General features: G+C 40.6%; 2 protein-coding genes across 2 annotated transcripts; both read left to right on the top strand.

Annotated features, from left to right (window-relative positions):
• The first annotated feature begins 2,947 nt into the window (after positions 1–2,947).
• nek8 (NIMA-related kinase 8) lies at positions 2,948–15,503 on the top strand. Its single transcript, XM_075473148.1, has 15 exons — positions 2,948–3,020; positions 4,902–5,107; positions 5,871–6,103; positions 6,197–6,328; positions 6,774–6,982; positions 7,106–7,185; positions 7,275–7,459; positions 7,702–7,849; positions 8,357–8,433; positions 8,684–8,801; positions 8,927–9,077; positions 9,543–9,706; positions 10,016–10,168; positions 11,461–11,619; positions 13,522–15,503. Exons 1-15 carry the CDS (start codon positions 2,974–2,976, stop codon positions 13,548–13,550), a joined length of 2,091 nt encoding a protein of 696 aa, XP_075329263.1. The 5' UTR covers positions 2,948–2,973; the 3' UTR covers positions 13,551–15,503.
• A 1,092-nt stretch (positions 15,504–16,595) lies between these two features.
• traf4a (tnf receptor-associated factor 4a) lies at positions 16,596–54,004 on the top strand. The gene is made up of 7 exons (XM_075473149.1): positions 16,596–17,070; positions 42,245–42,296; positions 47,867–47,971; positions 48,072–48,233; positions 49,151–49,312; positions 50,409–50,564; positions 51,133–54,004. The coding sequence occupies exons 1-7, from the start codon at positions 16,928–16,930 to the stop codon at positions 51,763–51,765; spliced, it is 1,413 nt and encodes a 470-aa protein (XP_075329264.1). The 5' UTR covers positions 16,596–16,927; the 3' UTR covers positions 51,766–54,004.
• Positions 54,005–72,089: the final 18,085 nt, after the last annotated feature.

A 72,089-nucleotide genomic window follows, 5' to 3' on the forward strand; every position in this document is an offset into this window, starting at 1 on the left:
GAGAAAACCAAGATGTTAATGGATTTCTTGGGAATAGATCATAAATAGCCAAACAGAAATGTCCATCTCGATCTGGGGGAGTTACAGTTTCACTGTTGGTTCAGAGGTTGGTGCTGTTGTTTTAAGTAAAAGATTTACAATTATTTACAAAATTTAATTCATTGGCTGATGTCATTTGCTGGGTTTGTCTCCCAGTTTATCATGTTTTACTATTCAAGGTGTTTCAGTAAGCACATTAATCAACATACAGTTGTTCAACAGAATATATACAATAGATCCAAAAGTCTCCATTATAATCATCTTGTGAATGAATAATTCTAAGTATCTGAACATGCCTCCCGTTTACTTTGTAAGTTCCTGACCCGACTATGATTCAGAGAACTACTTCCTTTAATGTCAGACATGTTCCTCCTTTATTGCATTGTTATAAATGTTCAGTTAATGTCTGATTAATGTGGAGGAAAGGCTGATAGTCCTTGTTCTCTTTTGGCTTCTCTGTCAGTTATCTCCTTACATACACCCTTCTTTTATAGCCACGTCTTTAACTTGGATCCATCAGTAAAAAGGACTTTTATTCCCTCATCCACTAAAAGTCTGCTATATCTTGGCCCACACAAAGAGCTTGGCCGTGCTTCCCATCCTGAGAAGTAGAGTTGGAGAGTCTTGGGTTCCTTATTCAGCAATTTCTATATCTGTAATTTAAAAAAAAATATTTGTGTGAACAAGGATTTAATTGCTCTTATGCTGGGATTTGACGCTGATTAAGCTACCCTTTGCTCAGAATAGCAATTTGACTTTCAACACCTCACTTCTGTTTGACACCATGTCAGAGTGCTACTGATATAACCACTCTACTGTAAGCTTTCATAAAAGGTTTGAAATAACTGCGCATTGATTTATTTAAAGAGGGTTTGAAGAGTAAAATTAACCTGGTCTGTGCAAGTAATTTGCTGACTGACCTGGACCGAATCGCACATATCTGTCCTAAAATTTTCACTATTTTTGCATCTTTTAATGTTTGAGAATCTCCAGACTTTCTGATCATTAAAGGTTTGCATGAGAGTGTGACAGATTTCCAATCTGCTTGTATTAAATTCACATGCTTTAGTCTAGATCTGATGTAATCTACTGTATACAGTCACATTTAAATAAAGTAGACTACAAAGTCTAAAAGGTGCTCTTCAAAAAACATTCATATATGGAAACAATATATGTATATTCATACAATGTATGCAAACATTTTCTTAAAAAAAAGTAAAAGGTGAAAACATTTAATCATTTTATTTAACTTTAATACTTTCTTCACAATACTATATCAACCTTTGCTCATGTTATTATCTACATCTGTTCTTTTTTTTTCCTGTAAAAAGACATGATGCTACCTGTGGGAATGGCTATCCATGAAAGAAAAAGATGCCTCTTAGTCATAAATTACCTCCTTCACCAACAACTTCCTGTCATAAATCTTGAGAAATCTCCAGAGATTTAAAAGATCAAGCTCTACAGGCACAGGTTCATGCCTGGAAGTCAGCACCAGTTTCACTGTCCCACACAGTGAATTCCGGGTTGCTGACTGTCATAAAGATGGTGACAGATGGCCAAATATGTTACTAAGCTAGTCTGAGGAGCGCCGTATACAACTTAAGGCTCCTGCAGGTACTCTTTTGTTGAGATAATATATCCCTGAGAAAGAGCAAACTATTGTTTGTTCAATCACGGACTCTTCTGACCCCCCCACCATCTAGCTTAATTGTAGTGAAAGGCTCAATTACATGCAGATGATTGTTTGTGGTGATGTATCATTATTTCAGATTGATAATGATAGTGGAGGTATGTACTTCAGCACAACACAGAGCAGCCTTTGTCACAACACAAAGCATTTATTATTTCCATCATGGCTGAAGGGGAAATAGCACTCAGGCAGACCCTTCCTGCTTATCTCAGATGAGGGGAAGCTGCTTCATAATCACCAGGTGATCTCAAGTCCAAGCTCGAGACGCTGCACTAATCACATATGTCTCAATGGTTATCACCACCGCCTCTCTGTTTAATTCACTTTTCACATCAGTTCACATGTTTATTTACACAACTGCATGGCCAGAGATTTTTTTTTACAGGTCAGCACATGGAAAAGCACTGAATATGTACTAAAAACAAGACAATTATATGGTTCATAGCATACAATTTTTGCTCACTTTTCAGAAAAGAAGATTTTTAGGTTTCGATACAATTAACAAAACTAGGACAACCTTTAAACTAGACTCCTGAAATGGTGGGAATTATTCACATACTTAAATCAGTTTTTCCAGGTTGTGTTTGCTTTTTTTGGCAACACAATGTTCAAACTCTACTCAAAATCGGTAAAAGCGAGTGAAGAAAATACAATTCGTGGAAACAACTGAGGAAGTTTCTTTTTGCTGTAATAATTCAGTCCTTCTACAGTGGTTTAATTTGTCTGGCTTTTGAAAAAGTCTAGAAGCAGTGATTTGGGTTTTTGATTAACCAGGCGAAAATATGAGGATGCAGAATAACTGAGGAGCGTTATTAGTTTCAGACTACTTTAGACATAATTACCTATTGCATTTCTTTGAATTTGAGTAAAGTTATGAAGACACCATTAAACTTCAACCAGGATACTTTAATTATGAGCAAGAAGCTCATCTCGGTTGAGACAAGAACAGATACATCTTGTCCAAGGCATGAGGTATGTGTTTTTACCATTGCAACAGATGGATCTCATTTTTAGTCGTAGATGCTGTCTTTACTTGTCAAAACACACAGACAAATCAAGCAATTGATGAAGGCTTTGTTTTATTCCATTTGTGACTGAAAATATGTACTAAAATAGTGCCTCGCCTAACGAAACTAGTCCGAGCACTCTTTTCCGTATTTTCTCGGTATGTCCCTCGTTAGTTGCCGTAGCGCTGGCGATGGGTTGCCTGGAGACGACGGAAACGTTTGTGCGCAGTAGCGATGGAGAAGTATGAGAAAATCAAAGTTGTCGGGAGAGGAGCTTTCGGGTAAAATCTGGTTTTAAAAACACTTTGTTGTCGTTTTGTGTTACACACAGTTGTCTTTTTCGAAAATGCGGCGCTGTCGGAGTGTTTGTAATGAAGCCATAAAAACTCTTTTCACTACCCCAAAAAAAGTAACGGAATGTACGCTGGCTGAGGAAGAAACACCAACAGAGGCGACGGAGCATCGGACAAAGTTGATGAAAAAGTTATCTATAAAGAATACTTAGGCTTAGAGCTTCTATTTAATCTTGTTGTCAAATCCACATTGAGTTTTTAAAATGTAAACATGTGGCTTTTTTGGTTATCATTCTTTTAGAAAGCTCGTTTAGCCGCCACCTAATATAAACTTACATATAGCACTGTTATGATTAGGTAGAAGAAGACTTGATAACTTCACGGTTTCCCCCTAAAAGTGAAGCATTAGCGATACATGTGCTTAATCCTAAAAATGTATAGTATCAGCAAAAGTAATGTGAAAATATAGTAAAAAAAAAACATCCATCCCTATTATAACACGATGGGACAGTTTCATGTTTTCACATCATTGAATTAAAATGTTCTGCCTCTATCAGTGACAAACGTATACATATATAGACTGTTGACAAATGTTATATTAAGCATTCACGTCTCTTGTTTCAGTACTGATAATACACTTTAAAGAGCTTCTTAGTAAATGTGATGTACCTAAAAGTAGAATATACACAAACTGTTACTGAATTTCATACTATTACTACACTAGCCTATTATTTTTATGTAGGCATTAATGTTAAAGTAGGATTTAAAGTGGAATCAAAACTTGCCAGATAAGTTTATTCAAATAAAAAGGAAAATATTTTAAATATTTAAAGGGAACCTTGGATTCATACTTATGTACATTCCCTGGATAGATGCTTTTGAGTATTCTACAGCAACTCCTCTTTTTATGACACTTTCTTTTAAATGTAAAAATCTTAGAAAATGAAATATACATTACAGTGCTTGAGCAAATGTACGTTAGTTACAGTGGCATCAGAAAATATTCAGCCCCTTTTTATTCCTGCACATTTTAAGGTTTTGCAGGGTGAATTTGAAACTAGATAAAATTGCCAGAAAAATGCCTTTTTCCCACCAATCAACTCCTAATTAGCTACAATGACAACATGCTGCTATGTTCTGACTTTGTGTTATAACTTTCGCTCATTCACTGGGAATCGAGAAAAATACAGCCTTTTTTTTTTTTCCCACAGGAAACATCTTGACTTGTCATAGCAGGAAACTCACAGGTGTCTCTAAAAACATTCACAACGGCTGTGCTGAGCTTATATGAAGTACCAGGATCAGTGTTAAACAAAGACACCTATAGGTTTCTTGTTGTGACACGTAATTTACCTGAACTTACAGACTTGATACTCCACGTATTTTTCCAAATGCTGAGCAGTTGCATTGCGTCGTAATAGCACTCTCTGAGGCTGAACAGCTTTGGCTTTACTTTGTAATGACAGTTAGACAGCAGCCACACACTATTCAATGACCAATACACATTTACTTCTGTACAACTGCTCAGCTTCACAGTATCAACAGTATTAATTCTGCAGAATACGAGATGTTTACTTTGGAGTTTTCACTGTAAATCTTTGTCTCTTACCATTTGTGCTGCTTTCTGCTGATAGACATCAGTATATCCCCTTGTTAATCTGTTTTCTGTTTATATTTTGATCAATTTTAACTCAGTAATATATAGAGAAATGTTCCACGACTGTGTTTCTTTTCTTCCTCAGACTGTATGTAATGCAACTTTGTCAAAATCGGTCTCAGCGTTCCTTAACCTTAACAGCCACAGATTGCGCTTTTATTCTTTATCCAAGAAAATACGTGTGACATTTCTTCCATCTCTTGGCCTGTCAGGATTGTTCACCTGTGCCGCAGGCGCAGTGACGGGGCCCTTGTCATCCTGAAGGAGATCCCCGTGGAGCAGATGTCACGAGACGAACGCCTGGCAGCACAGAACGAGTGTCAGGTGCTCAAACTGCTCAACCATCCAAATATCATAGAGTACTACGAGAACTTCCTGGAAGACAAGGCCCTCATGATAGCGATGGAGTATGCACCTGGTAAGCTCACTGTTGTATCTCATTACACGACCCTCTTTTGTTCGTTGCGCAGCACTTAGTTTTTCCCATGCTTTAGTGCTGTAGGGCTCAATAACTTTCCTCATTCCCACGTAAGGCCCGGGAAGACCACTCGAGAACCTCTTAATATGTGTGTGTGGTGATGGTGTTGCGAGGGACTATGTAATCGGGTAAATGATATATGTTGTCATCACTGAATCCACAGTTTCTTCAACACGACCCACCTCCATCACCCTGGAATTATCAGATCACATGCGTCGGCTGTCCATATTTTCAATTTAAAGATCACCTTTGGGCTGTCATCATCAATACATTTTAACGCCTCGGGTCAATTGAGTGGCTTGATTTGCATGGGAAAAACAAATGTGTCTCATCATCAAAACTCATGTCTTTCTGTGCTTTATTACCATTTGAAGATTTCTTTCCTTCTCACCTTGTTTGGTTTGCCTATCATTGTTAGTTATGTTGTAATCTGTCTTTCCATTTTTGGAGTAGTTACTTTTGGTAAAATCAAGTGTTTTCTGCTGGCTGTGATTTTTTTTCTTCTCCATAGAGAAGAAAAGCTTAAGGAGGAAGGTTGAAACTTCCAAAAAGTATGAGATTATCTACTTCACTGCTGCTCATGAAGAGATAGAAAAATAACTTTACAAGGCTAGATGTTTATCTACTAAGTAACTGTTTCATTCTTATGGTTCCAGTGAGCATCCATATTGTTTATTACCTATTCTATGTTCTCTTTGTGCAGGTGGAACCCTGGCTGACTACATACAGAAGCGCTGTAATTCCCTCCTGGACGAGGACACCATCCTTCACTTCTTCGTGCAGATTTTGCTCGCTCTGTACCACGTGCACAACAAGCTGATCTTGCACCGTGACCTCAAGACCCAAAATATTCTTCTCGACAAGCACCAGATGATCGTCAAAATTGGGGACTTCGGCATATCCAAAATTCTTGTTAGCAAGAGCAAAGCTTACACGGTGAGCTGATTTTCTTTTGTTTCGAAGCTGTGGATAGAATAACCCCATAATACGTGGGAGCATGAATTATTAGCTGCTGCTTTGACTGTGCAGGTGGTTGGGACTCCTTGCTACATCTCCCCAGAGCTGTGTGAGGGAAAGCCGTACAACCAGAAGAGTGACATCTGGGCTTTGGGCTGTGTGCTGTATGAGCTAGCGAGCCTCAAGAGAGCCTTCGAAGCTGCAGTACTAAAAAATTATTTTCAACAATCCTTTGGTTTTTTTTGGATGTTTTGATAATGATGTATTTGCTGTAGCTTTTACAGTAGTATTAATCTCAGTAATATATAAACTCTGTGCAGAGGATATGAAACCATCCTAACGAACATAAACGCCACGCTAAATTCACTAAAGGATACTTCACCTTTCTCAGAATATTTCATGTGAAAACTGCAGGTTTTCTCATATTAAAGCATCATTAGGACTGGGGCTTTTTATTTTCACACAAACCAATAATTCAGTCAAATGTTTCTGCCTTTTGCTCAAATCTATCTGCACTACCAAGTCCACAGTGGATTACGGACGTGAGAACCTTTAGTCCACCTTTTGTGGAGTTTAAGGAGACGATTTTAGACATTATTTTTTCCAATCCTTGTGCAGTTTGTCCCACACGCTTTGGTTTTCCTTTCAGAATCTACCTGCCCTCGTTCTGAAAATCATGAGCGGTACCTTTGCTCCAATCTCAGACCGATACAGCCCAGAACTGAGACAGCTCATCCTCAACATGCTCAATCTGGATCCGTCCAAACGGCCTCAACTCAACGAAATCATGGCTCTGCCCATATGCATCAGGCCTCTGCTTAATCTCTACACAGACATAGGCAATGTGAAAATGCGAAGGTGGAGCTTCAGTGCACTCATATTGATAATTAGACCTTTTAAATGAGCAGTTTGTACTCATTTGTGATAAGATTTCACAATGCTTTGTCCCGTGAGATTATATTCCTAAATTTTCCCCTCCAGGATTGAGAAACCACTGTCTGCAGTGCAGCCTGGTCCTCGTGGACGACAAGGAGGGAGAGTTCCCACCAACAGGTCCAGAGGTGATGCACCTAATATTGTTTGACAACAGATCAGACTGCACTACACTGACCACAGCAGTAACTGGTTATTACTACTTGCTCCGAAACAGATGGGTCAGTCGGTTTAGGCTCTGGAAAGGTGCATTCCCTCCCGCTGTCCTCTGTGTATACGTGGGGCAGTGGCATCACGACGCCTCTCCGTCTGCCAATGCTCAACACTGAAGTGCTTCAGGTGTCTCTTGGCCGCACTCAGAAAATGGGAGTCACCAAGTCTGGTCGTCTAATTACATGGGAGGTCTGTCTGAAACCTGATGTTTTATATTTGTATAGTTTCCTAAAGTGAGAAATTATAATGGAAAAATCCTTCTTAAACAGCACTGTTGTCTCACAGCATAAAGGTTCCTGGTACAAACCTATAGAATATAGAAAAACACCCGGTCAAGATCACAGGCTGATGGTGTTTTAATGGTGTGGCAGCGGGTGGATTCTTTCATTTTCTATATTCAATATGATGCTTATTATGATTTATCATCACAGGCTCCATCAGTGGTGTCCGGAGAGGCCAGTCTTCCTGGCCTTGTGGAACAGATGCAGCCTCCTTTTATTTCTCGTTTCCTCGAGGGTCAGTCTGGTGTCACCATCAAGTCTGTGTCCTGTGGGGATCTCTTTACCACCTGCATGACAGGTTGGTGGGCTTTTCCTCTTTGGATAGATTAAAAAGATCACAGCCATGCCCTGTAACTCCAGCTTAGGGCTCTGCTTTAGGAAATCTATGATTATACCGCACTTTTGTCCTCACACTCTGATGCAGCATTTGAAACTGCACATATGAAACTGTGGATGCAGCAGGCTCTTTTTTCCTGAAAGTGTGAATCTGCTTGTGAATTAAACCTCTTCTTGCTTGTCTGGCAGTTTGGAAGAGCTGTTTTTCTGGAGCTCAAACTGTGGAGCTCTGTTAGCCAGTTTGCTGCAGGAGGGTGTTTTCAGCCTGTCCAGCACTGGGAAGCAGATAACACAGGATTAAAGACCTTTCCTCTTAGCTCAGTTGCCTCTCTTTCATCACTTTTCACTGTACACAGATTAACAATTCCTGGATCAGGATTAGAAGCATTTTGTTGGTGTACACTACAATACACCTACACTCATCAACTAATAGTCCTGTTAATCCCCTGTTTTTATTTTCCATTTGCAGACAGGGGCATTATCATGACATTTGGAAGTGGGAGCAACGGCTGTCTAGGACACGATAACTTCAATGACGTAACACAAGTGCGTGTTCATAAGACAAAATGTTCATCAATGTTCATTACAGATCTCTGCATCCGCATATTGGTACCAGCGACTTAAGCTAATGCAATCTAATACAGCCTTTCTGCAGTGGATTTCTTAGATTTTGTCCACACTATTAAATTTGAACACTGTGCTATGAAGATGCAACACTGATTCAGATTTGGATCAGAATTTGTAACTAAACAAGTCACATTTCTTTTCTTTTCTCTTTGTTTTGTTTTTTTTGCAGCCCAAGATCGTGGAGGCACTCCTCGGTTATGAGCTGGTTCAGGTGTCCTGTGGAGCGTCCCACGTTGTTGCTGTGACCAATGAAAGAGAAGTATTTGCCTGGGGAAGAGGAGACAATGGTATATCAAATGAGTCAGTTATAGTTTTAGCTATCCTGGTTGTTTTGTTTGTTTATCATACATCACTAATGTATGACAGCAGCTTCTAAACACACGTTCAAACACACATGGTCTATGTCTGAAAGGTCGCCTCGGGCTTGGCACCCAAGACACCCACAACTGCCCACAGCAGGTGTGTTTACCTGTGGAATTTGAGGCCCAGAAAGTGGTGTGTGGCATTGACTGCACTATGATTATCGGCACCCAGGGCAGCATTGTGGCATGTGGAAGCAACAGGTAATTATTCCGTTTCTCAGTCTAAAATAAGTCACAGAAGAAGCAAAGGGGAAACATGCCTAATTTTACACTTAATGAAAAGACATTACTGCTGTATGTTTTCTGTAAAGTATGATAGAACTGTACTGCCAATAGGCTTATGTTCAAAGTATGTGTGTGGGCTGATAGTAGATTAAAGGTTTAGAAGGATATTTTTGTGGCGCACAACCTGTGTGACAGCATTCTCCAGAAATGACACAGTGTTTGCTTTCATTGTAGTCAGAAAGCATATCTGTGCGTTAGAAAGAAGCCTGAACCTGAGCAGCTCTGTGCAGATCATGTCTGTGGGACACAGGTTGATCAGAGGCGTAGGACCAAAGATTAGGCCCGGTGAAGAAACTAAATTCACTGAATGTATGCTTAAAAGGAAATAGAGTATAAATGATTTGGTTGAGCTCTTGATTTTTGCTGCTTTGTTGTGATCAGATTCAATAAGCTTGGCCTGGATAAGATTACTGCAGAAGAGGAATCAAATCCTGTGAATCAAGTTGAAGAAGTTCATTCTTACACTCCGGTCCAGTCAGCCCCTCTCAACACTGAGAAGATTGTTTACATCGACATTGGAACATCCCATTCTGTTGCGGTTACAGGTTAAGAAATTCATATTATTTTATCAAAAGGCATAGTTGTTACAGATTTGTTTGGCTTTTAATGTCATTATTGTACAAAATAGTAGATGGTTCGCAGTAAAGCTTAAAGTTGTAAGCTAAGCAAAAAAAAAAGGCGTTCCCTGTTTTGTTTTCAATGCTCTTGGTATGGAGGTCAGGAGGTAAGGAGGCTGCTTAAACGTGGATGCATCAAACCTGATGACAAGAATATTAAAAATAAAATTCCGTGTTCCACCAGAAGTGTAAATCTAACATATTTTCTTGATTTTTGTCCATGTTTTCAATATTCAGAGGGTGGCCAGTGTTTTACTTTTGGCAGCAACCAGCACAGACAGATGGGCTGCAGTTCGCGGCGGAGCAGCCGCCTGCCTTACCATGTGCATGGCCTGCAGGGCATCACTATGGCTGCCTGTGGCGACGCCTTCACCTTGGCCATTGGATCTGGTGAGAAGAAACGTCTTCATCCTCATTCTCTGTGCCTGCACACCTGGACAGATGTGGTGGGGTTTACAAAAGTCTATCATATTTTCTGGAGCTAACATGAAGCTGAAAATTGTATGTACACACACGCACACACACACACACAAGCTAAACAGTCAGCTGATGAAAAACATTTCTCACATGAGCCTTGTTGTGTTTTAAATATATCTGGATCATTTTCTTTATGTTCCAAACAGGATCATTCAAATCGAATGCAGTGAATGCAGCAGGGTTCATCTGGGCTTTTGAGTCGAGAAAACATTTCTACATATCTGTGGTTAATCTGCTGGAAAAAGCAATAAGAACCTTCAGTACGGGCGGCATTTAAAGAAATAAATTTGGTGTTTTTCTCAACCTGGTTCCTATTTGTTTGGGTTTTTTAAGTAAAGTATTAGTAGAACACCATGATAGCCAAGAACTAAACAGCTGCAGTCTTATATAACAGTGCAAGTGTCTGTTGCATAGCTGAAGCTTGTATTTTTTAGATTTTTCAGATTGCTAATGTCTGACAGCATCACGGCGAGGGTGACTTTAGAGAAAGATTCTTTTGTTTGTGTCTCACTGCTTCGGGTTAAAGTTGTGTCTTCCCTTTCAGTGTTAGTTACTTTAAGGGTAAATGTTATGCGATGTTTACCAAAAGTCCGAATCACAGCTAAACAACTTTTATTTAAGCAGCTCTTTTCACTAAACAGGGGATATTTGACTCGTCTTATTTTATTGTGACTGTCATGACGTTCTCGCTCAGTACGGGTCCGATTGCAAAAACGTTTTTAAGCCTATCAATTTTTCAAGCAACTAACAGGGTAAACAGACCCACATCGAAAAATCCTTAGCTTATCCTTAAACAAGAACTGTCACAAAAATGATTGACTTTGATGAACTCTGAAACAACTTTCAGGTTCAAACGGATGACAACATGGACCATATGGTATGCTTTGACTTAAGCTAATAGGATAAACATACAAAAGCACTGCTATAAACATAGATAACAGATGTGCGTGTCTTTGTGCTGTCTCTCTGTAAGTCAAATGGCAAAATGTCTTATTGTGCCAGCGTTTGGTTCCCTGGGGAGAAGACAACAGTGCCTGTAGGTTTTCTTTGTATCCGGAAGGCTTTGTTCGGCTCAGACTTCCTACAGCTAGAGTCTTTATGCTGCCCCTGCAGGAGAGACCGAGCTGTCATTTAAAGGTTTGTGTGGATTAATGCGTCTCGCTCTGAATTTGGTGACCAGCTCCTTCTTCTCCTCTTTTCTGCAGAAGGGGAGGTGTACACATGGGGAAAAGGGGCCCGCGGCCGCCTTGGAAGAAAAGAGGAGGATTGTGGCATACCGAAGGCGGTGCAGCTCGACGAGAGTCACCCGTTTACGGTGACATCAGTGGCTTGTTGTCATGGAAACACTCTGCTGGCAGTGAAACGTAATATTTTGCTTATTACTCTCTGTTAACAAACGCTGTGAGATGTTGGGATGTGGTGAAATCTGACTAATCCCCAGATGAAAGACCGGCTGAACTTGAGACAAACATCTCCTGATAACGTCGGCAGAAATGCATGTTTGTCTGAGGGCTAATATGAAAGGACTCATTTGTGAGTTTGAGAGCTCAGCTGCGACCGAAGGCAGGTATTCAAACATTTCCACTAATTCGATCGGAACATTTCTACCCAAAAGCTTGAAGTGATTCAGTCCAATCACCGTGGCTATTGACTCTAAATGGATCTATCTCATATGACTATCGAACTTTTAATGAAAGGAGCAGGAAATCAGTGTCTGACAGTGTGAAATCCACAGAAAAGAAATTGTAAAATTGAAAATAACTCACGACTCGACTAGAATCTAGAAAAAAACATGAAACATCCAAATGAAACAGTCATATATATTTTACACTTGTCGTGATTACTTGTGCTTTAAATCCTAAATGTATTCTAAAATCATGAAGGACGGAGTCGATGCCACATAGCTGATTAAAAAGAATGTATCCGGTCTCTTTTTATCATTTCCATTTTGAGTCTCTTCATGAAGCCAAATACCAAACAAGCAAAATCATATTGTGTCGGGTGTATTTTAGAACCAGGCTACTGGTTCAGGTGCTCTGACTGCCTTCTTTATAGTCATGTATCTAGTATTTAAAGATGTTCTCTTCAGTGTTTGACTGTTGTTGTTGTTGACTTGTTTGCTTTGTGGAGACAATTGTGTGTTTTAATACCGACTGAGCCACAGTTTTGGTAATAACTCGGTGAAAATTTCAGCAAACACACAAATGAAAACTGCCAGCTAGAAAACACGCATGTCAAAGCTTGTGAATTATTTTATTTAGTTAGACCTGAAGGATGTGCACAGTGTGTGTCTGAGAGTAAAAGAGCCAAAGGGCAGCTTTGTGTTTTAAAATGGAAAATTCGTAATCCTCTCGACACCCATTTAGACACAGAAAGTGTATTGATAATTCACAAAACTCACAGGAGACTACATGGATTAAAAAGACAGATAAACAAATAATAATCCAAATATAATGCAGATGTAGCTGAAGGATCGGTGTGAAGAGTAAAGACTCATCTTTCATGCAACAGGAAGGTGTGACTATGCATCAAACTAACCAGGAACATCCTGGTTGATTTAGGTAGTTAAACATGACAGAGTTGTACTGATATCTGAGCGATCAACAAACTACAGCGTAAAGCTCAGCCCTCATCTCTGTGTATCACCTGATCTCGACACCAGCCCTGATCAGCTGATTGTCCAGCTGACTCACATTTTTTTGCATCCTATTGTCAAACCTCATACAGAGAGCTCTGTTTTAGTTGCATTAGTTCACATACCTTTAATGCCACCTCTGCAGGCCACTTCACAACCCACCTCCACCCCAGCTCCTCCTTTTCATACAGTGTCTAACTCCCTCAGTGTGGTCTGTTGTCAAAGATGCCCCATCTGTTTGGTTCTGTTCAGTAGGGAGGTCCCATAACAGAGCAATGTCGCCAAATATAAATACTGCAGATGGTCATAATGGCCTTTTGGACTTAAGTGCTGATGGCTATGGAGTTTCTACAAGCCATTTGCCTACTAATAGATAAGCTACGGTAGTTGTTTAATCTGCTGATTTCTTTGTTGGGGATATAGTGTCAGGATATAGTGAAGGTTTTGAGTCAAGGCGGCATCTTCAGATTGCTTCAGTTCAAAACAAAGAGAGGTCGAGTTATGAGGAAGAAAAAATCAGGAACGAGCCAAATGGCTGTAAAGTCATTTCTGCCAATCATCTTTTTGATTGATCAACATCTCTCAGCTGTACTAATATTCACTCTTTTTCTTCTGCGCCCTCTTTTCGCAGCTCTGTTCGAGGAGCCTGTGCCGAGATGATTTGGGGCTGAGAACTTACCCCCTGGGGGCCCAATGAGAAGAACATCTTCCTCAAAGAGACCCATCTGCACTACAGATGAATGATTTCCTTTCATTCCGCAGCTGCACCCTCACAGTTTCACTTCTTCTCATTCTCTGTCCGGTCCATCTATTCTTCTGTCACTGACGAATGTTTGTTTCAGTAAGTGGCCTAATAGCACAGAGAAGGTCCTGACCCGTCTGAGGTCGCAGGTGTGTCTGACAAGGCGCTTGTTAAAGGAATGTTGCAACACTGATACTGAATTTGGATTACAGGAGGTCATTAGGCAGCTCACCTGTGGGGAACTATTGTCTTCCTTCACTTGCAGTGTTTGCTCTGTAAACCATGAAAAAGCCAGTGAAAGTCAAACTGGTTTGAGCTTTCTTAAGACGCCGGTGAATGAGACGAAAAGAATGAAGCCACTTGAGCGCTCATCAGTCGAATGACACCAGCACATTTATCTCACTTGTACCGTGACTGGTCACTTTGTGCTTCATTGGATTAGTCCTGCAATACAGCAGCATTCAGACCAGATAACGAGGGTCTGTTTGGGATTAGGCTGAGCTGTGGCTGAAATCACTCTCTTGTTTCCTCATTCATGGCTAAAGTAAACAGGCTGTTCACTCTGTCGTGAGCAGTAAATGACATGCTATCAACAGCACTGTTTTCATTCCACTGTACAAATCTTTATACTTTTTGGACTCAGGAAATGGTGAACAACAGTAGATAGATAAGTGCACTACCCTTTAAACAGGGAGGGATTTCAGACACAACTTTGTGTTTCGTTAAGATTCTTGTTGTCGCTTGCTAATAAGTGTAATATATTGTAAATGAAATGGTAGTACAAGTTATGCAAACTGTGTTCATGAGATGACCCAAGGCTAAAACTGCCAAAGTGTTCAGAAAGTCCTGCAGGAAATTTGATAAATACGTGGATATTCAGATCTAAGCTGTGAGGCAAGAAGGAACAACACTGGGCTCTGTGGATCAGACACTTTTAACTACAATAAGTCTCTGTCCCCATTGCCAGGACAGAAAGAGCTTAAAAGTCTCCATCTCATAAAAACTGATTAGAGAAAAACGACATTCATAGAACAAGGCTGCCTCTTTCTTGACTGTGGCATGCTCAGATGAGTTAAGTTAACAGATCTGATCCTTTTGTTGAAGCAGCTGTGCAGCAGTGTAGAAAATCTGTAAAAACGGACGCTCTGAGAGTAAAAAACTTCATCCCAATAGATCGTATTCAACAGTACTTTAAAGATACAGCTGGTAACAGCGGAACTACTTTGAACTTCATATTCTTCGACTTTAATTTGTAGTAATGTACGCTGCCTGGCCATAACTATCATTATGTCTGATTAAGGTACACATTTACCATTGATTATGCAATGTCACAACAATCATTTCCTCCCAGAGCTGCTTTAAGTTCTTTTTAAGACCTTGTATTGATGATGGGAGAGATCGCTGTCTTCTCCAACACATCCCAAAGATTCTCAAGGTGGTTAAGATCTGGATTCTGTGGTGGAAATGCTCCCTGAACCACATTTATTTTACATTGAGCCGATGAATCTCGGCAGTCATTTTGGAATCTGCCCGTGCCATCAGGGAAGAGAAAATCTTTTGCTGAACATCGACCTGACTAACTAGCCCCCATAGGCTTGTACTGTAGGCACAAGGCATGATGGGTGCAGCCCTTTATCCTCCACTCGTCTCTCAGAAACAGGGTAAATCTGTACTTATCAGACCACATGACCTTTTTCCATCTCTCCAGAATCCAATTTTTATGATCCTTGACAAATTGAAAGTATATATATGTGTATTTTGTATTTTTTTTTTTTTTGAAGTGTTGTTTTAAGACTAGGCAGCTGTTTAACTCAAACACCTTGAATTCTCTTTGTGTGTCTGAAAATGCTCTTACATTCACTATTAAACACTATCATGACTTCTGCTGTTGATTTCATTGGATTTGATTTCACCAAACAGTGAAGTGTTGTCCGATCAGTCAGGATTTCCTTCCTTCTTTTTATTGGCTTGACACACAGAGAAATAATTTGACCCCTCTGAAACAGACTAACATCTTAGCCACAACCTCAGGATGTTTCTTCCAATATGAATGTTTAAGGAATAAGAAGCTCCTCTCTGGATCAGTTAGGATTAAATAACTTGTTGCCCGCTGAAATATATTAATCATTGATCTTCTTCATGACTGGAAACTAAAATGAAACAGGTTGTGCATCATCTTTAAAGAGATCCTTCTGAGCGACAGCCTCCTTTATCCTCACATCATGTTTTTTTTCCCTTTGTGACAGTTTGGGATTAATTAGCAGTCGCAGTGAGCTAATATTCTCCTCTGCAGACACCTTTTGTGAGGACATGGCCCTGCTGCCATTGTTGTCCTGTCTGATGATGTAATGGTGATGTAATCCGGTGGCAACACGGCAGGTGGAAAATGGTCCAGATGTGCTGATGCGCGCGCTCTGATGCCAGTCTCACAGATGATGTCCGCGTGCTTGTTTTTTTTTACGAGTGTCACGAGTGTGGAAATGTAAGCCCGGGCCAGATTTCACGGTGTTGATGTGCATATTTACAACAAAACCCCACAAAGATTAATGTTCCGTTTGTGTGCGACTTCACCAGCAGAGGGCGTCTCTCGCCCAATGCATGCCTCTCTGTGAGATGTTTTCATTTATCCGACTGAAATTTGAACAAAAAAACCCTCCGCACTGTTGACTTAACAGACAGCGAGTGCTTATTTGAAATACTTGTTTTTCTCAGCCACTCTATGTGTGCCCACAAATGACAGCAATCGGATAAATAACAGATTCATATCACATGTGAGCAGTCAGAACAATGAACAGCTCATTGAGGCCACTACAGCCGGACAAAGGCCCAATTAAAGATCCATATAGGGAGATCAGAGAGATGAAAATGGTGTGAAAGGAGCGTCTCAGCTCCTTGACTCCTCCTGCCTGGAGAAGGAGGAGGAGGAGGCGGGGCTCTGTGCACCTAAACAGACGGAGTGGTTTTACATTGTGCTCAGAGTGTCAGTCAGTTCAGTGCACAGCACAGCCAGAAAGCAGCTCTGCCGGTCAAAACAAACCTGCCTGTGGAGGGAGGATCGTTTCTGCAGCTGTCTTTGTTGGCATCAGTCTCCGGACTGCAGGAGGAAGAGCTGCGGAGGACTCGCCTCCTGTAAGCCCAATCAGTCGGTGGCGGAAGGGGACGTGATATGAGCCCCTCATCGGTTTAAACGGCAGCGCAGCCAAACAGCTCCGTGTGCAGGGGGGGAGGAGGACCGAGAGGACATTTGTACCTTTAACCTGCAGCCGAAGGCCCGAGGAAAGCGACAGAAGCAGCCATGCCCGGCTTCGATTACAAGTTTCTGGAGAAGCCGAAGAGACGGTTCCAGTGTCCGCTGTGCAGCAAGGCGATGCGGGAGCCGGTCCAAGTGTCCACCTGTGGACACCGGTTCTGTGACACCTGTCTACAAGAATTCCTGAGGTACGGTGTGTGCGTGTATGTATGTGTGTATGTATGTGCGTGCGCTTGTGTGTGCCCGCGCGCGAGAGACGGAGATCCACCTCTTTATGGAGATACCGGACGCTGCTGCTCTGCTTGGTCTAGTTTCGGTTGAGCCTGAGTAAATAAAGGATGTGTAGGTGTGTCCTGCTCACCTTTCCTCTGCAAGGATTCACGTTGATTTGAGTCTTTCGTGCCGCTGCTGCACAGAGCAGTAACACAACGTAAGGCCTGGTACACAGCGGTTGATTTCAGCTCCCCCTCTTACTCGTAGTGTTTTCCTCCACATGTGAAATAACAGGCAACAAAAAATGTCTTCTCTCTAAGAGAGTGATCAGTTAATGCATGCTCTTGCAGACTTTGCTCTCCTTTCTTCATACAGTCTGCAGGTTAAGGTGATTTAGAGTTCATATCTCCTGTTGTGGTGATTGTGTCCTGCAGAGGTCTCCCCATCCTGTCTGTGTTTCTGCCTGAGGGTGTCTGACTTAGTGTGTTAGGAGTCTGACCTGAGTCCAGGATTAGACAGTCCTTCACCGGTGTCAGTCGGGGGCCCCCCAGGGGACCACTGAGGGACCTTTCTGTCAGAGGTCAGCAGCATGAGAGACCTCCTAACCTCGTAATCTGCTCAACACTGAAGTCTGTGTTGAGCCTGGTACAAATGTGTCTTTGTTATGTTGCTTTTAAGACACTGTCACTAATCATTACCCAACGTTTTAAGAACACTTGTTAAACATCAGATCTGTAAACAACTTACCTGCATCAGGAAGATCTTGGGGCTCATAAACCACATCATCACCTTGTTTCGCTGCCTCTCCTCTGAGGATGGAGCCCCCGTGACTCCTGATTTATGTCTTAATGTGGAGGTTTTAGGGCAGTAAATCATACAGCTGTCGGCTCAATCTGAGAGGTGGATGTTCTTCTGTCAGCATGGATACTTTATGTAGTCCTTTAATCTCTGTTAAAAGCACAATTTTGCCTTTCTGTGATAAAAGATTTCTCACTTTGCCTTGTTTCACGCCGTTTGAAATCAAACAAGTCTTTGTTGACAAAACAAGACCTTTTAAAAACTCGTGGACATTTGAAAACTATGTCGCTAATTTTCTCCCAACATTGTGATCCGTCTTACAGCGACGTTACCCTAAGTTTAGTTTTTTTTCTTTTTTTCCTCAAAAGCTTATTTATTTGGTGTTTTAGATTTCTGTAAATATTCCCATCAGATCAGAAGACTTGGAAGCTTATGCTTGTTTTTTTGCTTTTTTACTTAGTGTTTTATAATCCATACAGAACTTTCTAGATTTGGCTCACAGAGAAACTGAAGCTCAAGTAATAACTGATTGTTTGATGGGTTGATTACCAAAAATCCAATCTTGTCAGTGATACCAAAGATGTCAGATCAAACATTTGAATCCTTCTTCCTCGCAGACAGGAAGATTTACTGCTTATCTGCATCTTTAATGACAGGGAATTGAGTATATTTTGGTTTTATGCTAAAAACTCAGAGCAAAAGAACAATACCTTAAGGTTAAAGAGATTCTCCATTAAGTTCTGACATGTTACAGGCCAGATCAATTGATTGAAAACTATCACGCAGGTAGAATAGAGTTTATATACATGTTTTAAATGAGTTGTGAATGTGAAAGTGAACCCTTTGTATTCTCAAACAGAGCAACCAGTCAGCTGTGTTTATGTTATGACGTGAATGTGACATCAGGGAAATATCAGATGCTGAGTTGTAGAGGCCACCTGTGATGACCCATATCTGAGCATCAGTGATTATATGAAAAGATTAATGTAGAAAACAGAAACTTGGTTTTGCTGTGTGTATAAAACAAACAACTGCCTGCATATTCTGATACCTAGCAGCTCATTTATGTACTTAAATGTCACATTTTAATGGTTATAATTTGGGTTTATGTGTCATAAAGATGCTGCAGTTCCTTGGTTTGTTGTTTTTCTGCAGTAAAGTCATATGAATCTTACAGATCTACGGTTTAATTTAGCCAATACAGGCATTTAACTTTACCAAGTGCTTAAAAAGATCTTACAATGTTTTCAGTTTTATGTGATGAAACATGAGGACACTCTGAAGGGTTTTCATTGAAAACTCCACTTGCTTTCAGGAAAGAGGAATATCTTATTTAGTGATAATCTTCTCTGCCATCCTGCGTCAGACAAAGTCTGCTGGTGGACGGCAGAGAGGTGGAGTGATGCTGTGAATACATTAGCCGGTCGTGAGTTCCTGGTTTGCAGTGTTTTGAGTCATCAGGAAGCCTCCTCTGGCTTGCTAAACAGCAGCAAATTGCATCTGGTTGAAAAGAAAAGACAGATGAACAAAGAGAGCGAGGGAGGACTGGCGTTCCCTGCTGATCAATGAGCGGCCCGACACTTTGTCTGCCTCATCCCGCCCGCCTCCGTGCTCCTCCTCCACGTTACCATCCTTTTTTCACTCCCACACACAGACCGAATTTACAGTTTCATAACTTAGCGAAGTTTTGAGTTGAGTAACTTTATGCTTGTCTGTGGCAGGGATGTCGTAGCAGAGGTGAGAATGATTCCTCCCCGTCTGATTAGACTTGACCGAAAGAAACCACAAATAAAAGCACAATCCTGCAGGATGTGTGTTACAACTTTCCGTTGTTGGAGCTAAGTTCTGTCCTGTGGCCTCATCAAAACCTAGTTATAGGTCACTTAAGGTCACTGACGAGAGGACAATTGTTACTTGTTACATCCCTTTACCAACACTTGAAAGTCCTCTTTAACGAATTACTAACATCTATAACTGCAAACAAGAGGGTTCAAATTCTTCATTAATATTTGGTTAACACCCATAAGGACAGACATAATGGTTAGAATTCTTTAGCTTCAGATTACTTCCATCTATAAGAAGGGACTAGACTGTTATTATTGGCTTACAAATGCCTATAAATGCTGACTAAAGTCTTTATTAATTCCTTAAAACTCTATCTGTTTACATGAGGAGTGAGTAATGATAGAGTTTAACATTTAAAACTGCACCCTTAAGCTAAGATTTCGACACACTGGAAATCACCAACACAGAATTAGTGCCAAGTCAATTTTATGAAACTTTCCAAATTAGACCAAGACTCAGATCTGAGACCGTTGACTTTAGGCGTAAAAACAAGCTGTTTCCAACAGTCGGATTTATTATAATGGTTGCTGTGAGATCTTAGACCAGGTCAGTCGTTGCTGTCCAAAATATTCCCCCTGCCTTGCTTCATGTGTGGTTTAAAGCATAAATGATGACATCAGTATCAGACTTCACTTCAGCAGCTCTTCCGCCCTCGTGGATGCTGACAGAAGCAGTCGGCCGGCTGCGTTCTCACCTCTTTAATTAACTAAGTGTGCCAGTTGAAGCCATCGAGCGTGATCATCTTTTGTGAGCAGAGTTCAACTTTATTGGGGCTGACAGACAGTAGTTGGCTAATGACTTGCCCATTGTGTAACGAGGTTGATCCTCTTTCCCAGAAATATTTGAGGGCTGTGTCACATCCAGTCCGGGCTTGCCAGCTAAGTCGGCCCACTTTCACATTGACAGCCCAGCACCCGTTTATCCAGAGCCTCGACTCTTCAACTTCATGCAGCAGCATTCTTGTACATGTAGTGTGAATCCCTCTTTCTGTAACTTCCACTTAATCATCTGACTGGTTTCACGGAAGCACCAGAAACTGACAGTGAAAACAAAACTGAGAGCAGATATAAACAATTATTACAGTGTCTCATAAGCTTTAGTAATTTTTAATATGTTGCTTTAAAATGCTAAATCAAGTGTTTTAAAGAGTTAATCATAAAGTTTTGCTTCAATTGTTCCTGGGATGCACTCAAGGAAACACATCAATTGTTCTTGCTATATCGTTTCCAAGTGCCTCCGTTAGCATGTGATGCTAATGTGTGTGTTTCCGCCTGGGGAGGAATGTGCAGCAGCAGCAGTCATGAAGGCTGCCCCCGCTCCGAGGGAGAGTCATGGGGTAAAAGCAGAACTGCCCTGCAGCTTTAACACTCTCTGCAATCAATTATGAGTCACATGCTTCAGCAGCTCAGTGCGTGCTGATCAGGGCAGGCCTTTGTTTTACCTACTCTGCCTCTCTAATAAAGGACAATCAATACTTAATAGCAGGGCTTAGCACTGTGCTGCACAATGCCAGGCTCGTCAGCTTGGCTCTCCTGAGCCACAATGTGACAGCGGTGCCTCTGTAGGGATGATGCAGTGCAGCTTCACGGACTTGACAGGGGTGTAATTGGTTTGTTCGGCTCAGGAGCTTCTTCCTACAGGCCTCCACGCAGTTGTACAGTGTTGCTGCTGACTTCCCCGGAGTCACGAGGAGCTCCGAAGTGGGCTAATGTGAGAATATTTCTCAGTTCGATTACTCACTGTCCGAAAGCCAGGAGGGAGGGTTTTTTTTTGGGGGGGGGGGGGGGGATTTGGTAATAAATGGACCCTTATTCATTTTAACTTTGACACATGCTCTGTGTGCAGTGCATCTTTTTCCCCCCTCACTAATGTAGGTGATTCTCACTTTCCTGGCTCTCCCACACTTTTACCATCTGATGTAGAAGTACTCCAGCCGAACGCCTCCTCTCTTCCTCTTCTTCCGCCAGCATCTGTCTGTGTGTTTCAGTTTGTGGGAGTTAAGAAAGAAATCTAATAAGCTACCTCCTATTAAGCATTTGCAGAGTTTATGGAGTTGTTAACGTGTTCGGCTTTTAGTTCGTAAAATGTCCAGCTTGATTTTCTTTGTCTTTCACTAAAAGCACAAGAAATTAGCTCTTTAAATGTTTAGTTTTGCCAAAATAAGAATGATGAGCAGGGAATACTTGATGTAGATCAGCTGAGTCTGAGTATTTCTACAAACTCCTCAATTAATCACTTAATTACTAAATTGTTGGATTTTTTTGTGTGATGATCGATTGTTTCCGTACAACCATTATAGGATTTTTTGCTGTTTTTAAATAAGCTGCCTCTTGGTTTCCAGTAGGTGTTAGTCATCCTTCTATTTGGTAATTTGCTGTGTGAGCGGCTCATTTGCTGTTTTTCTGCTGAATCAAAGGAATTGATCAATCTTTTGGAAAATATCTTCTTTTTTCTTCTTCTTTTCTTTCTACAGCTAGAAAAAGTCACTTAAGCCAAAATAGGGACTAAAAACAAGGGACAACAGTTGCCTTGCCTCTGCGGATCAGAGCGTTGTATAGAAAGGCTCTTTGGGGTGTTTCTTAAAGGGCTAAATGGAGCTGTGTTGCATTAGCGCTCAATGTTGTGTATAAGTCTGCCACTTGAGACAGCTGGGGCTTTGTGTCTCAGTGGGTATCTGTATCTAAATGGGAGCAAAGCCATGGATGGCCGATGAATTACTGAGCTATTGCCATTCCCATCCCTCTGTCCCATCACAGAGACATTCACAGACCCCGCAGGTGTCCAAAGGCTGCACAGGCATCCTGGGTCCAGATCCGGAGTGTTCGGGGGACACTTTAGGGCTCTGTGCTTCTCTGACACACAGAGAGACGTTGTGTTTGACTGAGTGAAAGCGCTCAGGCTCCATACTTTAAGATCTATAAAGAACATACTCGGGGTGAAAGAGCTGGAAACGACCCAGTAGATCTTAATACATCAAAGCAGAGGCAGAGCCGTCCACCCCAAGGATGAAGACACACGGGGAGATAAGAGAAACTGCAGAATAGAACCGCATTAGTCTGAGAAGAGGACAGCCATTGCTCTTTACGCAGTCTAGTACCTGTAGAGTCGAGAAACAAACACCATCCACCGTGATGCTGAGCCGCCCACACTTTTCACTTATTCTGGCAGGGAAGTCACGAAGTTACCAAAGGTTCTTGAACTTTGCACATAATCACGCTGCTGGACTTTGAAATAACGACTGAATGAAAAGTCACTGATCTTTAAAGTTTAACAGTGGTCATGTTTACTTCCTGAATTGAGGAAATAGAGTTCAGCTGCAGCCAAACATCTCCTATCCTAGTTTGGGATAAAGAAGACTGACAGAGTGCAGCAGAGTGAAGATAGATTTATTTCTTTTTTTATTGTTTTATTTTTATGATAATATTCTTGCCCGATAGATCTTGACAGATAGATGTTAGCCAGCCTGTTTCGGGATAAGACGGTCGTCTCCTGAGAGGAAGCAGAGAGGCTTTACTGATGCAGCTGTGATGACGACATCTGCCTGACCGTTTCGCACAGCTGTGGCTTCTCTCCGACACAAAATAATGTCATTACCGGCTTGTTTCGTGACAGCTGTTTGAATGTAAAGAAACGGGAGCGGGCGCTTGTGTCAGGAGGAAACTCGGAGGATGGAGGTCCACTTCACACTCAGATGTGCATGTTCTTCTGTTTAGCCTCTCGTTGCGCTCTCAACACTTCACTTTAAGGAGGCATCATCTGCCGATGCGAGGCAGTTTACTGCCAGCTCAGGCTTCACTCCTCACCTCTGAAAGGCTCCTGAAGCTGATTTTAGTGGAGTAGCTGTGAGAGTTCACACAGGAACGCATCCTGAACGACGTCCTCTAAGGACACCAAACACGATTCTCTGCCTGCAGTGTCACTGCTGTTTGTGGTCATCTGTGGTTTGTAGGTGACTCAACTTCACACTTGAATGGCTTCAATCTATCGCAGCTCTAGCTTGACTCCATTTTACATACAGTGTAATGTGTGTTTGCGGATAAAGACAAATTGGGTAATTTTTTGCGTATTTTTGGTTTGTAGTTTTGTTTTCATTAACTCATCATTGAGTGTATCTCTCAGTTCTCTGGATGCATTCACTTCCTTCGTTTAAGGATTTAAGGTCAAGACTTAATTCTTTCATGCGACTTTTTATTTATTTTATTTATTCATTTCTATTTTTTATTTTTTTTTACGAAGGACACCTTCTCGGAGGGAAGTCTTCCAACCGGCCCCAGGTCGTCAGCTCATCATTTTAAGCTTGATTGTAAAAGTTAACCCATCCCAGACTTGAAGGAAAAGCTTATCACAACTTCTCTTTGATTTTTGTCGCTTTTTCTTTTTAACATTTGTTTGCATGTTTGATCGGGCAAAAAAAATAAAAAAAAAACAACCACTTGTTAGTAAAATCTTGACCTCAAAAGATGATTCCTATGGAAAGTTATTATGATATTGTTGCCACTGAGGCTACACCTACCTGTTATGTGGCGATACTAACTTTAACGTAACAAGCTGCTCATTAATTTGTAATATTTATGTAAGGCTTATCCTAAATTAGCCGTCACTGGTCATTATCATATTACTCCATGCAGGCATGGTGGTATCAGCACTGCAGCTAAGTGAATTATTACAAATAAATTCAACATTTTTATTACTGCTTCTTTAATTGATCCTTCTGTAAAAAAAAGTGAAGAACCTCTGGAATAACATAGCTATGTCATTGAATAAAGTATTGTTTGGATTAAGCGAACTGTTTCTGAAGTCGATTACTGCTGTAATAACACAGAGACGGAAAAGTTTTACACCAGAACTCTGCCGACAACAGGATGGATTTTATCATTTATCATTTCCCCCTGAGATGGGAGAAGCATGAAAAAGTCGAGGTGGGAAACAATCTGCCCAGAGATTTGTCAAAAGCTTGTGGATTCTTGTGACTGCTCATGTTTTCAGGTCACACTGATGACTTTAAAGTAACAAGTTCATGGTTTTTGTGTGTCGCCAGCTTTATCATCCATCTGTGCATGCCTGCATCACGTTTCCAGCCAAACGCAGTAAACAAAGCAGATTTTCTTGCTGTCAGAACACGGGAACTTCTCATTGCAAAGCAGCTGGATTCTCACAGTTTCACAGCCTCTGGGGAGAAAGATTATGGCCAGTTTTAAATGTGAAGATGAGCAACAGTGGCAGGACCTAAGATGGTTAACGCAGATCAACTTCGGGTTCATTGGAACTGAAGCCTCCTATTGTCCTATTTGATTTTGTGTAACAAATATCTCGTCCTTTTGGATTTCAGAAACATGAATTAACCTCTATCATAACCCACAGAAAATTTAGGGCAGAGCTGTGAAAATCTCCTAAAAGGCGTTTGGTTGGTCCTGCTGCTGGTGATAGATCTATGTCTGAACAAAACAGCAGCTCTCGCAGAGTGGAAGAGTCAGTTCTGGACATGCTTCGACTTGCCCTCCTCTATAAGAGCTCCTTTAAAATGAATCCTGCCGCCTTTTGGGCTAAACAAAGGCGTAAAAACATTCCAGCTATGCAGCAAAGCACCTTACCCTTTGCTCGGTGCGCATGCTGGGGCCGAGCTGCTCAGCCCAGCCCTGCTGGGAACACAGCCAATTGGCCCAAATCTGGAAAGCATGGCTAGTGCTTACATGTGCTCGGGTATGCATGCGATGTGAAGCAGCTCAGATAAAGTTGTGTTTATCACAGCACATGCATGCACTCTTCCTGTTCCCGCCGCTGCAGCGAACAACGTGCAACAGAGGCTTTTAATAAGAGCTGATTCTCAGGGTTCAGCAGTAGGTATTTTACAGTATGAGTTTTCAGCACTCAGCCTGCTGACATCTGCTCCCTGTTGTGCTAATTGACTCCTCCCTTTAGAGTGTGTTTGCATTGTGCACAGGTCACTGAACAGAGCCAGTGTGCATGCAGCAACGCATATGTTTAAACTCCCACAAGAATCATTCCAGCTTTCCAATTCAAGCTTCAAAACTGGAGCTCACACGTGGACAGAACAGTCAAATGCCATCGAGTTCACACTTGGTGCTGATTAGCTGGTTAACGAATCATTTCTAAGAAACTGCACACAACCGTTTCAGCTTTTCTTGCTTGAAGATATCTTATGTGACAGTCAGTTTTGGATGGTTTGTTATCATTTTTTTTTCCTAACCAAACTGTTGAGAGGTGCACTGATCAGTTGATAAGTTAACTTTCCACATTTCTCTATCGTTTGTGATACTTAGCGTCAGCTCAGGCTTAAGGAAGTTGTAGTTGAGCTGTAGTTGTTTGATGTAGAAAATAATAATAAGATTAATCAAATGAAAACAATGGAATATCTACTTGTTACAGTCAAACAACCACATTTCTAATACCAACTTGCAGTTTTCAGTCAGGAGCTGAATGTCTAAGACTTACTTTGACGATAAAACTTCTTAGATTCTTATTTTTGCTTATATCTGAATCCAACTCGTACTTTTAGCAAACTTATCTGCCTTTTTACCACAGAGTGACAAAAATGCTCCAATGGAGTCTCTTTCTGAAGCATATTCTTTTACTGCCGACACACTTGAGCAATAGTTTAAACTTAAATGCCCCCTATTGTATCAGGAAGTTGTCTTGGCTCTGCAGTGGTTCCTGAGGTGACAGTCAGGCATGTGAGGAATCTGTGTCCGAGGTCTGACAGCAGGGCAGCTGGAGCGGAGAGCGTGGGGAACCGGGCGAGTCGCTGCAGAGGCACCTGTCCCCAGTGAAAGGCTCCTCTGTAGAGCCAAACAGGTGTCGGCAGAGCAGTTAAGCCCTTCACTTGAAGCGCACACATACTGAATTATAGTCCTTTATCCAAAGAGGCCTCCGTCAATGTTAGGGTCATTGCCCAGTTGCCTTTCCGCCGTCCTCTTTTTTTTCAGCGATGAAGGCTTCCTTCCTGCCAAAGTTCTTCCATCCTCTTCTCATGAGCTGGTGTGTTAACTGTGGTGGTCCTTTAACCAAACAGCTCAATGACTCCCTTGTTGTGCCTCAGGATCTCGCTCGTAGCTCCTTTTCTGATATGTCAACACAGACTTAATTCTCCGAGCTGCCTTCTTCCTGCCTCTGAGCTGCAGATCCCATGAAAGGGAAGCACAGGAAGTCTCCCTGTCAGGTGCACCTCCGGATGGATCGGTCCCCTCGTTCTGAATGAACTAACACTAGTTTTCAAGAATTTCTCAGCTGGCCAGCCAAGAGAATAAAACACAATCAGCTGAATGAGGAAGAAGATTAACAAGAGATGATCTCACGTCGTAACAAGCATTGTTGCACAACACCTGGCAAATCACAGCAGCCCTTGAGGAATACCTCGACTTATTCAGCTAACTTGCTGCATGAAGATTTACCTTGTTGTGGGATAGCAGTCAAAGCAGTGCAGCTTTTACATTCTCTGGCAGAAAGTAAGAGCGCTCTTCAAACAGAAAAGGATTCATCATCACTGGGTGTTGGGTGACAGATGGGTCTCTATTTGTTCTAAATTTTCCCATTGCTCTTTTATTCAACAATAGAAAAAATCATGTCATTTATCTCATTGTTGCTCCTAGCAACATGGGCAGGTTGAAGAATTCAGGCCGGGCGAACAATGCAGCTGAGGCGTGTTGAAACAAAGGAGGTGATTTGACGTCGGCACGTCGCCTTGCTGAACAAAGACACGGCATCCGCGGAGCAGAGAAGTGGACGACTGCGAGAGGCAGTCAGTCACAGGAGGGCATGAGCATCCGGGGGGGCGTCTCTCTGTGTTGTTTTGGATTTCATCAGATGTAGTTTTCAGATTCAGACTGATAAGGAAAGTCTGGAACCGCAGTACATCTAAGGTGCTACTATTACACCATCTGCTAAAACAAGCACTGAGCGGGGTTTATTTAGGGTTTTTTTTCTGAATCAGACCAGACATTTGTGTGTGCTCACTGTCAGCCACACACTCCTAAAAAGCCCTCACCATCCCTGCCAGTTACCATGACGAAGCACAGATCCTGAAATTGTCGTTGATGCTGACAAGTCAGGAAAAGGAGCTTTTCCGCTTCCGCGAAGGGAATCCAAGTAAGCCGGATGTTCACGTCATGCCACGCTGTTCTCTTCACAGAGAAAGAGTGATGGAGGTGTGCAGCATCGATAGGGAAGCGTTGAGACGAGGCTGAGACAGAAAAGTTGTCAGTTTCTCTTAGTGAGAGGAACTGGAGTTACTCACGCCTAGACCTACGGGTGAGCCCCCCGCATCCGGCTGCTGTGAAAACACTGAATCACAGAGTGGCAGTTCACACTTTGACTGGGGAAAATCCGAATCATTAACACACCTACTGTATAGTCTACACCTTCATCGGTTTGTCATGACCTCAGAGACTTTCTGGAAAAGTTTGTGTGATCCATCAACAAATGTGCTTATCAGTTTGCCAGCATTTAGTCTGTGAGATTGAGTCATTGTGTTGAAACATTAAACTACTTTATGTCTCAGTGACCCTTCTCTGGCTAAATAATGGATGCGTCACACAGGGAATTTCTCATTTTTTTCTATAATGTTTATAGAGCATTGGACCACAATAACTCCCATAGACAGAGAAGCTGATAACGATTTCCCCACACCTGCTATTTCACACACATGGCAGGTCAGCTCGAAAGGTGTGCGTGTGCTCATTTGTGTGAGTTTGCGTGGAGGGGACTACTTATCTATGAAGGACGGGAAACAAAGACAGCTGGTTACTGATGGCAGAACAGAAAGGGCTGTTGACCTGCTGAGAAAAAACAAAGGTGGACGATCTTTTTCTTCATACACAAATGCAAATATTTGAGGTTAACAGCCAGTGGTGTTGATGCACCAATCAGTGCCATTACAGTTGTTTGCTTTATGCGGGGGTAATTTTCAGTATGGAAGTCAATGGAAAGAATCTTCAAATGCTTTTGGTACATACAATGATCTAAACGTCAACAACCTCCACGTAGTTTCAGCCACGGATATAGTTTGAACTTTGTGTCACAAGACTTTCAAACTTACTTTCTGTTTTTTGTTTTTTTTTATATCCTTTACAGTTTTTGAAATATCTCTGTTTGAGTTTTATACTTTCTTTAGCCCACTTCTGAGTTTATGATGCTTTATCAGGAGCTTTTCAGATCGATTGTGATTGGCTTTTCAAACTATCTGACTGCCAATGCACAGTGATAAACAGAATTGGAACAATGAACCTCAGAGTGCCCTGAACCATCTCATTGTCTTGAGCAAAAGAACAATTGTGGGTACTTTTTAAACTGCGAAACTTCCCACAGTATTTGGTTGGTGGTATCTTGTTCGAGCCGTCGTTTTGCCGGCTTATTTCATTGAAACTCCTAATCATGTTCCACAGATTTTCCTTTATGATGATTAATGATTACTTTTTCTCAGTTTGGCAGCTTTATAGGACACATTTCTATACAGCTTGGTTGCCAATTGATTTACTTTTACATTCAAAAATTCAGTTAATGCCTTTACAGAGATGGATTTCAGTACCATCAAGTTTTATTTCAAGATGTTTTGGCCTGCAGAGGCCTTTATCAGTGGACAGATGAGGCAACAGTTCTAACCACCAAATCTCTGTGCAGCCCATTTTATTTCAAACATATTGTAAATCGAAATAAGACGAGAATCTTTACATGATCAAACACGTACGTTTGTAATTGCTCACAAAAGACGCCCTTGAAACGGCATAAATAAATCACATTTTGTAGCATCCAGTGTGCAACCTTTTCGAACATTTTTTAAAACGGCAACAATTTAGGTCTGATTGCCGATTGTTGTTTCATCTACTTTCCCATTGTAGGTGGTGAACAGGTGTGAGACCTGTAAGAAGAATTATCTGTTGTGCCCACATGCTGCAGTTGCTCCCTGGAGACGGTGTGATGTAGAAATGAAGAAACATAGTGATTGTGGGTCATTTGCTTCTACTTCATAACACAATAAGTGCTCTGTATTTCAGTCTGGCTGCAGACACTGGTTTGTTTCCCCCTATCACCTTGTTTTGCTCTTACTCTGCTCTGCATATATTTTTATGGAGTGTCAGTCTGCAATAAAAGAATAGTTCTAATTGAAGGGTGATGAGAGGAGGCTCTGCCCCCTCGGTGCACAGCAGATCTGCACGCATTAAAAACAACAGTCCTCTTTGTCCAGCGTTGGCTCTGAAATTGAGAGCCAACTCCATAAACGAGTGAACCAAAGACCTCTCCAACGTATTGCTATAAAAATTTGATTTATGATGAGAGCAGCATCCCATCCTCCCTTCCTCTGCTGCCATGAGCTCATGTGTCTATAGGTGCTAAATAGTAAAACTTTAGTGCTCAAAGTGGTCTTTGATTAATGTTGCGCCTCTGGTGGCCAAGCCTGAAATAAATTCTCTTTAAATTCAAACTGTTCATCTTGGCTTCTTCTATGGTTGAAAATGAAATTGGAGGTTTTCAAAGTCATAAAATGTAACCCAAATAGAGCAAAAGGAAGTCGTTACGCAGGAATAATGCGCTGTCAGTACCAGCTCACAGTATATTCTTCTTCTTGTCTTTCTTAGGTCTTAACTCACCCTGAAATCTCAAATTAAAGTGATTATTTAAGGCAAAAGCTTAAATTATTTGACATCATTGATGACCTTTGTATGTAAAACCTTTTTTTTCTTACTTAATGGTTATTAAACAGGATTTATCACAGTAATCACAGAGATTCTTCATTAAACTCACCCCAGTCATGGTTTACAGAAGTTTATCTCTGTTGCAAGTTCTACTTTGTTGCTTCAACAGTAATCTTGTATTTAAATCTCAAGTTGGGCCATTGTTAATGTGACAGACTGATTTCACATCTCATATTCAAACTAAACAGAGAAAGTGTTCTCAAAGTGAATGGTTTTCTAATAGAAAATATGCTTATGTCTGGATTTATTGGGCATTAACCTCCTAACCTCCCTGTGAACCATATTTCAGATGTTCTGACCATCACAACGTGAGGTGATTATAAGCTATGAGGTGGGTTAGAGTTACACCAGAGGATTGATACCACATTGGCTAAATATGAATCTAACCCCAGCTTGCAGGTTTGTTTACTAGAACAGCTAGCTTGGCTTTGTGCAAAAGGCTTTTGTACGGATTAAACAAACAACATATTAAGTAGTTAGTTTGTGAGCTTTGGAGGTGTTAGTAAGCAGATTGTATACTAAGCCAAACTAGCAGTTTCCCTGTTTGCATTCTTCTACTCTCTGGTAGCTTTATTTAACAAACAGATATAAGCATGTGCTGATTAGTTTAGTTTGAACTGTAAGAAAGAAAGAAAGCGTTAGCTTAACTCAGCACGTCAACATCGCTAATTGAGAGGTCACATCCTTTATATCTGATTTATACTTCATGAAGCAGTCACGATAATGACACGGTCAGAATATTACTAATTGATTAATGAAAAAACATTCCATTATCAGATGAATTCGTGTTTGTTTCTTGAGTTTCCTTTTTTGACAATTACACTCAAAATGGGAAGTAAGGAAATTTTAAAATATACAAACACCAATCTGCATTCAATAATGTTTAGATAGTTGTCAGTCAGATCCTATTGTCATATTTTATCAACGCCGTATCGATAATTCATTCTTCCGATTAGTAAGAGTTGGTAACATGCACTTATCGCACTGATTCAAAGTGCATCCCATCTCTCTTCTTTACAGTTTGTACAATAGCCGGAAGCATGCTGCTGCTTCCTCACTTAATCTGTGTTAATGCTGTGATTTCATGCTGCACTTCTCTATGATTGTGACTCCAGTCACTGATTCATTAATGCTGCTCTAAGGAACAATGTTGGCATTACAGTTGGCATACCTCCTCTCCTTTTTGCATTGTTTTGGCATCTCAGGTCCCCTCATCTCATCACAAGCGTTCCTGAGCTTAGTGTTGCAGCACCACTGCATCTTTAAGCCAGCCGCCATCGCTGCAGATAGTTCTTTTCATTAGAAATCTGCCTCCTGACATGTAGCTATAATTAGACCAGCCATCTGTGATTAAAACAGCCAGAATTTACATGTGCGTGGAAAAAAACTTTTATAGCTTCTAAGTGGTTCCATTTGTTGCTAAATAACTGCACTCTCTTGCTGTTTCAAAGCATTAAATCCTCACATTTGTGTGAAAGTGAGGAGTAGAATGGATAGTGGGGTGTTTCACACCTACTGAAACCATGACAGCGGCTTTTAGCACTTCTTCACTGACCAGTGGGTCCTTGTCACATGTGTGACATGTTAAAGCTCAGGACTTTCATTGATCTCCAGATGCAGGCCTCCACCCACCCGGCCCTGCACAAACCGCCCTTCAACCAGATCAGACGTAAAGCCTCTCCTTTCAAGCCCTCCTTTCCTTTCATGTACGTAGTGCAGGCCCTCGTCTGTGTGGATACGCCTCCGTTATGGTGGTCTATCCTTTTTTCGCTGTGTACTGCGTGGGTGAGGGTGACCACACTCATGCATGCATGAGCTTAGCTCCCAGTAAAACTGATGAGAGTTCTCTTTTTCACCCCCACCCTGCACCCAGATTAGCAGCAGTTAATGAAAGTACATTGATTTTCCTATATTTTGTGCACACAGCATATAATCAAGGGGATAAAATTTATCAGGAAAACAGAAGCATTCTACTATATTTGCTGTTGTATTTATTTGTACACACACCTGACAGCTGTTTTTTTTTTTTCAATATTTTTGGCAACATTTTGCACTTTTTATTATTTTATGTCACACTGTATACACTATGTGCAACGCTACGATGTCAGATATTCATATTAAATATGGCTAAAGTTTCTATTAATGTGGTAAAAGCGTACTAAATGCACATGTGTCGGACTGTTTTAAACACCTGTTCTTCATCATTCTTTCCTATTCTTAGTTTCAGTTTATCACAACTTTTTCAATCTGCTACAGGTAAAGGTTGTATAACTTACAATCTTTGGGTTCTTTTAGGCTTCCAGAAGTTGGATAATCAGAAGACAGTAGGTTTATCGGGAGGGGGGAGGCATAAAGAGAGAAGAGCTAACATTTCATGTTTCAGACAGAGCAGAGCATGAACAAATGGGAGGCATAAATGGCTTGTATAAGATAAATAAGGATCAGTGTCAGTCATGCAGAGCTACTCTAGTGAAGTCCTCGAGTAAAAATGTAGCTCTAGAAATTAGTGCCATAAGGCCCCCTTAAAGGATAGTTTGGAGTTTTCTTTAAGTGGGGTTGAGTGAGGTACTTATGAGTAGTTAGTGCTTTACCTGTAGTAGGCAGTGGTCAGAGCACCATCTGTTTGTATAAGCAGGAAGGAATGCTAATGGGGGGCGGAGCTAACAGCTCCCTAGAGCAGTCGCCATCTAAAACAACTCAAACCTCAAAAATGTGATGGCAGTTCAGCAAACCCTACTTTGCAGATTATTTTTTACAATGCGCCAATATTGCATCAGACTGTTGTTTACTTTGTTTCAATTTTCTAAACTGAGTAACATCCATGTCGCTCTGCATCACCTATTGTATTCTGCTGCTAATCAGCTGAGTCTGCCAGAGGATGTTATCATGCTTGTTGGAAATCTTCCTCCTGGGCATTACTTCTGCAAAGATTTACAAATTTCAATTTTTACCGTCTCGTAGTTCTTTTTTTGGGAACTGTGCGTCCCAGCTAAAATTATTATGCTATGAAAGACTGAGTCCTGTGACCGCAGCCCACTGCAGGTAAGGTACTAACTACTCATAAGTACGTCACACAGCCCCACTACAGAAATATCAAACTGTCTCTTTAAAACCAGTTCAAGCTAACAAGTTTGTTTATCTATATTTAATTATATATCCCCCCCCCCTCGCTTACTCATACTCCCATGTTTCCCAGAATCTTTAACGACTAATGATTTCATAATGTTCCAGGTGTGAGTTGGGAGAAAGTCTTGAGTTTATGATACTTAGAAATTCATAAATTCAGCTGAGCCAAACTGAGGAGCTGGATTAGCACCTTCTGTTATAACCAAGCCCTCACTTAAAAAGACTCAATGTCACAGCCCAATCATGCTGATGGAGGGAGACAGTACAAGGGGATTATAACTAGTTATAAGTGCTGTCTCCAGTTCTCTCACACTTAAGGACAGATTATTGCATCTTGTAGCTTTCAGCCTACAGATGGCTTTTCCTCCTCCCTCTGAATTCACCCATTCTTCCTTCCTCTCCTCTTTTTTTTAAGTGGCTTTTTTTTATATCTACTGTTTGCCATCATGACTGTGTGGCTAAGCTGTACCTCTGGCAATATTATTAGTCATCGTCGTCTAATTGTGCACAAACCGCAAACTGACTGATTTGTGGATATTTCTGTCCAGGAAATTTAGGTCTGCTTTGAAGAAAAGACATTAAACAATAATGTGAAAATATAGAAACATGGTTGTATTAATCTAAGTCTGTGTATATGCTTACTGTCTATGTAAATGCATGATATTACAATCAAAACAATTTAATATTCATAAAGAGAGAATGTCACTGATTATATCTTACAGGTCCATCACTGTGTGAACTTTTTTCTAGTAATATTTGCTCAGGTATGAAGCAATAAATGAGCAGTCTCTTGCCACAAAAAAGAAATTTAAGGGGCCACCCAAGAAAATGTAATGTTATTGTTGAGTCAGACTGTGTGTAGCACAGAGTATACACTGATTTTCGTCTTTATCTACTGCTGCACACTACTGCAAAGCTGACATTTAAGGAAAACAAACTGAGACTTTGCTAACGCTGTGTGAACTCGCTCACAGATGGCTTGTGTTCACAAATGTCAACACGGTGAGGTGAACTGCACAGAGAAATGAATATCATTACATAAGCGATGACGCCATTAGCAGGGATGGCTCTAGGTGTCCTGATCTACAGTGTTTTGTGTGGTCCGAATATTGCCTCTGTGCAAAATCCAGTCTTTTCTTCAGTTTTTGTAGGCGGTGTCAGTGTTGGTCGTAGTAAAACCATCCTTTAATGGTTTTTCTATCTTGGTCCACATTTGGTCTCATTGAGAGTGTTACATGGGGTGCAGGAGACGAAGCCAGGGAAGGATGCCAGACATCCACCCACACACACACACACACACACACACACACATATACACACTGTCTCTACTAGTAGTGCCTTTCCTCCACTTGCATCATCTTTTCCTGCTTTGGCAAAGCAACACAACAAGTGGAAGCATAAAATGGGGAGTTTTAACGACTAGAATCATTTAATTGGATGAATGTATGCAATGAAGGATTTAATTTTCCACCTGTCTTTATTGGGTTGTCTGACACTGAGTCAGAAGTGATTTATTTCTGTCTTGCTGATGAGCGTGACCTGCACACTGTCAGCCATTGTTACTTCATATGAAACGGCTGCCAGAGGCTGTTAGTGACCAGCAGAGGAAGTCGGAAAGGATTTTACAGGTGTCATATTCCTAACAATTGTACCCTTCAGGCTCCTAAGACCCTCAACATATAGGCTTCTGCCATGTGTCTGTATGCTAAAAACACCTACGTCAGCATTTACTGCCCCTTTGCACCAAGTTGGAATCATTCCATTCCTTTTAAGCATTAATACAGAAAGAAACTCTTTATTTAACAATTTACTGACTTTTGCTTAAATGAAACCGTGAAATATTAAATCTCGTTTGACTAAAATTCATCACGCCATCTCTGTTTTTGGTGAAATTTGCTCAGTAACAACAGTAGAATTTGTGCCATGCAAAGCAAAAACAAAGCAGGCTAGATAATTAAGTACATTCTGTACAATCTCTATCAACTGTTTAAAACTGCTTAAGGCATACGGTAATGTCAGTCTCCATAATAGAGAAGAAGATTCCAATTAAACTGTGCACTGATCAGTGGGAAGAAAGGGTTTGCTCAGTGAAGTGATACAGAATGGTAAAGTTGCTAAAGTAAGGCAGATGGGGAACAGTCAATACTTTGCCAGATGTACAACTAACAGTTATGTTCATGTCCTCTCTGCCTTTTATGTAAAATGTTAAAAAAAAATTTCAACTTGAACTCAAATAGCTGCATTGCAAGTTTGTAGGTTTCCGAGAGCTAATTCACAGCATGCTGCAGAACTGTTGAGCCACCCCTCATTTATTTAAATGATGCCAGGAATACAGGATTATTTATTTATTTCCAAATTTGTTATGAGCACCTTTATTCTTCAGCACAGCCTGAACCCTCTTAGACAAGCTTTCTGTCCTTTCTTTAAGGAGTCTTCAGAAATAGTTCTCCAGGCTTCTTGAAGGACATCCCAAAGCTCTTCTTTGGATGTTTTCTGCCTTTTGTTCCGTTCTCTGTAAAGATGATCCCACACCGCTTCAGTAATGTTGTGTCCTGGGATCATTTGCTCTTTAGCGATCACTTTGTCAATGCACAAATCTTAATTTCATAGATTCAACTAAAGAAGTGGGAACAAACTGTGTCTTTGTGACAGTCTGCTGGTGCCTGAAGAAACTTTTTAAAATTGGTTTACTGCTAAGTTGTCATGTATAGAAACAATACAGGTTCATCACTTGAGTGAACAGTGGCTTAACAAACATGAAAAAAAAATAAAAGATCAGGTATAAGGACTGGACTGAAAAAAAGATTAAGGAAGTCTGGCTGATTGGAAGCAAAATAAAAAGAAATGAGGATTAGTTAAGTGTTTCTGCACAGTACTGTAGCTGTTCTCCTCACAGTTTGGATAACAACATTGGTTTGTAGTAACCTAATATATCCTATGATATTATGCTGTACAGCATTTGCATGTTTTAGTTACAAACATTTACATTTTGTTAGGTTTGTTCATTATTTGAGAGGAACACATTGATTTACTTGGGTCTTCCTAACAGCTATTAGCTTTGCGTTCCTGTCAACGTCGCAGAATTTGTAAAGAACATAATCTCTGACAAACCGTGGGTGTGGACAGCTTATCGTGTAGGCATTAAATCCCAGACAATGAGCTGTCATGGTGTCAATCTGTGTTCATGTCCCACGCAGAAAGCCAATATAGAGGCCATACTTCCACCTGTGGGCAGGAGTGTCATCACACCCTGTGAAAGTAGATCCTCCCTCTGACAAACGAGGCGGCTGCAGAAAGCTCGGCTTAAAGCCAAATGTACTCCAGGCGAAGCCTATCAGGTTCCACAGGTGGAAACAACACCCAGCCTCATGCCTGCTTCTTAAGGGGACACTTCAGTCACAGTTAGTCATGAGGATGAGGGGTAGAGGGACTGCAGGGCGAATATCTGCTGTCACTGACAGGGAGCTGTTCAGTCAGGGTGGTTTCATTTAGTGGGTGAATAAAGTAGGTCAGTCTATAGGGGCTATTAGGAAAGGCTTTAAGCTCCTCAATTAATAGTTGTAAATCCCAACTTTTGACTTTTTTGTGTACAGAGAGATGTTAATATAAGCTGTAAACTAGGTTCATCTTGTTTTATCCTTTTGTCCTTAATTGCTGAAAACAGCAGAGATGCCCGTAAGCTCCTCCCTTCTCATTTGCAAGAAATTAAAACAAAGTGTGGTTTGTGGTCAGACGGCTTCAAAGACAGCTGGAAAAACACAAGAATTAACTGTTAAATCTGTGGAAAAACATTTAGTTTTCTCTTTGTTGGGTTCTGTAATTAAAGTGCCAGTAGCTTTTTGAAGTCGCACGAACAAAATGACCCCAACGTCTTCAATGCTTAAAGCCAATGGAACATACTGTGCATACTTTTACACATAGTATGCTATAGTGTTTGAACAGAGTTTAAACAGCACTTTGTAAAGTCTGGGTCTCATATTTCAACTTTATTGAACCAACCAAGACACTGAATCATGTCCTAAATTGTCACAGTGACAAAACATTTTAGCATCTATGTAATGCAGTAGATTTGCTTTAAAATAAATATATTCTAGTAAATTACTTACTCTCTAGTAAATGCAGTGGTTTACAATCATTGGTTTAACATATAATGCTTTTATACTGTCTAACTGAAAGTCAGATGCAAATACTGAAACCAGGTTTATGCCTGTGCACCACACAGGCAGTTAGCTTAGCTTAACTTAGCTTAAAGACTTGAACCAGGTTTATTATATATTTAAAATATATAGTATATCTAAAGATTATTATTTATTATTATATCTTACACTGGTGCAGACTGCTTAATTAAGTAGATAGTGTGCATTTTTTTTCCTGCAAACTAAAAATGGTTGTATGCACAGACTATTGATTCAATTTTCTTGGAAACACACTCCAGTCTCTCTATGAAATCTGCACTCATTGTTCAAAATTGGAGGCTCAGACAAAGGAAATCCTGGCTTCTTACACACTTACACGCTCAAAACCAGATGCATTCGGGGGATTACAGTAACTATATCTGAGATAAAACAGAGGGCCTGTTTTCTCAAGCTTCCTGAGAGGAGCCAAAGCTTGCAGGCAGGGCGCTGCTGGAATTTAAGGTTTTGTTTGTGTATATTAAAGTTAATCTGGGTTGTAACTTGAAAAGACAAAAACGGTTTAGCACAGGGGTGAACATGAAAGCTGGAAGGGAGTTCCTGAGGGAGATAAGTTAGCAGTTCAGTCGAGGCTCCCGACGCTATCTGAGTCAATGACAGAAGTCTGTTTAAGGTGTTAATGTGCTACAGACGTGCACTCTCCAAAGCTCTGGTGCTTTCGATTCAGTTTGTTTAGTGCATCTCACAGGCCGTTCCCGCCACAGTGGCAAACACAAGGAGATTTGTTTAGGTGTCTTTCTGTTAGTCAGTAGAGCAGGGCTCAAGGTCACTCCGCGCTTTTGGTTTGCGAGACATGCTGTCACCAACCTGTCCTCTACGTGTGGCCTGCAGGCTGGTCACTGTCACTCGAAAAGCAGCGCTCCGCTTTGCACCGGTGAGATTAAACCTGAGGGATTTGTACTTCTCACCGTCTGCCTGTCAGGACGTGTGCACAGAGTGACGAGGCATGTTGTGATGGCTGTCCTCGTGGTATCAGCTGGACGAATGGATGGTGGGTTAATCCGAACCTCAAAGGAAGATTTGTGGATGAGGGGGGGAGAGAGGGCAAATGGAGGAGAGAAGGATTTAGGGTCCAAGGTAGAGGGTCTGACTTCTGGGAACGTTTCTCCTGCAGAGGTGGATGTTCTGGTTTTTGTTTATTCTTCTATGCTTACAGAATGTGATAATGTGATCTGGCAGAGACAGACATGCTCATCTCTGAAGCAGAGCAGCTGAACGGACAGAGGGAGGTGATAAAACTTTAATGAGGTGATAGTATTATATTGTATGTAGTAAAATCTTAAGTTATTCCCATGTGATGTCCCATCACAACTCTGAAACATTGTTTATGAGTTTCTCCCTGGATGCTCATTGACAAGAATGTGAACTGCGGTCTGGGAGCCGATACTCATAAACATTTGAGAGATATTCGTTTTAAAGGAGGTTTCTGAGATACATGTTCTTACTTGCAGCGGTGTACACAAAGGGGTTGTCTCTTTGTGAAATGCTTTCCATGTAATAACTTCATTAGAACCATAACTAACAGTCAATGCAACAGATTAAGTCTTAAATTATAGAAGGATTAATCTCTTAGTGTATAAACTGGGTCAGAATGTCAGAGGTCAGTTAGCTCACAATTTCCCACACTCCAAAGTTAAACATCAGAGTTTTGTCTCGTTTCAGAGCCCCTCTTTTCAATCATATGAGGGAGCAAATGCACACATGTGACCAGCAAATATTCAATGTAAACCTATTAATGAACTACCAGTAAGTAGCAGTAAGAGTCTTATCAAACAACTCGGACCACTGAAAACCAAAACTGTTTTGTATTGTTGTTTCTCAAACAACAAACCAAATTGCAATAAGTCTTCAATGGTACAAATGGCTCCGTGACAGGACAAACAAAATTCTATTTAGCCAGCAGATTCCTTTTTCTCCATCCTGATGTAGCATGTTAGCATATTACATGAGCTTACTGAGAGCAATGTGATTATTATTTTTGGTCTGGGTCATAGCTTAGTGGATTCCAGACTGTCTTTCGGACAAATAATTGTTTTGTATATTTTGAACACTGAGGCATTCAACAATCCCAAACTCTTTAAATTTCTAACAAAAAAGTTGTGCTCATCAAAGACCAGTACTTTACCACCATTACCGTATATACCACCATGTTTCGGCCCCATTTAGAAACGTATGTTGCCTCCTATTGTTAGCCCTATGCAGAGCACACGTGTGATGAAAGTAGACATTTATTTTAACCAGAAAGTAACACTCCGACAAAACAATTGCATGACTGTTGACTCTGCTTATAGTTTCCTGTTGAGTGGCTAAATGCATTCTTACTGCATTCTTTCCCATCTAATCATCCACATTCCTTTTGTTTTGGGTTAGACCAGAACATCGTTTTTTTTATCTAAGTGTTTAAGATAATTGTTATTTGAATTATTTGTGGAAACGCAATGTTTTTTAGTTTGGTAATGGGACATGTAATGGCATTTTTGCTCCTTTGTGATATTTCTTTCATGACATTTCATGACTGAAAAACTTTCCAAAAGATTACTCATTTAAGCACTTACAGCCCCAGTTATATTTAGTCCCCCCCGGATAGACCTCACTGTGCAGAAGAAATAAGCTGCACTGATCCATAGCTGTGTGACACATCAACCCCATCTTCCAATGTTTTGTCACAGAGACACAGAAATTTGACTCAGGAGACTCATGTGGCGTTACGATGAGTGGGGTTGGACACATGAATGCGTGGCTGTGGGAACTTCTCTGCGACCAGGGAAGGAATTATCCTGACACTCTGTGACTAGGCTCTTTTCGCCTGTCTGCCTCCCTGTGCGTCAAATGCGGGGCGCGAGCTGTACGGGGCCTCAGGCTGAGCCCTGCCTGCACCTACATCACCCCTGTCCAGAGTGGAGAGCCTGTCGCTTCCCATCTCCTCTTGCTTTAAGGTTGCGGGACAGGCAGCGCTCTCCATAGTGATTCCTTGGTGATGGCGATGAGTACTGTAAATTATTTCACACACGAGATGCTGACTAAGCTCTTCCAGCCTCTAATCGATTGACCCTCTTTTGCAGCCCGCTGTGGTTTGTTAATTGGTCTCCAGTTCCCTGCTGACACAGTAACCCTAATGGAAGAAAATTACTGCTGTCTCGTCATGCATTAACCTCCCCCCTCCGCCCTCTTTTCATCAACCCTCCTTTACTCTCGGGCTCGACCCCTGTACACAACCCCCCCATCAGTTCGCTCTTTTCACAGCTGGGTGGATGGGGTGAAGTGCACATGCACTCCCGTCCTGTCACATGGCCCTGTGCCTCTGGGAGCTGCGGTCAGGTGACATTGCCAACCAAATTAAGCACCGAAAGGCAAACAGTTAGTGTTTGCACAGTGTTGTTCCTTAATTAGTTTAAACTAATTTAGGCACAATCTGGGTCAGAAGAGGCCTCTTTGCATAGGAGGTCAGATTGAGCTTCAGGCCCTCTGACTTTTGTACAGAACACGTTCATGTTTTTTATACATCTCTTTTGCCGGCAGTTTCATGTAAAATGTTAATGAATTAGCGCTGCTATTGAAGATTGTTTTTATCATTTATATGTATCGATTAAAAATGATAATGCCTCTCAGGGATGTGTTTGCTGTCAGCTGTGAGCCTCGCTGGTGTGTTGCAGCTCACCGCTTGTGGGTCTGAATATTTCATGATGACATCATAGTTGGGATTAAGGGAAGGGGCTGCCCTAATGAGCCGTGACACTTAACTCATTTGACCCCAAACAAGCTGCTGAAATCTCCTCCGTTTTGCCACAGAAACTGCACTGGGGGCTCGTGGTGAAAGAGAGGTTAAATCCTTTTTAGGGAGTTGTTAAAGTACAAAAACTAGTCTTACTGTTGCACCACCAGATCAGCAAATTGTTTTTCCTGAAGAAGGGCCTCCAGCATAAAGGCAATGTTCGCTGTGCATTTTTTAAGAGAAAAATGGAAACCTGTTCAAATGAGATCTTTTGTCATCTGGACCAATTGCAAAAATATCACAAAGAAATAGCAAAGAAAGCTAAAGTCCTCAATTATCTCTTTATGTATTAAAGATGAACAGACCAGGCTTTAAGTTGTAGTTTCATTCTGCTGCAGTAACATAAATCTGTGCAGACATATCCTCTAAGGGGGAGAGGATAAAAGAGCCAATGTCATTAAAGTCAGTGGCTCACAGATCTGGCTTCATTGTGCACGCGAGTGTGTGTTTGTACGTCATACAGTATGATGAGTCAGAGAACTTCTCAGATTAAAAGTGAGTTTGAACAAAGTAAAACTAAAGGCAGAGCTGCACTGCTCTTACAGACTGTCAAACAGCCTTTTATCTCTGAGCGTCAGAGTTTGTAATCGAACTGAGTGTGATAATGCTTCCTTTTTTTCTTTTTTTTTTTTTTTAGTAATGCATTGTCATCGTCTTCCATTCTAGTTGATTACAATAATAACAAGCTTTTTTTTCTGTTTTGTTGCAGTGAGGGGGTCTTCAAGTGTCCAGAGGATCAGCTTCCATTAGACTATGCCAAGGTATGGTTCACACTCACACAACACATTAACTCCACTTTTTATCCCAAACTAACAGGAAAACAGTCAACAAAAACAACATAAGTCTATAGCCATTCCAGCATCTCTTTGAAGCTCTTGTTTGAGTGCTTACATCCTAACATTTTAACATGCTCAGAATGTTAGTGCTAACAAGCAGCTACCTTGTTTACCAGTTGTGGGGTGAGTTGCACCATAGGAATCAAGCTCTAACCCTTTGTGACTCATGGGGCAGCGACTCACATCAGGTTGTTACACAAAGTGTCCGATCTTAATTCTCAGCCCTCAGAGTCACATCCACAACATGCCAAACAAAGAATGTGGTTTAAAGGTTTTAGTAGCCCTGGGTAAAAATAAAAAGAAAGCCAGTGCAGAACTGTCTTTAACTGCATTCTATCTTTGCCCAGTAGGGTACAATTCATGCAAAAAGAATACTGTTTTTATAGAAATCTGTAGAGAAAATTAACCTACTTAATCACTTAATGTGTAACATTAATAAACATTTTGTTATTGATATCATGGTCTCAGCTGCTATTGCCATATATTTCATACAGCATAATACAGTTCATTTTGTAAAATTGTACTAAAACAGATAATAAAATGAGGTACACATTAGCTCAGGGCTACGTTGTGTACTCAGTGGGCTTTGTAAGTTTCTGCGGTTCTCAGTCAGATCCACTGCTCACTTGCAAATTAAAGCAATACTATGAAACATTTCTAACTTAAAATAACAGCTGGAAAAAATTGTGCGGCTAGAATGAGTTTTAATATTACGATTGGCCTGTCTCCTATGCCCTTCGGGGGTCTGAGTTGGAAAAACTGCGCTATTTAACTTTGCTGGACCGGCCCGGGAGCTGAGCGGAAGTACTTCGACTTGCTTTCTGGCACACCTACCGCAAAAAAACAAATAGACCCCTCTCACGCTCCCAGGTACATTTGATTACTCTTACCTTCTCGGTCGACATAGCTTGCACCTTCTGACTCCTCGCCGGTTCGTCAACAAACGTGAAACGTGAAAGCGAAAGGGTGTTGTATTTACGACAGTGTAACCGTACATTACCTCCAAGCCTGTAGGGGGAGCTCCATAATGGGCTTTTTGAGAAGTTACATTGTATTGCTTTAAGGTTTTAAAGAAAGCCGAATGATGTCGGCCAAAATGCTAAACTCAAGGCTGCAAAACATCACCGAAGCTGCATCCATCCATGTACACACTATATGATACTAACCTGCTAATCCCAACATGCTGATGTTTAGCAAGACTAATGTGGACCATATTCTCTTAATTTTAGTGTGTTAGGGTTAGGTAACCCTTCAACATTTTGGGTTGTTAACGCTCTACTCTAGATCAGTGTAACTACAGGCCACTAGCTGTGCGTGTCAATGAGGAGCATTAAAAACAAAATGGTTTTAAATTAAAGGAGAAGTTTTTTTTTTTTTTAAACCTGTACCTTGTTTCTGGCATAAAATACGTTCATCTACTACTATTGCACTGTTAGCTCATAGCTGACATGTTGTTGTTGTTATCCGGGGCTTCGGGGGCTTATAGGAAGCTTTCTACACACGCGTCTAGTGGGATGACTTCAACGATGTGCATCACTGCAGCACAGCTTATTTATCCTGTGCTCTGTGACAGTCGGCCAACTTCTCACGGAGTTTGCTACTGCTCGTTTTGTGCAACATGGCAGGATATTTATCAGATTTTTACGACGACTTTGAGTACGATGGAAATCCTTACCAGAGTGAATGAGCTGTGCTGCAGTTGCGCGCGTAGATGAAGTCATTCCACTAGATGTGTGTGTAGAAAGCTTCCTATAAGCCCCCCGATAGCCCCGGATAACAACAACATGTCAGTTATGAGCTCACAGTGCAGTAGTAGGCGTTCATTCATTCATTCGTCTTAAAGTATTGGTGAAATAAAGACAGATAATGCCTTATTTAGAGGCTACATTGTTTAACTGTTACTGTTAACTGCTACATTGCCCTGTTCTCTCCCGTTACACGCGGATCTCGAGTGATCTAAATATCTTCCGAAAACAAACTTCCCCTTTTAAGATGCACAAAAAGACACTTACATTGTTCCTAAAACAAAAGAAGAATCTGTTAGATACATGCTCTGCAAAATGTAAATAAAACTGGGTGAACAGGATCAGCCAGGAAAAAATGCAAATCAGAGAGGAGACGGGCACATACAGTAGATCTAGCTGTAGTTTGAAGGTTAGATGCATATGGACAGACTTAACCCATTAAAATCTAAATGACCCTTTTAACATGGAAACTGGTCTTCTTACATATTTAATCTGACCTTAAAGAGCATCAGTTTAAGTTGGTAACTTTGACTTTGTAATGTTACAGGGTTTTTATCAGTGAATGAATATATAACATAAAGGCTGTAAATACCTGTCTTAACTCAAAGTTAGAGGTTGCATTTAATTTTGTTATGCGTTTGTTTAAACCACTGCACTAAATCTGTCCCCATCCAGAGGAAGAAATAAATTTCAGCTGCACTCTAAATGCAGCTAATCAGATAGTACTAGAGGGGGGGGAGATAAGGACCAGCTGTATTCAGAGTTAGAACTCTCTCACGTGTGATATCCGCATTTCAAAGTGAGAGATGGGAACATAAGGATAAGGGACAGGAAAGGATCATCTCTTTTTCTGTGCAGCTTTTGGCATCAACTGATATTTCTCCCATGCACTCTGTTGGCTTTCGTCTGATTTAGCCTTTAAGACTCAAACGCTGCTGGCTCGGTTATTATGCAGTGCACACAAACCTTGTTCAAACCCACAGAAGAAATTAAAAAGCGAAGATTTAAATTCATAGAGAAAACGACTGCACCCCTTGACAGCTCGTGTTTGAGTATGTCTCTCAGTGTGTTAGTCATATATTTAATGAAATGCTGGAACAAGCGGATGCTGTCAGACAGTGAGCAATAAGACGATTTTAACAAAGCTACTTAAAAGGAAATGAAAGAAGAAATGTTTGTATTCCGAGGTTAACCAGAGCTGCTGCAGGATCACCGTGGCAGCGGTGCAGGTCTACATGCTGTGCTGGGAGCGATGAAGGCGCCTGTAATAGCAGGGACTCCCCATAGGAAGGATGTACTCAGGGCACACCTGTCTGACATTGTTATTTACCTAGGCCCACACAAGCTCCCAGTCGCCTGCAAATTACCCCATCCTGGTGGTCTCCTGTCAGGGTTATTGTAATACATGCTGCCCTTCAAAAATGTGCACAAACACAACCTTTCTACTGCAACAGCGTTGCAGTCATTAAAGGATTGTACTGCTGCTGCTGCTGCAGGAGTGAGGGGCAGCAATTGCTGCAGCAGACAGAATAAACCCCCAACCCAGTGCTCCAAAGGGCTTAACCCCCTCCCTCTCTGTCGATCAGCCAGAGACTAAGTTATTAAAAGGTCATTGTTGTTGCCCTCCAGCAGATTCCAAGACTGGAACAATGGTTTTGAGGTTTTTTTTTCCTCTTTGTCCCTCTTCAGAGAATGTGATCATGGCAAGAAAATGTTGCCTGCTTCTTTAGTGCAAATGTAGTGCATCGTTTGTATATCTGAGCTTCGCTTCACAGCATTTGAGCAAATTTAACAGGAACACTTGAAGACACTTGTTGAGTCTGGTAGGGGCTTCTCTTTCCTGACAAAGTAGGATAAAGGTGATTTTTCCTGTTGAATTTTTAACTCGATGGATATTGCTCCCATATTTCGGTGCAGATGCACGTGACCCCAGTCCAGCTGTAACTTAGCTTTGATTTGTTTTGTTTGTTGTAACATTTTTGAGGAGCTTGCTTTTCTTGTTTGACCAGTGTTCGGCTTGTGTGACAGCATGGGGGATGGAGGCTCAGCACATATCTGTAAATCCTCAGGACAGTGACCTGACGGGGAGGATTTGGGGTGTTTGGGCAGAAAACTGACTCATCCGCATCGCTCAGTGACCGAGGATAAATAAATCTTTTCCTCTGCTCCACATCTCTGTCTGGATGTCTCTCAAAGGTCCCATAAACCCATAAACGTACTCATTATCACTGCAGTAGCTGGCTCCACTCAGTGCGCTGCAGTTTGGTGTGGGTTTCTTCCTGGAAAATATGCTAGTTTCCCTTTCTTTAACATATCGGTCTCAACTCTGTGTGACTGAAAGCAGCTGAACAACAGTTTGGAAAAAGGAACTGAATTATTTACATTATGGCCCTTTTACCTTTTGCCTGTTGAACCGACAAATTTGTGGTTTTGCAGGGACTTAGAGGTGTTGTTCCCAGCTAATCAGATAAAGCTGTACTGGGTAGATTTCTGAGTCATTAACTGCCACATTCCGGCTGACACAGTGATGCTGGTTGAACAAGATGTTATGGATGGCAAAAATCTAAAAAAAGCCTCTTTTAGTGATTGAAAATGAGATTTTTAGACTTTGACATTCCATTAACCTTCAAAAGAAAGATGAAAAGGATAGACGTCATGAAACACTTTTCTTTTTCTCCATTACGATAAGTGAGGGAAACACTTCTGAAAAATATGAAGGACAGAGAAAGAGCAGAAAAAACCCAGAATATTAGCTAATACACAGAAAACCTGCGGACCTGTGGTCCTTTAAAATCACTTTGTTCTTATAAGAGATGCACCAACTGTGAAATTCTGAAAGAAAAAAAACTGAATTAAAGATAGTGATTTGCTGGTCGGCCAACAGCTGATCCAGATTGTTTTTATTTATTTATTTATTCTTCCTTCAGTGCCAGAGAAACAATAAAATGGGCTTTATAAAAAATAGCAGCTTTCAAGTATTTCCATCCTCCATCACACTGTCTTGGAATGGGAACAAATTGTTTCATTCAAATGTCTCCTTTTACAAGCTATATGTAACCTTCCACATTGAAAGAACATTTGTGAGAAAACGTAATTGTTTGTCTCTTTTCAGCCTGTTAAACAATTCGCCCAATTCAGTGACTTCACTGCTCACATGACCTGGTAAAATTTCTTGCGTCCAATAAATTTGAATGTGAATAAAACCTCATGAATCGTCATTGTCAGGCCAAAGTCATCGCAACAAAACCGGGAAACACCAGATAAATATTGACCACTGCCATAGGACGTCGTGTTAGCAGGTCAATTGCAGTTAACAAACTGAATATCATCCAATATAGCTGTCCACCCATACTAGTTATATTTAAAAAAACATCTCACATTGATGTATACTTTTATAGTTTTTATTTGTTAACCAGCTGTACACTGTTGCTTTTATGAAACTGCTATAAACAATGAACTTGAGAAGGATCGTCTTAAACTGTGGATGAATACACATTTTATACTGTAGAGGGTATTTACACCAACAGGACAGCATATGTGGGTCTGACTCAAAATGTGAAATGTGTCTTTACCCTCAGGAATAACTTTGCAGGTTTTGGTTGGAGTCTGGTTGTTGGATATGGTGTTAATAAAAATGAGAAATATCAGTTATCTAATGCTTTAAGCATTTTTGCTAGATGTTATCATATATTAGAAGCTTCAGGTGTTACTGGATCTGCCACACTGATCCCGTCTTACTTTCTTCCTCAGATTTACCCGGACCCAGAGCTGGAGCAGCTGATCCTGGCGCTGCCCATCCGCTGCATCCACAGCGAGGAGGGGTGCCGCTGGACCGGGCAGATGAAGCAGCTGCAGGTAGGAAGCTCTCATCTCCTCTCATACCTGCTGCCTCCTCTCCTGGCTCAGCACCCGACATTTGGGCAAGTCTGTTTACATGTCACGGTGTCTCCCTCAGGGCCACTTCTCCACCTGCGCCTTTAACGTGATACCATGCCCGAATCGCTGCTCTGTCAAGCTGACACGTCGCGACTTGCCCGACCACCTGCAGCACGACTGCCCCAAGCGCAAGGTCAAGTGCGAGTTTTGTGGCAGCGAGTTCACCGGCGAAGCCTACGAGGTAAACACTCCAAACCTGTTTCTTTTATTTTCCTGTTATAACACAGCACGTGTTTGACACAAACAACCCGGTGTGACAACTCAATGGTTTCCATGCTTACGTGAAAGGTGTATTTGTGAAAAGCAGCAGGCGGAACTAATGCCTGCGTGTCAGCACCGTAAAAGAGTGTTTTGAAATAACATGTTTTAGGAGAAGGAAAGAACCTTTGACTGTGTCTTTCATACTGAAAGAGTTTTCCTCAGCGTGCGAGCTGAGGTGCCTCATTGCTCCTCACCAGCAGCTCAGTCATTCCCGCCCCTCCTCTGTTTACTCTGGACTCCCCTCCGCAAATAGTTCCAGAGCCATTAAATCCACCTTTCCACTCTCACATTGAAAGGATTCTGTCTTCTGGACCTGGCTTTAAACTGGTTTAATTTAGTAGCACTCAGACGAAGGCTAAATTTACACCTTTGAATGTGTCACAGTGTTGGAATATCAGTCAACAAAGAAATGTGAACTACAGCATCTTTTTATCATTATAAATCAGGCTTTATTGATCAATAAACAAAGTTGTTAATGTTAATTTCCTTTATGTTATTGCCAATTTGGAGACAGCTAAGTTGTTGCTGAAAAGGTCGACATCCTGTGCTGGACACTTTTAGATATAATCAGTTTTGTTATGGGAATATGGGCCACATGTTATAAAGTCATTTCACTGTAAAGCTTTCATAAGATCAAAATCACCAGAGTAAATTAGCCTTGAAGTGAGATGCAGCTTTGTTCTTTCCCACCAAACTATGTTACAATTATATTCCGAAATGCCCTGCTGTAGGAAAACGGTCATTATTTGGTTCATTTGAATGCAGCTGTGATCGAGGAAACCTACAGTTTAAAGTGTGGACTGACTCTATAACCACGTGTTTTCATCTCTATCCCAGAACCACCAGGGTGTGTGCCCTCAGGAGAGTGTTTACTGTGAGAACAAGTGTGGGGCGAGGATGATGCGTCGTCTGCTGTCCCAACACAGCATGGCTGAGTGTCCGAAACGCACGCAGCCCTGCAAGTACTGCGGCAAAGAGTTCGTCTTCGACACAATCCAGGTCGGTTTCCATGAAGTCAACGACCAGAAACTCTAATTTCCCCCCAAATGAATGCTTGAATTCCTTCTGAACAGTGAAACTTCAACATTATATCTGGCATGACGAAGTGCAGAGACACATTTATTCTCATTCAAGATCATTTTCATGTGGCTCGTAGACAGTTTACAGCCTCAGCAAAGCAGGAAACACAAAGAAAACCTACTGCAGCTGCAAGATGAGTCTATCCATGGTGTACCTGTTCTGTATCAGCTAGATGTTCCTGTGAGGTGCTCTTTAGCCATTTGGGCTTTAATGTGCAGGCACCTGCTGTTTCACACATCTGGCCAGAGACTGAGCAGTCTTGTTGCTCTCCCCTCCCCCACATACAAGGCCAAGATATGCCATAATGACACCATCTTGGCTACTGCACACATCTGAAGGGCAGATTTGTTTTTTAGTGGCTCCTCGTGTGATTTTCAGGGTCTCCCTCTGGCAAATGCACACCTGATTTCTTCTGTTTACTTCAGTTAATTTAAGCAGGTGATAGTCCTATTGTTGCCATCTCATCCATTGTAGGGCAACAATTTTAGTAATTTTTTAAGCAAAAGTGAGAGAAAGAATTGTTTCATCATACTTCACTATGAAGATATTTTGCTTGTTCTGTTTGATATTGCTGTAAATTTTATATTCTTTTTTTGGTTTTGGTCTTTTAGTTGGACAAAATGCGGCATTTGAAGATATTTTTTAAAATTTTTGAATACAAAAAAGATAAACTGAATTAACAAAAACTATTGATCGACAGTAGTTTTGTCAAGAAGACATCAGAAAAGGAGGAAAATGCACCTCAACAGTTCTGTTTGTTCAGCCAACCCAAGATTTTAAGCTGATGGTAAAATAAGAAAAAAAATGGTGGCTTTAATTTGTTGGGTAAGAATCATAAAAACGACTTGAGGTTTCAGGATTATTTATCCTCTGCTTCTCTGGCCTTTCTCTGCAGACTCATTTTTAAACCCACGAGTATTCTTTGAACTTTCAAGGACAGTTTTCTGTGTGTGACCATTATTTTGCAACCCCACTGTGCCCTCTGAGTTCTCATCACTCTCGGTTTCTTCCACAGAACCACCAGTATCACTGCCCTCGCTTCCCTGTCCAGTGCCCAAACCAGTGCGGCACACCCAACATCGCTCGTGAGGACCTGGCTAATCATGTAAAGGACAACTGCGGCAGTGCGCTCATCCTCTGTCCCTTCAAAGATGCCGGCTGCAAACACAGAGTAAGACTGACCTGCATCATTTCACTTCCACTGCCTCTGTCACCACCATTAACACCACCATTGTTAGGTGTTAATGATCTGCCAAGTTTTAATCGCATTCTCTTTATGTCGTTGGTCACCATGTCAAAAGTGATGATTTCCCCCCCCCCCCCCCCTTGTTTCCAAACATCCTGTGCTGTGCCCGTAGGGTATATTGTAATGAGAGCAGCACTTCTTCATTCTGACAGCACATTTTTATCTATTTTTGAGACTCACATCAATTTGTTGAAATGTGGACAGGTTCAAGAACGAGCAACAAATGAGCGTCAATGAGCGCTGTTGGCTCGGCGCTCTGTTTAGACTCGGAGCATCTGGAAAGCTTGATGGAAATGAAAACAACAGCTGACTGATGATTCATTTTGACAGTCCAAGTGTTCACTTATTCATCATATTCAGTGTTTATTATTTATTTAGGAGCACATATGATTTGAACACACTGATTCTTCATTCTTGCAAATGTCGTGAAAAATTCTGCTACTTTGCAAGGTAAAAACACTTTTAAAAAAAAATAATTTTTCCCTCTCCATAGTGCCCCAAATTAGCTCTTGGACGTCACCTGGAAGACACCACCAAGTCCCACCTGACCATGATGTGTAACCTGGTGGGCCGCCAGCGGCAGGAGATCCTGGAGCTGCGGAGGGAGATGGAGGAGCTGTCTGTCAGCCACGACGGCGTTCTCATCTGGAAACTCAACGACTACTCCCGCAAACTCCAGGAGGCCAAACTGCGGAGCAACCATGAGTTCTTCAGTCCGCCCTTCTACACTCACCGCTACGGCTACAAACTGCAGGTGTCAGCCTTCCTGAATGGCAACGGCAGCGGCGAAGGCTCCCACCTCTCCGTTTACATCCGCGTGCTGCCTGGAGAGTACGACAACCTGCTGGAGTGGCCCTTCTCCTACAAGGTGACGTTCTCCATCCTGGATCAGAGCGACCCGTCGCTTTCCAAACCCCAGCACATCACAGAGACCTTCAACCCTGACCCCAACTGGAAGAACTTCCAGAAACCCTGCAGCAGCCGCAACTCGCTGGACGAGAGCACCCTAGGCTTTGGCTACCCCAAGTTCATCTCGCACGAAGAGATCAAGAAGAGGAACTACGTCCGAGACAACTGCATCTTCATCAAAGCGTCTATAGAGATTCCCCAGAAGATAATGGCTTAAGATCCCCCGTTTGCTCTCTCTTCATGAAGGAGAATGAGGGTTAAAGACTGGAACTATACTTAATCTTGGAAATTCTACACATTTACCCTTTAGATATTTTCTGCCCTTACAGCCTCTCCACCACAGAGCTTGAAGTGAGTCTGTTTGGCTGAGTTAGCTGACTTGGAGGACCTTGATGTATCAAAGAGAAGAAAGTGTTTGGTCCACTGAACCATCACTCTCTTGTGTTTTTTTTTATTATTCTTTTCTATAAGTTTGCTGACATTTTATCACAGTCTACAACAAAAAGCCTTGGAAATCAAATAGTGCCTAGAGAGTTTATCTTAAGTTATACTTTTTTTTATTTTTAATATTATCTCCACAGTAAAGACGTTGAAGATTATGGAGAAAATATGAAAGTTAGGGTGAGGGGCTGCGCTGCACTTAGAGTAGAAAGAGGAAAAGTTGTTTAGAGATGCCCCGTCTATCATGGGTAATCGAAAGTGGAGGGAGCTCAGCAGACTCAAGCTCAAACCCAACTGCCTTTTGTTTACACGCTCATACGGTATATTGATCCCTTGACAAACACACAGTCCCTGGTAAGAACTTCTCATGAGATTTAACTAAACACAAACAAATAAAATCAATGTTTTCAGGTGAAAATCGCAGCTCAAATCATGTTTTAATAGTCTAATTTTGACAGTTCTAACTGTACTGAATATTAAACTAGGGGCAGTTTCTGGTTGGCTAAACATAGCTCAGTGACTGGAAATTAGCAGAAACAGCCTGGCTTTGTTCATGAACAAAATCTACCTACCAGCAGCTGTATAGCTCACTTATTAATCAATACACAAACCTTTAGACAGAGCCAACGTGCTATTTGCCCTGGTTTTTGTTCCCTATGCTAAGCTAAGCTTAACAGCTATTGAATATCCTACTTTCCGTTTACAGAAAAAAAAAAAGTACTTCTTGACTTTTAAATTAAAAAACCAGACATAAAAAATAAATCTTGGCTGCTATTAGAAAAATGTATTACCTGCCAACATTGAAGTTACAAATCTGTTGCTCCTTTCCATTGCTGGAACTGTCTGTGACTTGTGTTTGTAATTAGTTTGACCTGGTCATAGATGGCTTCAGGAGCACTTCGATGTACCAAACACACACTTCATACTGACCCTGAGAGGCTTCATATTCATTGTGGAGTCCAACAATGAGAAAAGATAAAGCACCTTTTGTCTGTCTCCAAATGAGCAGAGCAGACAAAGAGGCTAGTTGTTGGAGTAGACTTGCATTTAATAGTGAAGGAAAAGCCATGTGGCCTTTTTATACAGTACGTCTTCTCATGAGGGTTTTCGGAGTGAGCAGGGCAACAAACACATGCATGCTTCATGTGCTAACACCTGGATCACACGTTTATACTGTAACCTGTATTCTTGAATCCTCTTCTGTTCATGACTATTTTGTCTCTTTTGTTTTTTTTTCTTTGGACCATTTGAAAGTTGACAAACTGTAAAAAGAAAAAAGAATAGTTTTTAAGTTTTTGTTTTTATATACATAAAAATGTGAACGCTCCTGGTATAATAACCTATTAGGACAATGAACACCTGGATCGAGTGTATTGTTTTGGATGTTGTTCGGAGGCTGACATGATCTCTGCACATATGTGGGTGTCTCGAGACAGACTGCACCTTTGTTGTTACCATGGTCACCGGTGACTATCTTCAGATCGACACACAATGCAACGATGATGAGCAGCCCTGTGCTCTACGCCCATCATCATGATAGCACCACCAGGGGTGTGGAGGACATTGACGATATAGTTCACTCATGATGTATGTGAATACTAATGTAAAAATGCAGAAGCACATTCTGTCTTTTTATTACCACATGAGAAAATTCATGATTTCTTGTCATAATACCAGCTGATATTTTACAGTGATTTAAAGAAGCAAGAAAATCAAAGTTTTTGTAAGATTCTGTATTTTTAAAAATACTTAGCTGTTTTATACAAACTCCTTTGGTTGGAGAGTCGGGGTTAACTTTGGGAATTTTCAGACCCTTTCGTCTCTTGGACATTTGGATAATTTGTTTGTCTGTGTGGTTTGAGCCTCACGTATTCTGTCTGTATTATTTCCTCTTAAAAGTATTTATTTTAAGGAGCCGTCATATGTGAGTTTGCTCTGATGGCACAAACGTTTTAATATGTTGATTGATGAGTGCTTGTCAATTTCTTATCTGAAATAAAATACCATATATTATACTTGTTTTACATGTTGCATTTCATGCTTTACAGGCTCAGAAAGGAAAATATGCACTTACTTTGCAAACTTTGTGTCATTATAACATCAGAACTTCAGCAAAAATAAACAGGACTTTATAGTTGGAAAAGATTTATATGGCTAGCAAAACATGGTATATTTGTAAAGGTGATCAGGAAACATCCATGGAAAACCATCCTATGATATCCATGCAACCTAAAGCTAGACACGTCTTCTGTATGTTTACATGATGTGAACAGATTAGAAAGCACATAGATGAATCCCATTAAATTAGAAATGTTCAGTTTCTAAAGTTTGCCACCTCCAGTGTATTTTGTGTTATAATCTCACATAGTGTGGTACATATCCTGGTACATGATAGATATATACAGTATACTTCCACCTTGTGTAAAAAAAGAAAAAGTGTGTTTGAATTATTGTGATTACTGAACATCTTAAATCCATTATCTGTTTTGGTGCCATACCTAAAAATAAAGGGAGATTCATAAAAACTGGAGATAAAGGGAATAAATAACATGACCTCCAATCCTTGTGAAGTACATAGTAATTACAGATATATACAACAGATTATAGTTGAATAAGAATGGTCTAATTATCCCGAGCCAAGCAGTGAAAATCACAGTCAAAATTCTGACTCTAAGTTCCTTATATACTAATATATATATTCCTAACATATACAAGTCCCACACTTAATGCTCCCACACTTTCTATTACGCAACTCATAAGCTCTTAATGTTTTTCATGGGCAGTGGTGCAGTAATGCACTCCTGCTTAATGTATAAAACCTGTGACCCATACTGGACTAATATATATTTATATATATATATATATATATATATATATATATAGAGAGAGAGAGAGAGTTATCCTGAACTATGGCAACTTAATTAAATACTTTTTCCCATGGATCCAATTAGATGATTGAGAGAAGAAAATTTACAAAAAATAATAGATTGATAACCATATTATTTAATTTAAGCTGGTTAATATGTGGTTACTCTGCAAAGCAACTGGATTCTCTTGAAATTCACAAGATCACAAGAGAATCCATTAATTCACTAAAAAAGGGATCTAGAGGCACTTTAAAGATACGATTCAATTCAATCAAACTGTATTTGAATCCAGTTCATGATATACCAACAATGGAGATAGTCCAAGGTCACCTGAATGAAAGCTTTATAAAAAAGAAAGGTTTAAAATATTGGCAGCTGGTTCCACCAGAGAGGGGCCTGATAAGTGACTTTCCACAGTTTGTATTGCTCAGAAAAAAATGCACTTAATTTTTTCAGTGATTGTATTTCGGTAAAATGTTTTTGTTTGCCAAAGTCTGGCCAACTCTGTGAATGAGGGCAGAGTTTAGTTTTGCATTTTAGACTAAAAAGTATTTTTCACACACTCTGTCTTTGGAAAGAAAGCAGCTACAAACATGACAAAAGTTGACTTTCATGACTTTATTTTCATGATTTGAAACATTTGGTCCAAGCTGTCCAAGAACTGAGGAAGCATGTGGAACATTAGGATGGGTCATGCAGGAAACAACAAACAACTTTTATTCAATTTATCAACGCAGCATGTTGTAATCTTGCAGTTCCTTCTTGAAACATTCATGATTACATGAAGTGATGCGGTTACATGGTTAAAAGTTTACAGATGCTAATCCCTGCACACTCTTTTCCACTGATCTTCTGTTTGTTTGTTCACTGGTTTAACAGGAGTTTGATACAGAATTCATATAGTTTCTTTCAATATGAAATCAGACTGAAAAAAACATCTATTTCTTTCCTGAATTATATTAGCTACTGGCAACCATTGCATTGCAAGCTCCTGTTAAAATGTTCAAATACAATCAAATAATGAAAACATGCATGTACTTAAAACACCACTGAATTATTGAGGAATTATCAATATTAATGCATAAAGGCTATAAAGCTCATCTTGCCTTCTGTCATGGTTTCTCTGCTGGATAATATTCACAATTACCTACAATAAAATGATTTTGTTTCTTTCTGTATTTAACTAAATACTTCAATAATCTGCTCAACTTTCTTGCCAAATATTTGATGTGTCTGTTGTTTTTGTTCTGTAGGAGAGCACACATGGCTCAATTCGGAAAATAATTCTCATCTCATCACCCCGTCAGAGATCTAGGTCGGAGGTCAGCGGATTTTCACTCCTTCCTCCCCTCCACTGAAACTCTACTGGAACTGGAGGGAAGTGAAACAGCAGAGGAAATAAGTGAGGAAGAGAGCCAGACACCAGCACCTTTAAAGCCATGCCAGGAGTTTACATTAGCTTTCAGCCTGGATGTTGTTCAGGATTTAGGAAAGACGAAAATGAGCTTTTAATATCAAAGTCTCTGAGAGGTCCTTGAGGAGGACAGTCCTACTTTCCAGCTACTGCGTAATAGCTGGCTAAAGTCTGAGAAAAACCTATAGTCTTTAATCTCTCAGAGCATATTTTTATGTCTTAAAGATTAAAACATATATTTTAGAAACAAAGCAAGACTCTCTGAGTCCATTTAGTGTACCTGTAGAGGATATTGCCCCTAAAAAGAGAAAACACAAACTTCTTGAGTGGGCTTATTTTTCATTGAGAAGGGTCATTCATTTTTGGGACCAAAAGTTAATAGGTAGACGCTTAAAAGTTTAAATAAGAGAGCCTAAGAGTTTCCTGGCATGGAATGCACAACCAACATCCCTGTGCTGCTTCAGGGCGATGCAGAATCAAAATAGTAACAGTTAATTACACGTTAGAAGGTTCTCTTTTTCCCATGCAAAGCAAAGTCACATGCAGCTTGGTGTACACAACTGCCCTTTGGCTTTGCTCTGTTAAATGAGCCTCTGCTCACAAGGTAAATGATTTGCAGGTAGTCACGTTCCCATACACAATGAGCGCACCTCATTGTGGCACTGCTGCTTGGTGGGCTCACCTAACCCTTGGTCAACATATGCTGAAAGACAGATGGAAGTGAGGTTAAAGGAGGAGGCGGTGACGACGGAGAGGAGCCCAACCCATGAGGCTTTCCTCACTTGTAAAAAATAACACATCAAAGAGAAGCTGTGGTTTATGAAGCGGTGCCATGCTGTCGTGCCTCATACTGGAGTTAAACAATTGTGCGTCTCAGAGCTGAACTTAACCAGGGTGGAATGAAATGGTCTCCTATCAGCTAAAAAACTCCCAGGATGGATCACCACCTGAGCCACACAATAAGAGACACATCATCTGGCAAGAAGCTCTATGTATGAGGGTTCATCTCAGACCCGAAAAAGCAGTTTGTTTAAAAAAAAAAAAAAAGAGATAAGTCTTAAGCCACACATCCACTGAAGAAACCAGTGACGTGATTCAAACTACAAAAGAAGAAACCACATTTCCCTCTGCATCAACATTTTTGTCAAGATCGTTTGTGGTTAAATTTGTACATTTTTTAAACAATCTGGATGAAAATATGTACTTTTTTCATTACATCTTAAACATTATATCTCATAGCTCTGACTTTTTGGCAATTTTGAGAAGAGAGCTACAAAAAAAAGAAGCTATTAGAGTGTCTGGAAAATGTTCATTTTAAAGCTAAAACACTAAGAAAATATCTGCATGGTATAGACCAACAGTCTGAGGTTGGCTTCATATCAGTCATGGACAATGAAACATCAGCTTCACTCGGGTAAATCAGGTCTCTTGGTTTATATATGTCTCTAAGCTATCATCTTCTCTGTCCACTACCAGTGGACTTTTGAATGAGAGGAAGTGGTTTCCATGACAAGGAAAATTCTGTTTTCTCCATGATAAAGCCACAATTTGCCCTCCCATAAGCACTGTTTCTATCAGGATGTATTTTCCATACATTTTATGACATCCCCAGACAAATATTTGTGTAAGAGGTTGTGGTTATTTAATGTCATTCTCTGTGTGAGTTGCTTGGAATGGGAGTCTTGAATGTGTGTTCGCTACATTCTGCTCTCATACAAAAACACTTAGACTTGGAACAGGGTCTGACATAATTAGCTCTTTCTACTTTCTGTGACAGAATTATTTTTCGACCACGTGCGTGTTTAATAAAAAACAACGCTTATAAACCCTCTCTTGAGCATCTATCATGAATACTGTTTAACTAATTAAGTTACTAAGGACCAAACTTTTTTTCACACCAAAAACCATCCATGAAATGTACAACTTGTATTTTCAATCCTTGTGTTAACTTAAAGGTACTGTTAGTAAGAAAAAAGGTTTAAAACATCAAAAATTCAAATTCAAAATTGGAAAAAAGGCATGCACGTGACGTTATATCACAGCCGGAAAAGGGTGGAATGCCCTCTCCGGGTCGGGAATGAGATCCTTCCCCAAGTGGAGGAGTTCAAGTATCTCGGGGTCTTGTTCACGAGTGAGGGACGAATGGAACAGGAGATTGACAGACGGATCGGTGCGGCGTCTGCAGTGATGCGGGCTCTGCACCGGCCCGTTGTGGTGAAGAAGTAGCTGAGCCAGAAGGCGAAGCTCTCGATTTACCGGTCAATCTATGTTCCTACCCTCATCTATGGTCACGAGCTGTGGGTAGTGACCGAAAGAACGAGATCGCGAATACAAGCGGCCGAAATGAGTTTCCTCCGCAGGGTGTCTGGGCTCTCCCTTAGAGATAGGGTGAGAAGCTCGGTCATCCGGGAGGGGCTCGGAGTAGAACCGCTGCTCCTCCGCATCGAGAGGAGTCAGATGAGGTGGCTCGGGCATCTAGTGAGAATGCCTCCTGGACGCCTCCCCAGTGAGGTGTTCCGGGCCCGTCCCACTGGGAGGAGGCCCCGGGGAAGACCCAGGACACGTTGGAGAGACTATGTCTCTCGGCTGGCCTGGGAACGCCTCGGGGTCCCCCCAGAAGAGCTGGAGGAAGTGGCCGGGGACAGGGACGTCTGGGTCTCTCTGCTCAAGCTGCTGCCCCCGCGACCCGATCCCCGGACCAGCGGAAGATGATGGATGGATGGATGGATGGATGGGTGACGTTATATGAAAACTGCCAACGTGCTGTGCAGCTGAGGTATACAACTGGGAACTTTTAGGGGGAGACCGGATTTCCCTGTAATACCAATTTGTGCCACTCGATAAGATTTTAGGGTGCTTCGACACCAGAGCTGTTTGGTCCATTTTAAACACACCAGAGTTCGTTTTCTCTGATCGTTTGGGCAGGTGCAAAAGCTCATCTGAAGTCTTGTGCGGTAAAAACAGAAACCTCAAGACTGCATGAATTTGCTGCTTGAGCTGAAGGGGATGGATTTTCTGTTTTTGTTCCTAGTCAGTTGATAAGCCAGGTTTTCTTCTTCCTCATTCTTTTTTCCTTCTTGGTCAGAGCTCATTTCGGGCAATACGGCCCTAAAGGAGCAGCTGTTGTAACTGCGTGACATCCAGGCGGTTTGGTCCGCTTTACAAAAGTGCAGTGTGAAAGTGAACCAAACCAAATAAAGGCGGGCATCCCCCGCCCAACCAAACCAAATCCCCCAGACTATCCTGGTGTGAAAGCACCCTAAATCACCATAGTGTGTTGTCTATCCTGAAACCAAAAGAAGTGGAAGAAGTAGCCGGTGATGGCAGTAGAAAACCAACAAACTGCTGTCTGACAGAGGACAGAGAGGAGTAATAGTGAAAAGCACAGTAATTACAACAACAGCAGTCAGCAGAAGAGACCTTCGCTACCAGTCCCTCCTGCAAAGAAACCACATTCAATGGCAAAAATACGAAATGGAAAAAAAAAAAAAGAGCCAAAACAAGTAAATATTGGTGTTACTTTTCTTTAATGGAGACAGCTTTTGGGCGGTGAAGTACTGAAATCTGAGGCAAAACTTGTAAATTTTTCTCTGGACTGGTCAATAAAATGCTCGAATAAACATTGTGGCTGCAATTTACATTCTATCCATAACTTTTCTCAGCTGATTCCACAATGCCAGTTAGCTGTATGTATTAATACGGTTTGCTAATGTGTGAGTAACAAAAGAGGAATAGTGGCAGGTTAACATGGACTAATCTTTAAATCGCAGATAAAGCAGAACCCATCAGTAAATCAGCTACATTGTTAATATGTGTGCCACCATGTTTGTGAAAAAAAATGAGCTAATTGTACAACGTGAACTCTACACACGTGAAGGTAACTGTGTTATTGTGGCCAGCCCACAAGATCAACATTTGTGTATTCTTGTCTTATTAGTAGTCGGCAATTTTTTCCTTGATAATTTTTCAATTGAAATGAAAGGAGTAGGTATTAACTGCCAATAAAGAAGACTTTTTTTTCTTATCACCTTTACTGTCACCTGTAAAAAAAAATGTATATGTAGCTTGCCGCTATTTTCTCTCCCTTCGTATCATTGCGCGCTGCCGCCTGCCTGTTTCACGGTGTTTACTGCTCGGAGGCATGGTGTGATGGTGTGGTGTGCCTAGCCCGCAGCAGCGCGCAGTGATACGAAGGGAGAGAAAATAGCGTCAAGCGATTGTGAGGTCTGTGTCAGGTATGGGTGAGGAGGGAGGACACGGATGCGGACTTCAAAAGCAAAACTTAGTTTAATTCACAAGATTCAAGGGGTCAAAAAATAAAGTACAAACGAAAAGCGCGGCTGAGCCGGATATAAAAAACTTAACTGTGGAAAGACAAACAAAAAGACTTGGCATGGAATAAATAAATACTTAGCTTGGTCAGGATAAGTCGTGGCATGGCATGAAGGGGGAGAAACAAACAAAGCACCCAAAAACTGAGAGGGGAGGCAGGAAACTAAATAGGGACAGTGATTAGTGACAAGGTGCAGCTGGTGGGGAATAACACAGGTGAAGTGAGTGAACTAATTAACAGAGTGCAGGGAAACTAAAACATGACTAAAAACTAAACATGGACTGAAACACAAAAACATAACCTAAAACATGAAACTAAAAACGTAAGTCCATGGGCGTGACAGTCTGACTTTATCCTGAAGAACGATTTTGTGATGCAAATGTATTACTCTTTTGAACACATATTGTTTTGAGTAGCAAAACGCTTTATTTTTGTGACCCCAGCCAACTAGCCGGACTACCTTCATCAACACCTAAACGAGGCCGGAACTCGGCTCACAGGACGCAGTAGGGGGTAAGTCAATGTTGATACACAATATTGCTAGTATGGGATGTCATACAGCTTCATGTCAAAAGAGGCGAACTATCCCTTTAATTTGAATTAGTAATGTGTGTGACTAATCGTTTTGTCAGAACGGCGTACATCAGTGATACTCACTATTTTTTTCACAAGAGCCACATTGGCAGATCAAAATCAAGGGAAGAGCCACTTTCACGACAACATACTAAAGTCCCCTTTTGCAAATATGCATTTTTACATATAAAACATCCCACAAAAAAAGAAACAACACAGCCAATACATTTTCAATTCAGACCACATTTACCTTAATACTGGGATGAGCGGAAGCTGGCATGCATGTCCTTGACTTTCTTCATATTGTATTTGTAGTTTGTTGTTGTAATCATAGTGAGACATTCAGGATGAGCATGGTTTTTGTGCTGGTTTTTGCCCTTTTTTAATTAAAAAACGATCCATTGTGCCTGCATCTCGCGCTGGCTGAAGGAGCTAGCGTGCTCTGCGGTCAAGTGTTACGGTGGTTTAAGCGGGCTGCATTGCCAGGTTTAACAGTGCCCCCCTTAGGAAACACCATTAATCCTTAATTAATACTTAATAAAAATACTTAATACAACAAAAATTCAAACTTAATAAAAATACATATTACTGTGCAGTATTCGCTGTATGTTATTTGAAAAGATTTATTGTTATTGTTACCATATTGTTATAAGCTACTATGCGAGTGCGAGCCGCCAATTAAAGTCACAAAATCTGATGGCCTGAGGTAGCCAGTGTGGTAGCTATGTGTGTTTTTAGTAAGTATATATAGTTAGTTCGTAAGAAAGTATGTTAACTGATCCAAGTTTAGTAGTTTTGATTTTAGTTTTTGGAATCTTTTGAAAAAAAACGTATATACCAAAATATATACCACACACACACACACTGTGTTCCTTATTAGGACTTCCATTCAATGTGTACAGCCTAAATCTTAGCTCTCATTGCTGTGGAAATAATGTTCTGGGACCAGTCTTTGGTCTTCATAAGGACTGCTGGTGTCAACATGTTCAGTAATTTAGTTTAAAAAACAAACACACACGCACACATATCCAATTATACTTTTCCTGCAACTATTCTATATTTTTCCTGTGTTGTAATGTTAGTTTCAATATATCAAGAAAGCTTGTCAACTCTTTTGACCTCCACGCATGTTCTGTGTTTGATTATCCACAGTATAATCCTCTGTTGCTTAGAGGCAGCTCCACCCCACCCATCCCTCACTGACTCATATATATAATCCCACTTATCTTTGACGCACTTCAACAGATGCAAAGGTCCAAAACTGTGATATGAGCTGAGTACATAACCAACAACACATCTCATATGTTAACCATTAAAAATTTATCTGAAACACTCAGCATTCCCTGACCACTTATGAGTCATATAATTTAACGAGGTTCATTCCTTCTCTGAGCAGATTCCATTGATTCCATTTTTATTTGTGGCTTCATGTGCAAATTAGGGTAACAAGTTGTAAAAGTTTAGATACATCAAGACCTGTAATTCTTGAGATACAGGTCTGGATTACGCATACTTATAGACTTCAAATGTTATGATAAGCTTGTCTGACCTCAGTGATTATGACCTGATGGATCATTTATTATGTGGAAAGAGAAAGAAAAACACTCTCAGCTCTTTATTGATTTATGCACTTTATCCGAAGCATATCCATGCAGCAAATGACTGATAGATATCATCCCTTTTTAAAGCCGGCAGGGTAAGCCCAGAAGCTGTGGCCTGGGGCCAAAGGTTAGTCAGACCCACCGTGGCAACCTGCCAGCAGTACCGCTGCCAGGCGAGAATCAATTACTTGCCTGGATTACTGGAAAAGCACACTAGCCTTGAGTGGAGGAACCTGGAGGAGTTCATAGGCTGTATGCTCACCCACATTTCATTGACGTCTCTGATTGATGATAATAAATGTGCTACAGATACAGTACACAGCTGTGTTCAGTACAGTGTTAGGGGAATAGTATATTTTACCGGTTGTGTTGGTGGTTTCAATCCAAATGGGGGGAATCATGCCATTTTTTTTATGTAACAGCAATGTGAAACACTTCTGTAAACCCTTGCTTTTAATTAACATTTTTTGGTTTTACATTTTGTTTCCAGTATTTCAACATGTTGCAGTCACACCTTTAGACTCCACTTTGCTTATTATTCATATTAAAGGCATTTTTGAAAGACCCCATAAACGCAGGCAGTATTTGACACATCTGTGAGGATTCTCCATGAGCTCTGATGTAAATGTTGAGCATCTGTCAGCTTCTGTGTGCAAACTGTGAGATAGAAAAGTTTTTTTTTTCTGTAATTCACAATCAGATTTTTTTATCTACAAATTACAGAGAAAAGAAGAAAAAAAGCATTGAAATTTAAAATATGAGGAGAAACCCCAACAGATCCATGAATCCCTGTTATCCATCACCGTACATTGATTGTTGACGTGCCAATATGTTCCAAGTAATAAAGTGGACATGACATACTGAGAACAGTCATAATATTAACAGATTCAAAGCAAAAGTGGTGAACATATGCAAACATGACTTTCTCAGTCCTTTATTATTCAAAAAGTTTTAAGTGCAGTTTGACTTCACCAATTTAGTCTATTCTGTCTGGGTCAAGCACATAAAATCTAAAAAGACCTCCATTTAATTTGAGGTTGTAGTGCAACAAAATCACAGGGTGTGAATATAAGACACTGTACTCACACTCTTATATCTTGAATTAAGAACTCTCCTTTATATTTTTTGGTACATTTATATTTAAAGAATCCTGCTTCTTTCTCAACCACTGATAAGCAGAGTGAGAAACACTCCTTTTCAAAAGTTGCACTTAGTTTTGAGATCATTTCAAACTGCAGTCAGAAACAACTGAAACACAAAAATCTAAATGTGTTTTCAGACATATATCACATCACCTGCCTTACCTATAATACATTTTTGGGACTGTAGCCAAATAATACTGGGCCACATAATTCTAAAATAGGTCTTTAGCTTCATGCTAAACACTTTGGTCTGTTATCTTCTCAAAGAAACATTCAGTGTTTATACAATTCATTCTTTCCCATGCCAAATGAGGTCAGCCTCACTGTGAAAAGGACAAAACAACTAAAAGAGTTGTGAACGTGGGAGTTTCCTGTTCACGCTGGATGCACTTTGAGCTCAAGATCAGCTGGGAATTGTGAATATAGTAAAGCCTTTCACTCGATGACCAGGATGCCTCCAGAGGTTCACACCCTGCTGGGATGGTTCGCCATCTCAACTGTCTACTCATGTAAGCAACACTGGCTGGTGAACCCTTTCAGGTTCACCCCATCAGACCACAACCCCACTGCATACACACTTATCGCCTCACCATGAGAATGGAAGGTGCTTATTAAAATGTCATGGAGGGAGTTTTGTTCTCAGAAATATAGACATTAAAAACAAAAAAAAAAAACTTGAAAGAATTTCAAGCTCACCCACTGGTGACTCTGGATTTTTGGCATCGTGAAATGTTTTACATCTGTCTTGCATGATTGTGCCATACTTGCAAACATCTTTAGAGTTTTTGCTGTTTCCTTTGTGGATTCATTTTATTCTGCATCACACTTTGAAGGAACAACAGCTGAAAATCAGGGATAAGTGTATAACGTATATAAATCTTAATCTTACAAGCATAACAGAGCTTTCCCCTTTTTCCAAATTTAAGACTGTCAGTAGGAATCATCAGTATTCAGAACCTCATAACACTTTAATGTTCTGTAGTTTTCATTTTGACGTAGTGATAGTGATCAGCAGCAAACGAATGACTTATTTCCATTAAGTAGGTTGGAATGAATAAACTTGACATGGTGCAATAAACTACATTTATCATGGCTTTGAACAAACTTTTGTCACTGCTAACTGGAAACAAAACTTTAAGCAAGAAGATACAGACAATTTGCAATCTTAACTGTATGTGAGAGAAAAATTCCTACCGATGTGGAACACACTTATTGTAAGTCGCTTTGGATATAAGCGTTTGCAAAATGACCGTAATGTAATGTAATGTAATGTAATGTAAAAATGGAGAGGGCTTTAGAAATCTAATTCTAATGGCCAAATTGTGAGTGTTACTTGTTCATTCTAGTAAGTATTGGTCATGTTTGTTTCATTGTTTATGTCATCAGTCATAAGTATAACGTGTTTGCTACATTGAAACTGATCAGTAAGTAGTCTTTTTACCTCAAATCTTTTTAGAAACTCATTTCAGAGGGTGGTTTGAGGCGAAATAAGAGAAAGTTTAGTCCATCTGTGTAACAGAAGTCATCTGTTTTTATAGAAGAAGTCTTATATGCTTAAATCTGAATGGCTCAGGACGCAGGGACCGAGCTAAGAGGTCACATGATGGGCCTGACAAGTGACATTTCTGTGTAGTGTGTAAGGAAGCCATATAAGCATGTTTTGGGTTCAAATACTGAAGGTTTTACAAATATCTACAAGGAAAATTTTAATTATTCCATTTTTAGCTGGAACAATATTTTTATCTAAAAAGTGTGTGTCTGTTTTTCGGTGAAGCTGCTCATATGTGTTGTGTTTGTGACTTTCTTGGTTTCTTGGCCACATTCTGTGTCTTCGGTTTCTTGTAAGATGAAGTGATTGAGCTCTTTCTGCTCAAACACATTTCTTTGACAGAAATTCAACCAAAATGCTCGTCAAACACAATTAGCTTAATCTGAGGCCTGCCCCACAATCCTCTCACTACGAAAACACACTGCTGTGTTGGTATGCCTGTAGAAGCAAATCTCTTTGGTTTGAAGTCCCACAGATAATCTTAACTCCGGCCTTTAGCTCATAAGTAATGGCTTTCTGTGGCAGCAGCCATGCAACCCGTAATCTGGCCTTATGGTGAATGGCCACACGGCAGATATATGAGCAGCAAGACTTTAAGATCCCTGACACCAGACTAAACGAGGAAATTTCATGATCTTTGGCCTGTTTTAATCCTCACTTTCAGCTGCACATGTTTTATATGCCATGTAAAGTATGAACATGATGAGGCTGTTCTCTCACATTCATCAAAACCCTCTTACTGCACAGATGAGGTGTTAGCCCAAGACACCTAAACGAGTGTATAGCAAGGCCACTAAAGGACCTGTCACTTTAGATGTGTGCATGCGGGTGATGTTACATGCATATTTAAACTGTAAGTAAAGGTTCAGTATGAAAGTGATGTTTTCTGGGAGAGTAAGACATGCAATATCTGTGCTTGGCTTTTTCATGAAAAAGTGTGGATTATACAACCAATACAAAAGCCAAGAAGAAAAAGCCAAACATCTTGAATACTCACAGTTTTTATTTCACAGTCATCATCATTTCTTAAAATTACACATTTATTAAATATGACACATTTTAAAGGCACTTTGAGGCACTTTTCCTGAGAAAACCTTTGCAAAATGTTCCAAGCTTCTTAGAAAAGGTGACATACTTTGTTTTCAGTTGAAAGTATGTAAGTGATTTCCAAATGGTGCAAAAATCTTTTAGCAGGCTCTTGATACTTGTTCATTTTGTGTAATCCGCTTAATTTTATTTTTACATCATCTCAGACGATATACTGTAAATTGTTTTGATCCCACATAAGCATTCGACTATTATAGGTAAATAGATAAAGAGAGCAAAATACAGCTTTAAAATAAAAAAAAACAGGGAAACATTTGATGCAAACATATATAGTAGCTTGAGTCAGACTCCACTCGACATGCTGTCCAATCACCTGTTCCCACTCAATAGGAGTATATATACTTCTGGGTCGCACTCACCTATACTCGTCTTTGTGTGTTTTTCAGATTTTTGCAGCTTAAGAGTCAAACCTAATACGAATATACAGGTACTTGTTTGATCATGGCTGCTATATATTACAGTGCTGGGCGATAATCAGATACAGAGCTGGATTTCAGCGCACAAGCAGTCATATAAAGCACTGCTCTGTAGTAGCAATGTCACACTACTACCAAGCCCTGTATAATCCTATTACAACCACTTTCATAATCACTAAGATATCTAGATTAAATTTCCTGTGTCAACAGCGATTAAACTGAGAGTGCAATGGGATTGTTGAAGCATCCAGATCGTCAAATACAACTGGAAGTGATCAGTAATAGTATAAGTATAGATTACATGGTTTGGGATTTTTAACAAGCTGTTGCTTCTTCATGAAATGCTGCTAAACTATCTCATGGAGGATGTAAATCAAATCCATGAGACTTCATACAAGTTGACTACATTTTGTCCTGATCATGGGAAAAAAAAAAGGGGAACGGCAGAGAAAATCTTGACCAGATGGTCCTGCCAAGATTATCCTCTAAACATGGCTTCCCAGCCACTCTGAGCTCCTCGTGGCACCACAATCATTTCAAAGCCGCAGAGGGGTAAACACTCCACTCTGTCCAGCAGGTTTCTCCAATGGGGGTCTGCATGTTTAGTATGTTTATTCCCGTGTACGTGTGTGTGGTCAGGGAAGGGTTACTCAAACAAGTGCGGTTTGTATTTTGACCCTGCTGCTTTGAAACACACAGCACCACCCACACTTGTCTTGAGCTGGATTCCCACATCTGTGCTGTGGCTCAAATATCACCGCTTCTTCCACAAGCATCTGCTGCAGGCAGAGGACTCAGTCCTGCTCAAGCCCTCAGATTGTCTCATGTCTTAATCATTTGGAGCGCCACCCTCAATCTCAGAGATAACCTCATCTCTTCATGTGATATCTTGACGCCTAAAGAAAAAAAAAATGCAAGATTGACTCTGTAAAACACACACAAATCCTCCTCCTCTGCTACATTAAGATTTACCTCGTCCTGAGCTGCAGGAAAGGCCCGTTTCAGTGCACCAGTGGGTGTTATTCTGAGACTGAGTCTGACAGTGAGCAGAGGTAGAGCGGTGCGGTTGCCACGGCGAACATGCTCTGTTCCCCCAAGCCAGCCTCTGATAGGCTGAGACCACCACTGAGGGAAGGAGATTCTGCCAATTGGAAACAAATGATGTTTTGTTGCCGGGGCAAGCTCTCCTGACATGGAGCTGATGTTTATGGGCAACAAGATCACCCATTAGGTCTATAAAGGTTGCACTTTTTAAAGATGATGGTCCTTTTTATTGCAGTTTGAACAGATGGAAATAAAGTGACATGCTATCTGATATCAGTGATAGAATAAGGACTCTGATATGTCACTGTACAGCTGTTCAAAAAAAAAAGATAAGCGGTGGGATTATACGCTACACAGTATGAGTCAAATTCAGTCCCTTCAGCAAAATATTTGGTTTGTGAGGCTAACTAAACTGTTTACATTTAATGTTTAACATTTTAAACTTAAACTGCGGTGACTTTCTGTATTTTTGGAACGGCCAACAAAGTCCCTGAAAATGATTAAACAGATTTGGCACAGATCTGTTTAAGTGATTTAGTTTCACTGTTGTCCAGGAACTGTTAAAAACACGTCACTGGAACGCAAGTTTAGAGAGCATTATATTCTCCCTCAGTCTTAAAATATATAGGCTCTCTAATTTGTTTAGAAACCAAATATACAGATTAATACACAGTGATCACATCTTTGGAAAGGACCTCTTAAGGATGAGCTCATTTCTGATTTTTTCTCATTCTTTGGACTTCTTGATTTTTAAAATATAGGCAAGTACCAACACCTAAACTCTGTTTTTCTTTCATTCATCTAAACAGATAGACAGACCAAACACATTACCTCTTCTTAAACCAACAACAACTAAACTTTAATTTGTTTATGACTGAATTATTTGTCATCTTCACAAACGCCTCCAGTCTTATGAATTTGAAGTGAAATACTTTTTCTTATTAAAAATTATCTGTTAGTTCAAACATGTCAGTTCATACTGTAAATGTTCTGGTTCTGAAATTGTCAAATGTAGTTCAGCTTTATCTGTTACTTACATGGTAATGCATTAGTTATAACTATCCACCATTTGGAGGAGCCGTCATGTTGCACGCTGAGAATGCCACATAGATTTTGCCAATGATTCAATCATTTATTCCATTCAAAATAACTGAATCCAGTTTTTTCATTTGTTTATTGTTATTAGATAACTTGTGACACTTAAGATATCCTTTCAAGCTTGAAACCCTCAAACATAGCAGCGTGTGCTTTGTGTTTTTTGGTAATACGGAGCTGGTCACTGTTGAGTCACGATGATCATTGGTCTTCAGTTTCTTTGTTCCACATGGCCAACTGTTGCTCGTTTTGGAGAACTGAAGACAACTGATGAGTCGAGATTGTTTGTAAAGATATATTTTAGTTCTCAGTCGTCATTGTCACCTCCCTTCTCGTATACTCCTTTGCTGCACAGAACAGCCAATCAAAGTGATGTCGATTCTACCAAAAATAATCAAGAAACACATATTCATCAATTCTCTAGATTCATTTAGCAAACGCTATATTTATTTTGAAAGTCTGATTAAAAAGGTTTACATATTTCAACATATATGTATATATATATAGTATATATTTAAAAAAAAACTTCATGCTGAACATTTCTTCAGCATCCTGCTGCTTCCATACGTCTAAAGCACCTAAAATTTGCTACTGTCTCTTTAAGACTGCCCTCCCAAAAGCTCCATCTCCTCCATTGGTCAGCTGATTGTTCAGAAATGGCTTTTTTGAAAAACTGCTCCTGATTCTTTGTTTGAGGTGAGCCAAACTAGCCACCAGGCAGACGTTAACCAAATGTGTTGGTGTTTTATTTAAATAAAGGAAGAATAAATTTGGCAGTGCAGGAACAGTGTATATTTGTGGGAAGGAACAAGTCCTATTTGTGCGGCCTTAAGTCTGTATGCCTTTGAAGAACTGTGACATAAATAAAGAAGCATGACTGAAACATACTAAAATTAGATGAAAAGCTTTTTGAATACTGTCTATCATATAGTACAGTTAGAGATTTTTATTGTTTTCTAAAAAATGTCAGATTTAGTTTTTTAAATTTTCATTTGACACACCTAAAATATTTTATGTCTCATGGTGACAAAACTCTCTCCATCCTAAGGTATCACCTGCTGTGTCTCTGTGAAGGCATGAAGTTAAATCAATGGGTATTCAAATTATGTAAATGTTCACAGTGGTTTTTCCAGTTCAACCAACGATCTGTCTGTCTAGTAGCACAATAAAACCTTTCTATGGGCATCTGTTTTCAAGAAACCACCAACTGAACTGCTCACATTTATTGAAATAAACTTCATGATATAAACTTCTTATATACTTCAGTGTGGAGCTCGTGTTGGGAACCAAGTCTGCTCATTATGAAACACATGAATTAAGCAACTAGTACTTAAAAATAGTATAAATGTTACCCTTTCTTCATGAATATGACATCTCATTATTACTGCAAATTCCACTGACTATGTCTGTGCATTTCAATTTAATATATACAATACTACAGGACTTTTTTTGGAAGATCCTTTATTAAATCTGAGCAGTTGACACAAACAGATCCTGCCTGTTTTTAATAAAATCCTGTTTTTCTGCGATTCAAGGCTGTTTGAAGCTGTGGGACATCAACTTTGTGAAAAAAAGAAAAAAACAATGAGCTCAGTGTTCTCTGTGGAGCTTTCTCTTCCTTCGAAGTGTTCATACATTTTATTGTGTCCCTTGTAACTTGGGCGTGGACAGAAGAACCCATTCAGCTAAGATTCTTATTTCTTTACATGTAAAACCACAACGTTTAGAAATGTAGCCCTCTGAATGTAAAGGCTTTGTTGCTTCTCATTTACTGGATCATGTTGCGCTCTCAAAAGGATAAATTACAAACTTCTTTTAGCTCATCATTAATCACTAAATATCTTTTGCTGGCATGAACACGATTCCCCCATTTCTTGGTTAAAAGGAATCTGTCATTTTGACGGCTGTGTGTGTGGAAAGTCAGGCATGCAGTAATGCAAGGTGGCGGCTTGTCCTGATGTCATTCATTAGTCTTGCATCTCAAACAGCCAGACAGTAAGTGTCAGCTGCACATGAGTAATTAATTGGGGTGGTTGTGCTTTATACAATTGGCTCTAATTGCATTACTCCTTTGGACCATGACTACAATTGTTAGACTGAGATTTGCCTCTTCAGCGCTGCTAATTACATATGTAAATTAGCAATATTTGGCCCCTAACAAGAGGGGTGAATTTATGTGATTAAAAAAAAAATGTACCCACTGTGGCTGATTTACAGCAGGGATGGCTTGTGTCCACTGAAGGAAACATCAGGGATCTGCTCCAGTTTGCTTCATAACAACACGTATCTCTACATAAATCAAATAAGACAATTTCACTGACTGTTGTCGGAGTTCATCGTAGAACTGAAGCCCTCTACATGCAGCATCCTCAGTAGAAAGCAATGTCTGATTTTGGACTTTCAGTTGAGATTTCTAACAGCACCAAACAATGGCTGACTCACTAAAAAGTAGAGCATGAGAGGACATAGAGTAACCTTAAGTCTTCTAGCCAAACCTTCTCTGACTTTATATTTCTCAGTTTTAATCACACAGAGCAAAGCAAATTTGAGCACATGTCATTGTTGAGCAATGAATTACCACAAAAGTGAAAAACTACAGTTTTCAAGTTTTACAGCGGTGTAAGATCAGAATAGTCACCCTCCTAAAGGGAGTAGTCAGCCAAAAGTGTCCTTATCCACAGATATAATTACTCAGCTGTATTTGGAAACCCTTATTTTCATTCAGCTGGGCAAATCAGCAGTAATCACCACTTTAAGCATTACAGACATTATAGATGACCAATCAAGACAATAGTTTTGAATCACACAAACCCAGTTAAATGTGCTTCGGATCCCTCTCTCAGCATCCGACGTCACATGAGTGTTAATCAGAAACAGTCCGACTGGATGAGGTCCCACATGTGCAAGGCTGGATTAGAAAAGCTGTGAACAATTAACGTGCATGAGGGTCTCCCTTACC

Source organism: Odontesthes bonariensis, chromosome 9 (assembly GCF_027942865.1).
Source record: "Odontesthes bonariensis isolate fOdoBon6 chromosome 9, fOdoBon6.hap1, whole genome shotgun sequence".
Taxonomy (NCBI): Eukaryota; Metazoa; Chordata; class Actinopteri; order Atheriniformes; family Atherinopsidae; genus Odontesthes; species Odontesthes bonariensis.

Coding starts and splice junctions, on each gene's coding strand:
- traf4a (XM_075473149.1), top strand. CDS start 16,928: ATGCCCGGCTTCGATTACAAGTTTCTGGAGAAGCCGAAGAGACGGTTC. Junction 42,297..47,866: donor TTCCATTAGACTATGCCAAG/GTATGGTTCACA, acceptor TTTCTTCCTCAG/ATTTACCCGGACCCAGAGCT. Junction 48,234..49,150: donor TCACCGGCGAAGCCTACGAG/GTAAACACTCCA, acceptor TCTCTATCCCAG/AACCACCAGGGTGTGTGCCC.
- nek8 (XM_075473148.1), top strand. CDS start 2,974: ATGGAGAAGTATGAGAAAATCAAAGTTGTCGGGAGAGGAGCTTTCGG. Junction 9,078..9,542: donor GTGGCATGTGGAAGCAACAG/GTAATTATTCCG, acceptor TGTTGTGATCAG/ATTCAATAAGCTTGGCCTGG. Junction 11,620..13,521: donor CACTCTGCTGGCAGTGAAAC/GTAATATTTTGC, acceptor CTCTTTTCGCAG/CTCTGTTCGAGGAGCCTGTG.